Genomic DNA, 72089 nt, shown 5'->3' with positions numbered 1-72089 from the left:
TTGTTCTATTGTTTATAACCCATGTCATCATATGCTTATGGATATGTATAATGTGTATGAATATGTAATAAAAACACTAGGCCACGTGGAGCTGGTGACCCCAGGGGCTTCTACAGTGGGTGTGGGTCTGTCTGTCGCTACTACACTCTTTAACATGCAGTGCAGAAGCTGGAATATCGGAGCTGCTCCAGAAACAGCTGATGAGTGTGGGAATGAAACCAGATCATTACCCTCTCATCAACTGAATAACAGGCGATAGGAAAGCAAGTGCTGAGGACAATAGGAAAGACTTGGAGCAGATAAAGGAACATTGAAAAGAAAATTTTAAAGAAAAGAGTGAAAGGAAACGTGTTGGAGCAATTAGCGCTTTCCCCACATAAACCCCACCCACTCTCTCATCGACACTGCCGCCTCCAGCGGCTGCTGCCACACGCCACCCTGGGCCGGGGGCCCGTCGGGACACTCTGTCCTCACTGCAGCTGTCCGTCAGTGTGGACGGACTGCAGAAACTGTCCACAGCACCTGGGCTTGCTGAGGTCCGGCTGCCAAAGCCTCCTTTGGGCACAGAGCATCCCCCCTGCCTCCCAGGGGTACTATTTTCCTCCCTGGAGCTTCCAGATAGAGATTTCAGGCCGGTCGATCTGAAAATTGTTTAAATATAACCACAGTAACACCTAAAAATAGTACATCTAAAGCTGGACAACATTGGAATACCTGAAACGAAGTGGAGACATGAGAATTAGGAGCACAGGATGGCTTGGGGACATCACATTGGACATCTGATATTTGGGCTGGCTGTCCTGCTTGACCGTGTGACTGGATCCAGGGATTTACATTTATGTTTAACCTGGCTTTGAAACTGTTACAGCTTTTATTTTCTCTAATTTACCGCCCGTGAATTGAATTACCAGGAGACTTGGTATTTGATTTATAAAAAAATGTAAATTAACAGCTTTGTGGTAGTTTTTGATAAACTGTCCACAGTTTCCTTTTTGCTCTATTCTCATCAAGGATCAGGATCCGTATTCCCTTCCTTAAATCTGGCAGCTAGGGCTGGCTCTTTTTTGTTTAATTATTTTTTACCGGAGTATGGTTGCTTTACAATGTTCTGTTAGTTTCTGCTGTGCCACAAAGTGAATCAGCTGTATGTATACACATATCCCCTCTTGTTTGGATTTCCTTCCCATTTAGGTTGCCACAGAGCCCTGAGGTGGGCTTCCCTGTTTTATACAGTAAGTTCTCATTCATTCTCTCCTTTATACACAGTATCAATAGTGTATATATGTCAGTCCCAATCTCCCAATTCATCCCCCCCACCCCTTCTTCCCCACATTTTGTATCCATGTCTGTGTCTCTGTTTCTGCTTTGCAAATAAGTTCATCTGTACCGTTGTCTGGATCTCTTAACCTCAACATCATTGATGTTCTGGACCAAGGAGTCTTTCTGCTGTGGGGTGGAGGACTGTCCTGTGCGCTGCCCAATATTTAGCAGCATTCCTGGGCTGGAAGCACTAGTGCCAGGAGCCTCCCAGAAGTCTATTCAGACACTGCCACATGCTCCCTGGGGGCAAACGTGGCCCTGGTTTGAGAATCACTGCACTGGCAGAAATGAGGTTTTGAGACTACTGAAGTCAGGCCATCATAAAATGTTGCTCAGAATTCTCCTGGTTCTTTTGGGACACTCATTCTGGGAGAAGGCCACCATGATGGAAATCCAGCTTCCCTTGAAGCTGCCCCTCTGGAGAGACTCCATGTATACATCACATATGACAATCCTGGCTGAGCCCAGGTGACTGCCCTGGCTAAACCTTACCCAAAATCTTGGCCCCCACATCTGTGAAATAAGATTGTTGTTGTTTTACCTAAGTTTGGTGTGGTGTGTTAATACAGCAATGGTACTTAAAACGGAATCACTGGAAGGTGGGAAAAATATAATTAACTAAAGCAACATGTGCATGCACGCTAAGTTGCTTCAGGCTTGTCCGACTCTGTGGCCCTACGGAGTGTAGCCTGCCAGGCTCCCATGTCCAGGGATTCTCCAGGCAAGGATACTAGAATGGGTTGCCATGCCCTCCTCCAGGGGATCTTCCCAACCCAAGGACTGAACCCCCATCTCTTAATGTCTCCTGCATTGGCAGGCGGGCTCTTTACCACTAGCACCACTGGGGAGCCCCCTAAAGCAACATGCTTTCCTTCAGTTCTCTGTGTCCTTTATCCGAGGCGTAGCACACACTGCAGCGCCTGCAGCCTGAATTCTCTGCCCGCTCTTCCGGGCGTGTGCTTGCGGTGTGCTGAGAAAATAAGAATTGGCATCCCAAACTTGTTCTAATCCTTCTTTTTTTTCCCTCTCTTTTCTCAAGAGAACATATTTTAAAGATGTAAGAGTTAAAGAAAACATCTGGTTTATGGGAAAATTATAAGAACATGTTTCTCCACTCCCACAGGGGAGCATCAGCAAATTCTAGGGCCTTAGCAACAGAATCAATAACAACAGCCAAGCGATTTCTCCCTGGAGAGCGCAAGCAGGGTCAGCTCTGACTTTATTAAGCACGAAAAACACACAAGTGAAAAGCCTGCATCCCTCAAGGACACAGGAATTGGGAGAATGCAGCAAAGAGGGCAAGGCAGCTCACAAATATGCTGAACTGAAGGAATTAGGATCACACCCAGAAATGGCAGGAAAACGAGTGTTTGCTTTTTCTGGCTTATTATTTGCTTAGTGATACTTCAGCATTTCTAAAAGATAAACGCCTTGGCCAGGCTTCTATCCATCTCTCTGCTCTATTTAATGTTACCAAGAGGAATGCTCAGATGTTTATATACTTGTCCTTTTTTTCACTTACGATTGACTTCATTTTCTACTCAAAATGGAATGACCCACCAAGGTAAGATCTGAAGCCCAGAAATTACTTCACGTTCACCTGGCACAGATTCTGAGGTAAGTTCTTGGCAGCTTCTTATCATGTTATGAAACACCCTGGGGGAGGTATTTTGAAACCAAAGGATCCCTCCCCATTTACCTTAATCAGGAAGGTCAGGATATTGCCATGTCCCAGCTCAGTCTGCTTGCCACGACAGGCCAATTAACCGAGAGATGAGGTGTTGAGGCAAGGAGTATGACTTTATTCAGAAAGCTGGCTGACCTAGAAGATGGCAGACTAATACCTCAAAATAACCATTTTGTTGGGGTCTGGATGCCAGGTTCTTTTTATAGGACAGAGTCAGGGGTGGAGAGGGGAGGAGTTGAGGAAGTAAAGACCATTATCTTGCAAATATCTCCTGGAATGGCCAGCCTCATGGAGGGGATATGTTAATCTCTCCAAGCAGAGGGGGGAACCCTAGGCAGGTCATTTTGTATGATTATAATTACAAAAGCAATGAAAAACAAAGGTTAAAGTCAAAGAAACAGATCCATCATGGAGTCAGAATTGGCGCTTCCCTGTAACAAGGTATAAAATTTAGAACCTCATACCTTCCACACCAGCTCATTTCCCCTTCGGTCACACTGGGAGTGGGCTGCTCACTTGCCTGTGTGCCCTGAGGTCCACCTCCTGGCCTTCCCCGGCCTCCCCACAGGGCTGATCCTGCCCAGCTGCCTTTCCAGGCTCCTTGCTTCCGGCTTCCGGCTGTGATCAACTCACAGGAGGCACAGAGGTTGCAGCTGGAAAATGTTGCCCAGCTCTGGGCTCTCACATCATCTCCTGCCTGGTCCTGACCCTCTCCTGCAGCTCCAGCCCTGGATCCAGTTTCAATCCAGCTTGGCTACGGCCTCTCCTCTGCTGTCCTTCCCACCCTAGGGCTAGTAGCAGCTAATATTTCCAATGTTCAGTTTCATCTGATAAACAACATGACACAGAGAACATTTTTCTTTCTGGACCTTGACTCATCCAGGGAGAATCTAGCTCCAAATGAAGCCCAGGTAGGGACCTAGAAATTGTATGTGATGATTCCATGTGTTTGTGGTTTTTCTTTAGAGTGTGTTGGTTGACTTTACAGTGTTGGTCACAAAGCTTCTGGAATAATATGATATAAAACCCTAGAAAAAGCAGCACTAATTTACAGTGAAAGAAAGCAAACAGTGGATGTCTTGGGCCATGGATGGGAGAGGTTAACTACATAGTGGTAGGTGGAACCTTTTTCATGTGATAGAAATATTCCAAATCACGATTTTCATGATGGCTAAATATAAATATATATTTGTCAAAAGCCACTGGATTGTTTACATGCAAATAGGTCATTTTACTTTGCTGTTTATTATTTTTTTAAGATGATTTTTTTTTGGCCACTCTGTGTAGCATGTAGGATCTTAGATCCCCAACCAGGGAAGGAACCCATGCCCCCTGCAGTGGAAGGGCGCAGTCTTCACTGCTGGACCACCAGGGAAGTCCCAGGGCATTTTATTGTATGCAAATTACACTGAGACTTGGAGCTGCTAAGGTTTACAAGATCGTTCTGCATCCTTTATTTCTGTGGTATTTCCCTAATGCCCCTGATTCTTCTCTTCCACATTTAATAATCTAAATATTGCTGTGCAGAAGAACTATCTCTTCTCCTCTCTGTATATATTTATTCCACTATTTATCTACATCAGTTTGGACTCATGGGGGTTTATTCCGGACTTAAAGTACAGTCTTGTTGCTAAGGTTCTGGTGCTAACACTTTTCCAGCTGGGCCATGAAGTGCTCCATTGGGGGAACTGGTGTGTTCTGTTGCCAAGGCTCCCTTGACTTTTTGAGCATTCCCATTCCTTCTGGCATCATGGGATGTTTCTGGCTCATTTTATATTTGTGATGGCCCAGCTGTGAAATGAATCACTTTTCTGAGGAGCCCTGCTTCCTTTCATTTTAATACAGTGCTTGGAGTCAGTATCTGAGTGTTAGCTGTTCTCACTGTTACTGGGGCACCGTTGCTCAGCTCTCCACTAGGGCAGAGCTGTTACTTCATACATGTGTACTAATCCCCATGTGGGCATGCGTGCGCGCTCAGTTGTGTCCGACTCTTTGCAACCCCACGGACTGTGACCCACCAGTCTCCTCTCTCCATGGAATTCTCCAGGCAAGAACCCTGGAGTGGGTTGCCGTTTCCTTCTCCAAGGGATCTTCTCAACCCAGGGATCAAACCTGTGTCTTGTTGTCTCCTGCAGGGAAGCCTATACTAATCCACACTTACACACATATCTACATAGATAAGGTGAAAACTCTTGAATTCATTCCTGCCCGCTCTGGTTCTAATATGATACCATGGTGTTTATTTTCGTCTTTCCTTTTTCCTAATTTATAAATTCTTTTTCTAACACTGAGAAACCCTACCTCCCATTGTCTACAGTCTATTCACTTTTTTGTTCAAGTCTAATATTAACAGAAAGTAGTTTCAGAATTGCTAGACTTTAAAGAAAGGTTAAGATTTTACCCCCATGTAAAGACACAACCAAACACTTTCACTAACTGGGTCACAATTTCTACAGTTGTTTTTGTCCTTAGTCTTACGATATCCAGTCAAGGAAGATACAGTTTTCCAAAGCTCCTTGGATGGCTCTTCTCCTTCCATTCCTTTTAGTGTGGTCATTGTTTATTTGCCATCCTGTTAGGTTCCTTTGCTGGTATTTGTGTTCCATTTTGAGTTACCCCCATGTTCTGTGTGCTTTAAATAAAGAATTTAAACTTGAGGTTATGGGAAGGATATATGGATAGTAGTATGGTTCTAAGAGTCAGTTACATGGAAAGTTACATTAAGGAAGTGCGTGCCCACCGCTACCCCCCCCCAAACTTTTCATGCCTGCTTCCTTATTCCCTCATCCTGTTTTTCCCAACCCTTTTCCTAAGACCCCTGGAGGTAACCAACCTCTTTAGTTTCTAGTTTCTCTCTCCTGAATGCCTTGTTTGGGAACAAAGGAGAATAGAGAATCATTATTAGACAAATGATCAGATACCAATATATTGTCTTCTATCCCTTTCTTATATAAAGTGTTAACACACTAGAGACCATTTTTTCAGGCTTTGCATTTTTCACTTGAGTATATCCTGGAAATCATCCCACACTATCTCAATGAGGTCTTCCTCACCTTACGTCTGTCACAGCCACATAGTAGTCCATTACAGCATGTCTGGTAATTTTTTTTTTAACTTTTAAGTGCTGTGAAATTTACATGGATATTTTTGCATCTCTCTAAATGTTCTTAAACTTTGTACTGAGAGGCAATTAAATGACTTGGAAACAGTTTGATCTGTTGAAGTCTTGACTTCCAGATTGTTGGGCAGGAAGACTAAAGGTGTAGCTGGGTCCAGGCCCCTGGGTGTCTACCCAAAGCCCAGGGGAACATGAGGTTCTCCACTCTGGTGGGCAGGGACTGGCACCTCCTAGACCCAGGTGAGGGCGGGGAACTGCAGCCTCTAATCCTTCCTGTGGTTCTTTCCTGGCTTCTGGTTTCCTCACAGGCATGCACTGCCCAGGGGTCTACTGCGTCCAGGGAAGCCCTCTGCAGAAACCCCATGCTCACTCTCTGCGATCTCCTCCTCTCCAGGACACAGCCCTGCCGAGTGGGGCTGCCTTGCTTTTCCCAGATGCTTATCTCAATCCTCTTAACTCAGGGAGTCGCCAGCCTCTGCATCTATCTCTGTGTTCTCCCTCTTCCTCCCCACAGTCTGCAGACTCTCTCTTGGCAGCAAGACGGAGTCACTGTACTGTCATCTCCTTTGTTCCATCTCTCAGGAATCCTCGTCCTTCTTTATCTGATGACTAACATCTTGAGAACTTTTGTTTCATATATTGTCCTTAAAAAAAAAAAATTCAGGCAGAAGGTCAAATCTGGTTCCTGTTATTCCATCTTGGCTGAAAGTGAATGCCTCTGCTATTAGAAATGTGTTTCTTTTGTACTTCAATGTCAATTCCCAGTGTTTTTTTTTTTCTAATATATATAAGTATATAAATAGATAAAATATATTAATTTGTGAATTAACGTTTTATTTTGAAAAATTGCTGAACTCATTGATTGTAGTAGCTTTTTTTTGTAGATTTTTAGGGGCTTTCTATACAGACCGTATGTTGACTCTGAATAAAGACAATCTTTCTTCTTCCTTTTGTTTCTTTTCTTGTCTTATCTGTGGTCTCTAGTACAATGATGAATAGATATGATGAGAGTAGATACTCTTGCCTTGTTCTTGCTCTTAGAAACATAGCGTTAAGCATTTACCATCAAGTACAATGTTACCTGTAGTTTCTTTTCATAGATTTTCTTTATTAAGTTGAACTTCTAATTGTAGTTTTCTGAGTTTTTTTTTCATGAGATTACTTTTACTGAATAATACTTTTTATTCATCTTTTATGATAATCACATGAATTTTCTTTCCCTTTTCAGTTAATTTGGTGATTTACACTAACTGAACTTTTTATAGTAGCATTATTGGGATATAATTTACATACTATTAAAGTTCATCATTTTCAGGTACACTATTCAGTAGTTTTTAGTCTATTCATTTCATGGTGCAAAATCTAATGCAAGAACATTTTCTATTAATTGAGTTTGGAATGTTAATTCAAATTTGCATTCTTGAGAAAAATTCCATGTGTTATGATACATTATTCTATTTATAAACTGATTCAATATTTTAATATTTTCTTAATAATATTTTAATTTCCATTCATGAGGGATATTAGTCTATGGCTTTCTTTTCTTTTACTGTCTGTCCTGGATATGGTATCTGAGTTATACTGACCTTTTCAAGTGAGTCTGGAAGTGTTTTTTCCTCTTCTTTTTCTGAAAGAGTGTGTGTGGAATTGGTATAATTTGTAAAACTTTGAGAGACTTCATCAGTGTAGTTAAGTCATCAGAGCCTGAAGTTTCTTTGTGGGGACATTTTAATACACATTTAATGTCTTTAATAAATTGCAGGTTCTTAGGTATCCAAACGTTCTTGCATCAGATGTGGTTGTTTGTAGTTTTTAAGGAATTGGTATTTTTAGATTTAGGTTGTCAAATTCACTGTCACAAAATAATTCCTAATTGTATTAGTGATTGAATAGGGCTTCCCTGGTGGCTTAGATGGTAAAGAATTGGCCTGCAATGCAGAAGACCTGGGTCTAGAACCTGGGTCAGGAAGATCCCCTGGAGAAGGGAATGGCAACCCACTCCACTATCCTTGCCTGGAGAATCCCACGGATAGAGGAGCCTGGTGGACTATAGTCCATGGGGTCGCAAAGAGTTGAACACAACGGAGTAACACCACTATGTTTTTAAATATTACCACAAAACAGTGGCTTAAAAACGGCAATAATGTATTGTTTACACCTCTCCTGGATTCTGTGGTCCAGGAATTCTCAGAAGTGCTGTGGCTGGTTCTGGCTCAAGACTTTACCAGACTGTGGTTTATGTGTCTGGTGTTGCAGTCACATGACCACATGGCTGGGCTTAGAGGGTTTGTTTCCAAGAAGCTCGCCCTCGGGGCTCGCTGGCTGGGACTGGTGTTTGGTGGGAGGCCTCAATTACTTCCCAGTTCAGCCTCTTTTCAGGGCGGCTTGAGAGTTTCCCCAGCCTTGCATTTGGCCTCTGTTAGAGAAGTCTGGGGCTTCCCTGGTAACTCAGCGGTAAAGAATCCACCTGCAACACAGGAGACCTGAGTTTGATCCCTGGGTTGGGAAAGATCCCCTGGAGGAGGGCATGGCAACCCACTCTAGTATTCTTGCCTGGAGAATCCCATGGACAGGGGAGCCTGGGGTCACAAAGTCGGACACTGCTGAAGTGACTGAGCATGCCTGCAGAGAAGTTTGGGGGACTAAGGTGGCAACCCCAGTGCCTTCTTGGTCCAGCCACAGAGGTCAGACGCTGTCGCTGGCACAGTCTGCTGTCAGTCATACAGGGAAACCTCAACTTCATACTTTACTGTCTTTCTTTAATGAGTGTGTATGCTTAGTTGCTTCGTCATGTCTAACTTGTTGCAACCCCATGGTCTGTAGCCCACCAGGCTCCTCTGTCCAGAGGATTATATCCAGGCAAGAATACTGGAGTGGATTTCCATTTCCTACTCCAGGGTAGGAGTAACACTCCTACTCCCTGACCCAAGGATTGGACCTGAGTCTCTTGCATCTCCTGTGTTGGCAGGTGGATTCTTTACCACTGTGCCACCCGGGAAGACCTCTTTAAGGAGTATTAGACTTTAATTCTCAAAGGTAGTTGAGTTACTTTAGAATCAGCTTGAGCCTTTTGAAGTTCGTTTTCAAGTTTTATAAAGTAAGAAGCTGAATTTGAACGGTTCTATGAAGACCTACAAGACCTTTTAGAACTAACACCCAAAAAAGGTGTCCTTTTCATTATAGGGGACTAGAATGCAAAAGTAGGAAGTCAAGAAACACCTGGGGTAACAGGCAAATTTGGCCATGGAGTACAGAATGAAGCAGGGCAAAGGCTAATAGAGTTTTGCCAAGAGAACGCACTGGTCATATAGCAAACACCCTCTTCCAACAGCACAAGAGAAAACTCTACACATGGACATCACCAGATGGCCAACACTGAAATCAGACTGATTGTATTCTTTGCAGCCAAAGATGGAGAGAGTATATACAGTCAGCAAGAACAAGACCAGGAGCTGACTGGCTCAGATCACGAACTCCTTATTGCCAGACTGAAATTGAAGAAAGTAGGGAAAACCACTAAACCATTCAGGTATGACCTAAATCAAATCCCTAACGATTATACAGTGGAAGTGAGAAATAGATTCAAGGGACTAGATCTGATAGACAGAGTGCCTGATGAACTATGGATGGAGGTTCCTGACATTGTACAGGAGACAGGGATCAAGACCATCCCCAAGAAGAAGAAATGCAATATAGCAAAATGCCTGTCTGAGGAGGCCTTACAAATAGCTGTGAAAAGAAGAGAAGAGAAAAGCACAGGAGAAAAGGAAAGATATTCCCATCTGAATGCAGAGTTCCAAAGAATAGCAAGGAGAGATAAGAAAGCCTTCTTCAGTGATCAATGCAAAGAAATAGAGGAAAACAACAAAATGGGAAAGACTAGAGATCTCTTCAAGAAAATTAGAGATACCAAGGGAACATTTCATGAAAAGATGGGTTCAATAAAGGACAGAAATGGTATGGACCTAACAGAAGCAGAAAATATTAAGAAAAGGTGGCACGAATACACAGAGGAACTGACACAAAAGATCTTCACAATCCAGATAATCACGATGGTGTGATCACTCACCTAGAGCCATACATCCTGGAATGTGAAGTCAAGTGGGCCTTAGGAAGCATCACTATGAACAAAGCTAGTGGAGGTGATGGAATTCCAGTTGAGCTATTTCAAATCCTAAAAGATGATGCTGTGAAAGTGCTGCACTCAATATGCCAGCAAATTTGGAAAACTCAGCAGTGGCCACAGGATTGGAAAAGATCAGTTTTCATTCCAATCCCAAAGAAGGGCAATGCCAAAGAATGCTCAAACTACCGCACAATTGTACTCATCTCACACGCTAGTAAAGTAATGCTCAAAATTCTCCAAGCCAGGCTTCAACAATACATGAACTGTGAACTTCCAGATGTTCAAGCTGGTTTTAGAAAAGGCAGAGGAACCAGATGTCACATTGCCAACATCTGCTGGATCATTGAAAAAGCAAGAGAGTTCCAGAGAAACATCTATTTCTGCTTTATTGACTATGCCAAAGCCTTTGACTGTGTGGATCACCACAAACTGTGGAAAATTCTGAAAGAGATGGAAATACCAGACCACCTGACCTGCCTCTTGAGAAATCTGTATGCAGGTCAGGAAGTAACAGTTACAACTGGACATGGAACAACAGACTGGTTCCAAATAGGAAAAAGAGTATGTCAAGGCTATGTATTGTCACCCTGCTTATTTAGCTTATATGCAGAGTACATCATGAGAAACGCTGGGCTGGATGAAGCACAAGCTGGAATCAAGATTGCTGGGAGAAATATCAATAACCTCAGATATGCAGATGACACCACCCTTATGGCAGAAAGTGAAGAAGAACTAAAGAGCCTCTTGATGAAAGTGAAAGAGGAGACTGAAAAAGTTGGCTTAAAGCTCAACGTTCAGAAAACTAAGATCATGGCATCTTAGTTTCCATCACTTCATGACAAATAGATGGGGAAACAGTGGCAGACTTTTTATTTTTGGGCTCCAGAATCACTGCATATGGTGACTGCAGCCATGAAATTAAAAGATGCTTGCTCCTTGGAAGAAAAGTTATGACCAAACTAGCCAGCATATTAAAAAGCAGAGACATTACTTTGCCAACAAAGGTCCGTCTCGTCAAGGCTATGATTTTTCAGTAGTCATGTATGGGTGTGAGAATTGGACCGTAAAGAAAGCTGAGCGCAGAAGAATTGATGCTTTTGATCTGTGGTGTTGGAGAAGACTCTTGAGAGTCCCTTGGACTGCAAGGAGATCCAACCAGTCCATCCTAAAGGAGATCAGTCCTGGGTGTTCATTGGAAGGACTGAAGTTGAAGCTGAAACTCCAATACTTTGGCCACCTGATGCGAAGAGCTGACTCGTTGGAAAAGACCCTGATGCTTGTAAGGATTGGGGGCAGGAGGAGAAGGGGACAACAGAGGATGAGATGGCTGGATGGCATCACCGACTCGATGGACATGAGTTTGGGTGGACTCCAGGAGTTGGTGATGGACAGGGAGTCCTGGGGTGCTGTGGTCCATGGGGTCGGGAAGAGTCGGACATGACTGAGCAACTGAAGTGAACTGAACTGAAGGTATTGATTTATTTTGGGCTGTGCTGTGTCTTTGTTGCTGCACGGGCTTTCTCTAGTTGCAGTGAGCAGGGGCTGCTCCCCAGTTGTGGGGTCACGGGCTTTTCCTTGTGGTGGCTCCTCTTGTCCTGGAGCCCAGGCTCTGGGGCTGGTGGGCTCAGTAGCTGTGGTGCACTGGTTTACTTGCCCTGTGGCATGTGGGCTCTTCCCAGACTAGGGATTGAATCCGTGTCCCCTGCATTAGCAGGTGGATTCTTAACCACTGGACCACCAGGAAAGCCCTGTTTTCAGGTTTTGTTAAGCTACTCTGATGAGTCTGAAGCTAACATGTGGCCATATCGTTTTAAGTTGGTTAACATTAAGTACGATGAACATTTACTTCCTCTGGCACACTAGCCATACTCTGAGTACTCACAAGCCAGTTGTTGATTGAGGCTACTCTTGCACAATGCACATGCCAGGCATTTCTATAATCGCAGCGAGTTCTGTTGGACAGGGCTGACCTAAAGTAGCCTCTCCTTTAGGAATAGTTTAGGACCCTTACTACACCATCACCCTCACCCTTGGGAATCTACTGGATGCCCTGCACTCACTTAGGAATCTCCCCAGAACTGACACCTGTCCCAGCCCTGTGAAATCTTTGGAAATGGGTCAGCTGGTAGACCTCCAACCATTTCTGCCTGGCCTCGTGGATTTCAGGCTGCATATATATGGCTTAGAATTTAGCAACAGACTCCTGACCCTGATATCAATCTGGAGCGATTTCTTTTTGTAGCCTCCTCCTTTCTAGAATTTTGCTCCCAAATTTCAGCTGCCTAGGCTCCCTGAACTCTGAGCTCTGATTCCTTAGCTCAGCCTCAATGCCATGATAATACTTGTATTTCCCTCTCTGCACTGCAGTCTGGAGTGTGCTTTTAGGCAGAGAGTGGGGTGATTTGGGGGCTTCCTTCATTAGTTCCATTATCTCAAAAATCATGACATGTTCTTTTTCATTGTCCAGGGTTTGAAAGATAATTCATGTATATTTTTCAGTTTTCTAGTGTTTATGGTGAGCAGACAAGTCTAACCCCACTTACTCCATCGTGGTTGACAGCAAAATTTTGTCCCCTTCATTTTGAAGATCGTTGCTGCTGCTGCTGCTGCTAAGTCGCTTCAGTCATGTCCGACTCTGTGCAACCCCATAGATGGCAGCCCACCAGGCTCTGCTGTCCTTGGGATTCTCCAGGCAAGAACACTGGAGTGGGTTGCCATTTCCTTCTCCAACTCAGGGAAAGAAAAGTGAAAGTGAAGTTGCTCAGTTGTGTCCGACTCTTTGCGACCCCATGGACTGCAGCCTACCAGGCTCCTCCGTCTATGGGATTTTCCAGGCAAGAGTATTGGAGTGGGGTGCCATCACCTTCTCTGTTTGAAGATCGTAGTAAAATAATTTATTAGATTTTTTTTTACTAAGCTACTTAACATATTATTAAAAATAATCTATTTTTAGATTTTTGGAATGTTGACATGATGATACCTGATTTATTTTTCAATTCTCATTAGAATGACTATCTAAAAATTCACCGTTTTATGGTAATTGTTTTTGCTTTATTGGGGTAAAGGTTCTTTCATTCTGAGGATTTTTTTTTTTTTTTTTGGCCCTGCCACATGGCAATGTGGGATCTTAGTTCCCGGACCAGGAATTGAACCTGTGCCCCCTGCAGTGGAAGTTTGATATCTTAACCACTGGATTGCCAAGGAAGTCCCTTGAGGACTTTTTTATATGTGATTTTTTGTTTGTTTGTTTATTTAAGTTTTGGAATTTGTGACATGTTGTGAAAGTGAAAGTAAACGTCACTCAGTCATGTCTGACTCTTTGTGACCCCATGGACTGTATAGTCCATGGAATTTTCTAGACCAGAATACTGGAGTGGTAGCCATTCCCTTCTCCATGGGATCTTCCCAACCCAAGGATTGAACCCAGATCTCCCACATCGCAGGCAGATTCTTTACCAGCTGAGCCACAAGGGAAGCCCTGTGACATGTTAATCTGTGTCAAAATCCAATACATTTTAAAAGAAATTCAGTGAAATCTTTCCCTTATGTGTTGGCTATTTATCCCCATTTACCAACCCCCAATGAAGTAACCACTATTGCTTGTATATCTTTCTAGAGATCCTTTATGTTTATTCAAGGCAGCTGAAATATAGGATCCTATTTTTTTTCTTTTTAAATAGAGTGTCTTGGAGATCTTTCTGTATCAGACAATAATATGGAATGATAGGCAGAAGCATTAAAATGTTTCTAGGGAAAGTGATTCTCAGTCATCTCTCTCCTAAGTTATTCAAGTCATTCCCCCAAAAGGGAAAATTAGAATTTAAAAACTTGAAAGACTGTGATAAATTTAGGAAACAATGAACATCTTTTAAACTCAGAAGACGGTGATAAGTTTGACGTAGTGTACGGCTTCTCCCCTCCTCTCTTGGGCTCTCATTTTACGATGGTGCTACAGTGATCAGCCACTCAACGTGGGCAGAGAGTGAATGCAGTTTGGAAACCACAAAGGAGACCCCTTTTCTGGCGAAGCATATTTCAGATCAACCTGAACTATTCCCTGTGGCATAGGAAGAGGCTATTGAGAAGTGTGGGGTGAGATGGTGAAGGGAGTTTACTTTTTTTAGGTAAAATGAATTGGTGAAGTGTCTTATATGGGATAGTTAAAACACAGACACCCAGGAACTTCCCCGGTGGAACAGGGGTCAAGACTTCACCTTCCAACGTAGGGGGTGTAGGTGCAGGCCCTGGTTTGGAAGCTAAGACCCCACATACCTCTCCGTCAAAGATCCAAAACATAAAACAGAAGTAATATTGTAACAAATTCAATAAAGACTTTAAAAATGGTCCACATTAAAAAAAAAAAATCTTAAAAAAGCAAACCATGAACACACAAACAGAACATACTTTCATGAATTCAGACTAAGCACAGAGACATAATTGACATACTGTGGCATCCAGAGGCTCACTCTTTGATTGAAGTAATCAGGAGACCAGAATATGAGGAAAATAATGAAACCTTGTCTTCAAATAGACAGTGAGTTTGGAGGAATTAATTCTGTATGATCAGTGTTGGGGTGAAGATGAAGATTTCACGAAGAGTGAAATAGGTAAGTCAGTTGCGGTATGTTCATACTGTACAGTGATGTGTGAATATCTCAAACACCAAGTTTGGTGAAAGAAAGCCAGATGGGAAAGAATACAGATTTTTTAATTCCATTTATATGAAGTTCAGAAAGTAAGTAAAGCTGAACAAGGGTACTAGAAGTTAGAGTCATGGCGATCCGTGGGGAGAAGGGCAGGTGTGTTGACTGATGAATGCATATGCAGTACTTTGGGGGTGTATGTCACAGTGTCTTTCTAGATCTGGGTGGTGTTAACGTTACCAAAAACTCGGCTTCTCTGCACCGGTGCTGGATCGAATCTCAGAAACAGAATTTTGGGTGAAATAGAAAAGGATAGCTTTATTGGTTTGCCAGGCAAGCAGCTCCCACCTCCAGCAACTGTGTATTCCAACCCGGGTGGACTTGCTGAGGAGTTTCATAGGAACGTCTCAGTGGTGAGGTTGCTGACAAGATGAGGGTGTGTGCCGTGTCTCAGGCAGTCTCTCCTGATCTTTATGAGCTTCTCTGTCCCTTTAGTCTTGCCTCCTTGGAAGAAAAGCTATCACCAACCTACACAGCATATTAAAAAGCAGAGATGTTACTTTGTCAACAAAGGTCCGTCTAGTCAAAGCTATGGTTGTTCTAGTAGTCATGTATGGATGTGAGAATTGGACCATAAAGAAAGCTGAGCACAGAAGAACTGATGCTTTTGAACTGTGGTGTTGGAGAAGACTCTTGAGAGTCCCTTGGACTGCAAGGAGATCCAGTCAGTCCATCCTAAAGGAAATTAGTCCTGAATATTCATTGGAAGGACTGATGCTGAATCTGAAACCCCAATACTTGGGCCACCTGATGTGAAGAACTGACTCACTGGAAAAGACCTTGATGCTGGGAAAGATTGAAGGCAGGAGGAGAAGGGGACGACAGAGGATGAGATGATTGGATGGTATCACCGACTCAGTGGACATGAGTTTGAGCAAGCTCTGGATTTGGTGATGGACAGGAGAGCCTGACATGCTGCAGTCCATGGGGTCGCAAAGAGTCGGACACAACTGAGCAACTGAACTGAGTCTTGCCTCAGGTGGTTTCTTGGCTGCTTCTCCCTTGATGAGCAATTGTTTGAGTCTGCCCTTTGAAACTCAAGGAAGGTCACTGAGGCTGGAATCTTCCCTACAAGGAACAGGAAAAAAAACAGGCTTCCGTTCCCAGGAACCCACAGGGCACTGCCCCCAGCCCAACCCCTCCCAGCACCGGGGTTTCAGTGACACAGATGTTTGCTTTGAGGGATTCACTGTGTCATTCCCTGAACTGTACAGCTATGTTTTGTGTACTTTTCTGTGTGTGTGTGTGCTTTGTTGAAAGACTAACAAGGAAACTTTAAAAAAAATTGAGTGGTCAAAAATATTCTAAAACTCAGTTTTTTAAATTAAAAATAGCAAGCTCCGGGAGTTGGTGATGGACAGGGAAGCCTGGCATGTTGCAGTCCATGGGGTCGCAAAGAGTGACCCAACTGAGTGACTGAACTGAACTGATCGTACAGACAGTGGGAAACAAAGTTACCCCTTCCACTAGAACTGTGAGGAATGTCCTACAAACTCTCTTCTCTAAAAAAAGAAAAAAAAAAGACATAAACAGAATGCCAACTGCTAATGGTTTCCACCTATTAATTGAGTGATTTCAGGTTAATTGTACAATTGTGTAATTTCATGTAGTTTTAGTGTTATGATGGGAAACCCAATTCATTTCTCAGAATAAATCAGTAGATGTATTTAAGATCCTTCATAAATGAAAGAGTTTTGGTTTTGATTTACTGCCCTGTCTCTAGAGCTTAGAACAATGCCTGCTACATAACAGATGCCGTGTAGGTATCTGTTGATGACTGCCAGGGAGAAATGCTTGGTTCTCTGAGATGATCTTATTAGGGTGTGGCCAGCACTCTTTCTTCATGTCTATTAAATGCAGCATTACAACTGTAAATAAGTTTTAGGCTATTTGGTATTTTTGTTACTCTTAGTTTCCTTGGGAACTGAGATGAGGCAGAAAAAGCAATATGGGCAAAGGCGAGGAAGTGGGACAGCCTGGGAACATGTGGCGAAGAGTGAGTAAGGTGCTCCCTTCCGTAAGGTGCTGAAGGGTGGGGGAGTGGGGGTTAATGATGTATGGGGGTAGAAATCAGAGTTTGGGGGAGAGAGATGGGTGGCATGGAACATCAACCATGACTACGGCTTCCATCTCCGCTCCCCAGGCCTGCCTGTCATAGCTCCACCCCCTGAAGCCACAGAGAAGACCCATGAAATGATCTAGCCCCATGGCAATGTCTGTATAGTTTTCCCCAAACCTGCAACATTTTCTCTAAAATGTATCTGAGTATCTAGAGAACATCAGTTGTCTAGTTTGGGGGGTGGGGGGCATATGATTGCTGCTGTGTGGTCCTACATGCTTGACAGTATGATTCAGTCTTTCATTCATGTAAAATGGATCTCTTTTCACAGGGGTTATGGGTACCTCTGCGATTCAGCCTTAACCTGGTTATTATTCCAAATGCCAAGGCTTTACAGTTAGCCTGGCCACGTTCTGTATGGCTTGGCACAGTCTCCCCGGTGAGTCTTAACGACAATCCAAAATAACACATAATCACACAGTGCCTCTTGGAATGCCTTGATTGAATGCATCAGAATGAAATGAATTCTATACACTTAAGCAAAAGATTTTAAAAATGTAAAGCAAGCACTACAAGCCCACATGGTCCCATTCCCATTGAGCAGGGCTGAATATGCAATTACATTTTGAACAATAGGTGTTCATAAATCAGGCAGCCTGCTCAAGAGACAACAGTCCTCTAATTAAATAAAAGGAGAATGAGTGTTTCTCTTTGCAGGGATTGTTGGTGGGATTAAAGGATTGTTCTGGAGCCCAGAACACGTAATGAGAGCCCTGGCTGCCTGCCTCCAAGCTCTGCAAGACCCCACCTGCTGAGACAGCCCCAGCCCCCAGGGGCCAACTCAGTTTCACAGAGTGGGAGGATTAAGGCAGACCTTGGCCATCACTCTCCCTCTGGTGCAGCTCTCATCCTCGGGGTCACTGTGTGAGCTTACAATTTGAGTCCTATACAAAGGTGCCGGGCTGGCAGAGCGGGCGGGGCAGAAATCCAATCCACCAGCTGGTGCCAAGTCACAGCCCTTGATGCAGGGCTGTCTGCCAAGGGGATGCCTGGTGCTAATTCACATAAAGATGCTCTCCGGACCCACAGCAGCCTGCCCATCTGTCCTGTGGGGTCAGGGACCCTCCTGTTTTACCCCAGTCTTGTTGTCACAGCTTCTAGTGTGCAGTTCCAGACTCTCTGGAGGGTACCCTGTGCTGCCTTGAAGCTGGAGCCTTGCTCCCAACACGGACTGGCTCCTGCCTGAGACCTCTTCTCTCCTGCTCTTGGTACAGTGGAGGTTCTGCCCCCTCTCAGGGTCCCTGCCCTGTCACATCCCCTCTTGGTGCTGAACAGTCTGTGTTTCTGAGCAAATGAAGATGACATCTCTACCATGATGGTATTGTGCAGATTTCTTCCCTGCCCCAAAACGCCTCTGGGCTCTGCCTCTTCATCCTTCCTTTCTCCCTAACCCCTGGCAACCACTGATCTTTTTATTGTCTCCATAGCATTCTAAAATGTTATGACCATATCCTTTTCTAAATTCTTAAAAGAAGATAAGAATTCAGAATTTTGAATGATATTCAAATGACAGAATTCTTACCCCAGATCACCCAGGAATACAGCTTTCCTGTACCTTTGGAGCAGAGCTGTGACAATAAGGATTCAAGTTTAATGGCCAAAAGGTGGGAAATAATCTAAGAACACTTACATGAGTTCTACTACACCATGCTGCCTCATAGAGAACCACTTAAAAAATATTTTTAAATTAAAAAAAATAAAAAGCACTATTGGGAAAGAATCTGCCAGCAATGCAGGAGACCCGGGTTTGAACTCTAGGTTGGGAAGATCCCCTGGAGAAGGGAATGACTACCCACTGCAATATTCTTGCTTGGAGAATCTCATGGACAGAGGAGCCTGGCAGGCTACAGTCCATAAGTCCATGGGCTTGCAAAGAATTGGACACAATTGAGCAGCTAACACACAGTTCTTAGGAGGCACTGTTGAGAACATTTATCATATACACAGAGTGTTATCACTTGGATGTTTCAGAGACCCCTCCCCATGCCTAGACAGTCATATCAGAAAGGACTCAAATTCCAGCTTCGGATTCTGAGGTCTTGTAAGACAACAAAGGGAGATCCACTTTGAGACAGATCAGGGTAGTACTTGGTTCTCACAGAGTAGGTCAGCAGCTGAGAAGCAGAGAAGTGCCACCATTGCTGTGCAGAGCAGGGGTCCTGCTGTCCTGGACCCGAGCTGGGTCCTCTCCTGGAAAAACAGGCACTGCTCACGCTTGGCTCAGAGGCACACATGCCAGGAGAGGCTGGCATGCTCTCCAGCTGCCGTGAAAAGCCCGGCTGGCCCTGGGAAGTGGAGCCAAGAACAGTTGGATGCTGTTCCCCTGGGAGCCCAGGTCCCCAGAGCAGGCTATTCTGGGAGGGAACGAAGAGCGGACAGCGGCCAGGCCCCAGGGGCCGGGTGTTGGCTGATGGGGTCCTGAGTGTCAGGGCAGGCCCTGTGTCCTGCATATCTCACCTCGCACCTAGTACTGTTAGACTCTCAGAGAATGCCTTCTGAGCGAGTGAATAAACAGAACTTCATGCCCAAAGAAAAGATCTCCTCGAAATGCTCAGACTCTTTCTCTGTACGGAGTTCTTAATATAGGCAGTCCCACAGATTGCTTCTCGGCTCCAGCTGTCAGCAGAATCAGGCCTATCGTTAGCGTGAGCGTGTATGGTTCCACCTGGCCCACTGTGAGCCTTTATGCTAGACAACATGCGTGCTGTGTCGCTGCAGTCCTGTCCAGCGCTTTGCAACCCTAGGGACCATAGCCCGCCAGGCTCCTCTGTCCATGGGATTCTCCAGGCAAGAATACTAGAATGGGTTGCCATGCCCTCCTCCGGGGGATCTTTCTAACCCGGGGATAGAAGCCACGTCTCTTACTTCTTCTGCATTGGCAGGAAGGTTCTTTACCACTAGCGCCACCTGGGAAGCCCATTTGGAGAGCCTTCAACTCTGGTCAAATGATACCCACAGTAAACATACCCCTGGGGCACGCAGAAGGTTGCTCAGGGCTGAGGTTTCTCTGTGCATACACGATTTTTACATTTTTTTCCATGTAGCATTTTAAAATTCAAAAACGATGTGGCTTGAATCAGAAACATAATAGACAAATAATATTAGTTCTCTTTCTGGCCCTGTTGCATGTATAAGGATAAAGCTCTGGGATTATTTTCATCTGAGAAAAGAATTACTATATTGCTATTGGGGTTAAAGCCATAAAAGTTATTTTGTCATTTTGTAGGTAATTCTGTAAGTAGAACACAGGGCATTAAATGCATGAAGCCTCTTCCGATTGCTCACAGAGCACAGTTTTATTTACAATTATGAGGGCAGAAGTGGGCTGTGTCAGTTGTAGTCACTTTTAGCATCAGTTTTGAGTCATTACAGTCCTAGTGCATTTTGGTGAGAATGTTTAGTTCTGCTTCTTGACTCAAAGACACTGAAGTGGCTTTCTTAGACCAGAGGTTGACCAACATTCTCTGTGAAGGGCCTGATGGTAGGTATTTTATGCTTTGCAGGCCATGTGGTGTCTGCCATCTACATGCCTGCGATACGTGAATGAAGGAGCATGGCTGTGCCTCCATAAAGCTTTATTTATGGACCTGATATGGGAATTTCATATAATTGATATGCATCATGAAGTGTGTCTTCCTTTGATTTTTTTTTTCAACCATTTAAAAATGTAAAGTCATTTATAGCTTATTGCTCTACAAAACACAGGTGGTATGAGACCCCCCTCAACCTCATACTAATAAGATTCACTTGCTTTTAACATTTTAATTTGTTTGGCTGCATAGGGCCTTAGTCGCAGCACACAGAATCTTTGTTGCTTCATGTAAGATCTCTCCTTGAGGCTCATGGACTTTAATTGTGGTGTGCAGGCCGTGTTGCCCAGAGGCATGTGGGGTATAGTTCCTGACCAGGGATTGAACCCATGTCCCCTGCATTTCATGGCAGATGCTTAACCACAGGCCCACCAGGGAAGTCCTGATTCACTTACTTTTTTGTCAGTTGGCTGGAATTCCATTCAGACCAGAGTCCCACCGCCTGGGGCCAAGCACCTCTCCCACCGCCCTCGGCTGCCACCGCACAGCCTGCCTCAGCAGCCACATACCTGAAGTTTCCATCTCCTCCTCTAGTTTTTAGAAATGGATAGAACTGTAGCTCAGCCAGTAAAGAATCTGTCTGCAATGCAGGAGACCTAGGTTCAGTCCCTGGGCTGGGAAGATCCCCTGGAGAAGGGAATGGCTACCCACTCCAGTATTCTGGCCTGGAGAATCCCATGGACAGAGGAGTCTGGCGGGTTACAGTCCATGGGATCACAAAGAGTTGGATACGACTGAGTGACTTTCACTTCACGTCATACCTTGGGGCATGAGTCTGGCATCATAAAGGCTGCCAGAGGAAAAGGTCATATAGTCCAGAAGTGTAGAGAGCTCAATTTCCAATGATGCAAACTTGGACAAGTCGGAAAAGGTAGAAGGGAGGTAACACAGTTACCATGGTAACAGTTTCAGGTACAAAATCATCTGCTGCATCCCACCTGGCTGAGTGTTTGCACCTGTTAAGTGGTTTGCCATACCCAGAAATGTTCCCCAGCTCCCAGAAGTGGCTTCCTTTGATTTCCTCTCTCTTTCCTTTTTCTGTCCTCTTCTTGCCCAAGGTTTGGACTTCCCAAACAAAGCACTTAATCCTTGCCTCGGGCTCTGTTCTCTGCAGAACCCTGCTAAGACGTTCTTAAGAAGATACACAAACACTAAAAACTTACCAGTCCAACAAAATAAAAGTAAAAACGTCTACCATTTGGTGTGCTCAAAATACACGGCAGCGATTCTGTATTCAACTGGGGCTAGTCAGGCCATGTAAACGCAAGAACCAGATAGGAAAGGTGCCAGCTGGGGCCAGGCTGCATCTAAAGAAGGGAGATTGAATCCAGCTTCAGGACTGACAATGCCAAGCAGGAAAGTGGGCTCAGGAGTCCCAGATCTTCCTATTCTTGAAATTTTTTTTTTTTTTAATTTTATACTGAAGTATAGCCAGTTAACAATGTTGAGATAGTTTCAGATGGACAACAAAGGGACTCAGCCATGCATGTACATGTATCCATTCTCTCCTAAACTCCCCTCGCATCCAGGCTGCCACATAACATCGAGCAGAGTTCTCTGTGCTATTCAGCAGGTCCTTGGTGGTTATCCATTTTAAATGTAGCAGTGTGTACATGTCGATCCCAAACTCCCTAACTATTCCTTCCCCCTATTCTTCACCCACCCCCTGGCAACCGTAAGTTATTTCTCGAAGTCTGTGAGTCTGTTTGTAAATAAGTTTATTTGTATCATTTCTTTTTAGATTATGAATATAAGGGATATGGCATGATATTTCTCTTTCTCTGTCTGACTTACTTCCCTCAGCATGAAAATCTTTAGGTCCATCCATGTTGCTGCAAATGGCATTATTTCATTCTTTTTAATGGCTGAATTAAATTAAAATTTTAATGGCTGAATTAAATTAAAAGACGCTTACTCCTTGGAAGGAAGGTTATGGCCAACCTAGATAGCATATTTAAAAGCAGAGACATTACTTTGCCAACAAAAGTCCGTCTAGTCAAGGCTATGGTTTTTCCAGTGGTCATGTATGGATGTGAGAGTTGGACGGTGAAGAAAGCTGAGCACCGCAGAATTGATGCTTTTGAACTGTGGTGTTGGAGAAGACTCTTGAGAGTCCCTTGGACTGCAAGGAGATCCAATCAATCCATCCTAAAAGAGATCAATCCTGGGTGTTCATTGGAAGGTCTGATGTTGAAGCTGAAACTCCAATACTTTGGCCACCTCATGCAAAGGGTTGACTCATTGGAAAAGACCCTAATGCTGGGTAGGATTGGGGGCGGGAGGAGAAGGGGATGACAGAGGATGAGATGGTTGGATGGCATCACCAACTCAATGGACATGGATTTGGGTAGACTCCGGGAGTTGGTGATGGACAGAGAGGCCTGGCGTGCTGCAATTCATGGGGTCGCAAAGAGTCGGACATGACTGAGCGACTGAACTGAACTGAACTGAACTGAATGGCTGAATAATATTCCACTGTATACACGTACCTCATCTTCTTTATCCATTCCTCTGTTGATAGACATTTGAGCTGCTTCCGTGTCTTGTCTGTTGTAAACAGTGCTACAGTGAACATTGGGCACACCTAAATACTTTAAGCAGTATTGTAACAACAGTCCTTCACAAGACAGATTTGCCCTGTTGATAAATTACAGCAATGTTCTAAGACATTTCTAGACTCCTGAAAGCTGATCTTTCTGTTCTTCAAGACTAGTTGCCAATCTCAAATTCCGTATGAATTTTCCTTACTTTTAAATGTTGGAAACTAATTTTAAAACTTTAAATTCCATATAGGGTTAAGCCTGTGGGCTGGCACCATGGGCCATCCAACCTCTGGCCTGTAGTCTACCGCAGGGAGCATGCATTGGAAACATTCTAAAGTGTGTGAGAAATGACTAAGGAGAATTGGGGAGGGTGTCACTAACAGGTGTGTCTCAGGTGTGGCCATTTTTCTCTTGCCAGTTCCCCAGGAAAAAGAACAAAGCTCTCAGCTGTTCACATTTAGGGTTCCGTTTTTTTTTTTGTTGTTTTTTTTTAGTTTGAGAAGGCCACTCAAACTATGGCCAATGCTTTAAAATTTTTTTTTTATTTTTATTTATGTATGTATTTGGCTGTGCTGGGTGTTAGTTGTGGCATGCAGGGTCTTCCTTGCAGCATACACACTCTTAGCTGTGGCATATGGGACCTCAATCCCTGACCAGGAATTGAACCCAGTCTACCTGCAGTCGGAGCTCAGAGTCTTAGCCCCTGAACCAGCAGGGAAGTCCACCAGGGCTTTGTTCTGTCTCTTAAATTGCAAGCACTTGGCCTATGGCTTTTGGAAAAAGTGTGTACCCCAGTGCTGGGGTGGCATTTACAATGTGGCTCAAGACAGGAAGTGACAGCTGACATCTTTTTTCAGGCTCACACTTGGGGTTTGCCTCTCCTCTGATAGATATCCCAGCAAGGAGGAATCTTACTTGCTTATAGCCTTTGATTTCATGTTTATGTTTGTGTAAATGTGAATCCTGCATTCAGCTTACATTTATCTTCTTTATCCTTACTCTGACCTTACGTTTATCCCCAGGTAATACATTCAGTTTTGCCCTATTCCACCGAGGAGTCCTCTACACTGAGCACAATTATTCTGTCTCATAAAATCTTCCTTCTTTTAGGTTAAAACCGTTCGGCTCCTGTAACCGTTCTTCCCAAGGCATTATTTCCAAGTTTCTACCCCCCGCCTCTGACTATTTCTTAGTCTTAACTGAACCTGTTCTCTAAATCTTTTAGGACCTGGAACCATAAATTGAATAAACCTTGTAGGAAAGACCTGATTAGTATAGAGCAAAATTAAATTATCAGTTTCCATACACAGGATATTAAATCTTGATTCATTTAGTCCAATACTGCCTTCACTTTTCAGGTCTCTGGGCCACACTGTGGATACATCTTATACTCAGCTGCACAGGAATTAGTTGTATGGATTCTTTTGAATTTGTATACATTTCTGAATTCATTTCAAATTTGCTCTGTTTTATATTTATAGTTTTCCTTTGCTCCATTTTCATCATCAGCTTATTTTTTTGGTGTACATATATCACAAGCTGCCTCAAATATTTTTGGAAATGAGATAGAGTATGAAGAAGTAATATAGAAGACTCTATAACCAATCATTTTTATTTCTCAGACTTACAAAGCAATGTTATTTTCTCCAAACCAGCCTGGATTAAGGATTCACATTTTAACATTGCTTTGGCAGCTTATTGATTCATATTTGCTTACAGAAATGAGTCCCATGGAGATGTCTGCTGGGTAATATGTTGTCTTAACTCTCTCTCTCTATATATATATATATATATTTATACTTTTATAATATTTATATATGTATATACACACTTATATATGTATATATATCTGTATATGGGTCTACACATATAAAAAGAGCATACATTTCTTGAAATGGCCTCTAATTCAGAATTCTTAAAGTTTACAGCTGTCATTTTCACTGCTTTAGAATGGGTATTGTTCATTGCCATCTGTTCCTGTCTCATTTTTCAATTCTACAGTTATATTTTCATGACTTATTTTATCAGAAATCTTAAGAGCCCCGACTGGCCTATGTCAAACCATCTGGTTAATAACCAAGTCAACCCAGCCCCGAAGACATGGACAGACTGTCTTCCAGAGTTTAGATGGGATCAGGTGAGGTTTGACCAATGAAACAGAACCACTAGGAGTGGTATTTATTGTCTTTTAGTTGCTAAGTCAAGTCTAACTCTTTTGCAAGCACATCAGGCTCCTCGTACAAGGGATTCTCCAGGCAAGAATACTAGAGTAGGTTGCCATTCCCTTCTCCAGGGGATCTTCCCAACCCAGGGACTGTACCCACACCTCCTGCATTCCAGGCAGACTCTTTACTGCTGAGCCACCAGGAAAGTCCAAGAGTGATATAGAATAAATTGCTTTTTTTTCACCAAAATTTGACCACTCACAACGAAGGGAGGCAGTTAAGAAGTTTATGTATGAATGTTGTCTCTGACTCGGGTGCTGAGCCTGAAGTCAGCAGCAGGGCAGGCAATCAAAGAAAGAAAGATAGATGTGAGGTGGGGGAGAAGAGAGACAAGCAGATCCAGGGCTGGAAGCTTTCAGCTTCAGTGATGTGAGTGGCCTGCAGGAGAAAGCGTTGCTTCATGGGGTCACTGAGCCTGCACCTGGTCTGGGAGCTGGGACCTGAAGGGAGGAGCAGAGTACCGGGCCCCGCCCACATCCGCCAGGTGAGGCCAGAGCAGCCGTCACACAGGTGAGCTACGATGGGGTGCGGTGCCTGCCCGGGTGCCCACACTGCCCTTCAGCGTTTGAGAAGAGTATGATTTATGCCTGACTTCCAGATCCCACCGTTTATGTTTCTTGTGGCCCAGGCTAAGCTGGAATTATTCAATGGAGGGAATCCTGATAAACACAGTTCCTGCTCAGCTAAATTGACATGGCTCCAACCTGCCACACAGAGGATCAATTCAACCTCGTTTTCCCTAGAGACAGTCTGACGCTCCCTTGGACTGCAAACCAATCAATCCTAAAGGACATCGACCCTAGTCACTGGAAGGACTGATGCTGAAGCTCCAATCCTTTGGCCACCTGATGTAAAGAGCTGACTCACTGGAAAAGACCCTGATGCCGGGAAAGATTGAGGGCAGGAAGCAACAGAGGATGAGATGGTTGGATGGCAACACAGATTCAATGGACATGAGTTTGAGCAAAAGCTCTGGGAGATGGTTAAGCACAGGGGAGCCTGGTGTGGGGCAGTCCATGGGGTCACAGAGAGTCACACACAACTTAGCGACTGAACAGCAGCAACCTTCTGAATTAAGAGTTTTGTGATTTTCCTTCCTGTCCTAGACCCTTGTCGGGTACCTCTGGCCCACTTCCCCGCTGTGTCCTGGCCAGGACAGACGTGACGGCTGATACCTTGGCGTTGTGGGCTCAGACTCAGGAGCAGGCCATGCTTCAGGAGATGGAGAAGGACGCCGGGCTGGAATCCCAGATGCCAGATGAGGTCGTTTCTCCCCCTCCCCCTTGGGTGAGGACTGCAGCGCGGTGGTTCTCATGGTGGTTCCCAAGTAAACAGCCTGCTTCCTGGCTTTCTCTAATCAGGGTGGCAGGGGAATGTGGCCACCTCTGCAGCAGCCTTCCTGCGCTGACAGCACTGTTTGTTCTTCCCATCCCTCTGGGGAGAAGTCGTCTTATCTTTTCTGTGCAACATATTTGGGGAAAACACATTTTTCTCTCTTATAGGAATGGATTATTGTGTTTCTTGAGACTAAAAAGGAAAGCCTTTCTGGACCCAAACCCTGACTTAAAAAACCGTCTAAATTCCTCTTACATAGCAGGAAAAAAGGCTATTTTTATTCAAAATGGGTGGTACATTTTGAAACATTCTGTGCACTCAAAATAGTGTATATATGTGTGTATGCGTGTGTGTGAGTGAGTGAAAGAGAGAGACAGACTTTGAACAATTTTCCAAGAACTTCCCCTACGTTGGAGGTTTCCCAGGTGGCTCAAATGGTAAAGAATCTGCCTGCAATGCTGGAGACCAATTGTTTTAAATAGCCTGGGAATTTGTTGGTATTGGTTGAGGTGTGCAGGGTTTTGATGAAAAACTTTAACGGGCAGTTAAATGCAGTTTAATTAAAAATTATCTCTGTACAGGAATTACTTGTATGAAGGCATCCTACGCTTAAGTCCACTGGTTTGTGGCGATGACCCTTATGAGAAAGAAGTTTTATATATATATTTGTATATATAGTAAGGAAATTTGTCTTGAACTCTGTGTTTCAGCTGTCTTTCTCAGGCTTTCAGGGGGCTTCCCATTTTTCCCTTTCATTATAACAAAGAGCTGTAGGCATTTCCTCTCAATAATACAGCTGCATACGCAGGACTATGGGTCTCTCTTCCTTCCTCTATCTTTTCTGTGAGGCTAATGAAGGCTGCCAAATTGTGGAGAGGGTGGAGGTGGCTCTGGGTCTTTCACTGATTAGAATCATGTATTGTTTCTTTCCAAAAATTCCACTGTATAGTGAGGCTATGTGTACATTTTTTTTTTTAAAGATTTCTTTTTATGTGGACTGTTTTTAAAGTCTTCATTGAATTTGTTACAATATTCCTTCTGTTTTATGTTTTGGTTTTCTGGCTGCGACACATGTGGGATCTTAGCTCTCTGACCAGGAATCAAACCTGCGCCCCCTGCATTAGAAGGCAAAATCTTAACCACTGGACTGCCAGGGAAGTCCCTATGTGTACATTTTTACTTTTGGGACAAAGTTGGTGAACCACAATTAGTGTGTGTGTTCAGTGTCTTATTGTCCATGAAAATATTTTCTGCTGTCAATGTTAATTAAATAGGCAATAGTACAATTGTTTGCTAAGCTGAAAACAAGAAGCTCTGTTTGGAATCAGCAGTGAGTCCTCGAGAATTTGCTAAGTTAGCTAGTGAGAGGGTCATGCAATTAACCAGGGTACCAAACAGAAAGAACTAATGGCAACAAGTGAGTCATACAGTGAATTTTGGGAATTTAAAACAAGGAGGAATTAATTCTCTGATTTGGGGAATTGGAGCTTTATTGAGGTCAAGTGGAGTTGAGATGAGCCTTCAGGATAAGTAGAAAGAGGATAAGAGATGAATAAACTTGTTTAGAGAAACAAGTACTGACATTGGCTGGGCTAAGAGCTCCTGCTTCCTTTTTCATAGATGTTTCATCATATTTTTCTTGTATTGGAACAGGTTAGAACACTGCTTTGGGGGTGTATTTATAAGCCAGGTTATATAGATCAGAGCACGGATGACAGTGATGCCCAAGATCTAATATGCAGAGCTAACTAAGTGAGCACCTACTATCTTCCAGTTGCTTTGCATAGATTTTCCCATTTAACCTTCACAACCAACCTGCAAAGGAGATACCTTTAATATGTCCATTTGAAGCTTCAAGGGATCAGATAATTTGCAAAAGTCATGGTCAGTAGGTGATGCAATAAGGATTAAAATGCTGGCTAATTCTGGAGACTGAATTCTTTTCTAAAAAAATATTTGTATACAATTCTTAAAGGTTCCTTTCCATTTGCAGGTATGACAAAATATTGGCTACAGTCCCCGTGTTGTAAAATACATCCTTAAGTCTGTCTTACAGCCAAGTGTTTGTACCTCCCAGAGCCCACTCCTGTCTTGCCCCTCACCCACTTCCTTCTCCCCACTAGTAACCACTGGTTTGTTCTCTGTATCCGTGAGTCTGCTTCTTTTCTATTATATGTACTAATTCCTTGTAGTTTTTAGATTCTACATATAAGTGATACTATGCAGTATTTGTCTTTCTCTGACTAGTCTCACTTAGCATAATGCCCTCCAATTCCACCCATGGTCCTGCAGACATAAGATTTCATCCTTTTTATGGCTGAGTAATATTTCATTGCATATATGGAGCACATCTTCTTTATTCATTCATCTGTTTAGTAGGTGGCTTCCATGACTTGGCTACTGTAAATAGTGTCACTGTGAAGAGATGGAAGTCTTAAATATGCTCCTCTCCTGCCTTAACAAAGCATGTGATGCCTCCTGTTCTACTGTAGGTATATCTGAAATTTGCTCTGGCCAATCTGTAGGCTTCTCATTTGTCTTCCAGGATGCTCATGTTCCTTGGGTGTGGACTCAAGTGACTCCCTTTGTTGTCTGTCCTCCTCCGGGGCTCCTCATCATCACCAGAGCCCCCTCCTACCCTCTGGCTGTGATGCTATAAGCTCTTATAGCTGAAAGCTACCTGATTTTTTATTTATCTGATTCACATTAGGAATCATCTGAGATTAATCTTTCAGTGGTTTTTAGTCCAGTTTTGATTTTCCAACTGTGTCTTGTGAAAGCATGAACTCTCACACGTCACGAGTCTCTAGATAGCTGAGTATAACGTGGCACCTGAGAATGAAGTCTCAGGGTCCATCCTAATCCCAGAAAGGTCTTCTAAGATGTTAGTTCAAAATAACATAACCTGCCTTTTTTAAACCTGTATTTTCTAAAAGGTTAATTGAAATTGGCCAAGGCCTCCATTATTAGTTTCCTGGGATATGATGTTCATTCATCTCATTGTGGGTCCTAGATCCTGAGTTAACATTCAAATAGAAAGCATGGGGACTTCCCTGGCAGTTCAGTGGTTAGAATCCACCTTCCAAGGCAGGGGACTCAGGTTCAAACCCTGGTCGGGGAACTAAGATCATCCATGCCATGGGGTAACTAAGCCCACGTGCCACAACTAGAAAAGCCTGTGTGCACCACAATGAAGACCCAGCACAGCCAAAAAAAAATTAAAAAAGACAAGGTGGGTGGACTGGGAAGATCCAAAATATGCCTAATAGAAATTCTGGAACAAGAAACTTGAAAGAATGGAGGAAAGACAATAAGGAGATATATATATATATATATATTTTAAGAAAGAACAGGTAGGACTAGCTTCAAGCAATCCATGTTGAAATCCTGACTTGCTACTCTTTGGTGGGCTAACACCTTCAAGCTATGATAAGAGTGCAGGTCTCTTACTCCGAAGCCCATGTTCCTTCCACTAAACTGCAGACACATTTCTTTGGCAGGACCACACAAGGAGGAACAGGGGTTTTTCTGGCTGTTGAGAAAAAGCTTTGCTAATGGGCCCAGGATGATCCACCTCCACCAAAACATCATGGACTGAGGCTTGAATACTTCTCTGCACAAAATAGCATCAGCCACATGGCCTGGGCACCTGGCCACACATCTCACTTCTTTCGGCATGAGCTTCCCACTTTTTTGCAGGTGGAAAGTTACTAGTATTAATACCAGCGTGTGGTGTACGTGATCCCTCCCGGGGAGAGCAGGGCCTAATTGCATTGACAAGCAGCCACCTGCAGGAATAAAGTGTCCGTTCAGCACAGCACACAGAGGGGGCCGGCAGAGCTTCTTAAACTGCTCAGCTGTCCCTGTGGACATGCAGTTCGGTTCATATGTATAGGGGGATGTGTGAACACTTGATTTGTATGTACGTGACAGGGACTGAGGAGGAAGAAAAGGCAGAGAAAGGCAGAGAAGAACAATCATCCTTACTGCAGCCTTGCCAGAACATTCAGAACCTGTGAAAATGTCTCTTTAAAGCCATGAGAAATGTGTGTGCCACTGTAATATCCTAGCTGGGCTTCCCAGATGGCTCAGTGGTAAAGAATCCACCTGCCAGTGCAAGAGACGTGGGTTCCATTCCTGGGTCAGGAAGATGCTTTGGACGAGGTCTGGCAACCCACTCCAGTATTCTTGCCTGGGAAATCCCATAGACAGAGGAGACTGGTGGGTTACAGTCTGTGCGGTAGCAAATGGTTGGACATGACTGAAGACTGAGCATGCATATACAATATCCTAGTTATAATTTCTTCCTGGAGTAGTTGGGGACCTAGTTATATAGCTAATATTGCCACAGGCTTACACAGGACTGAACACGCCAAGTCTGCTCTAAACAGTGTTTAGTTTCTTGTGTCATTCAAAGTGAAGCCAGTTTAGTAAATATGAAATGAGACTTTAAAAATGATGAGATTCTTCCTTTATTTGGATATCTTCCTGTGTTCTATCTTTAAAAAATTGTCCCACTTTGTGAAAAAAAAAAGGTGAATCTCCCTTGATTTTATTTTTATGAACTGAATTATAAGACTATCTAGGGATTTTAGATTTTGTTGTTGTTTTTAAAACATCTTGGGAAAGAGTAAAAGTGGAATTCTAAATGAGCAGAGGGAAATAATGGTGACCCAATTAGCTGAAGATACTACAAGTGCCCTACAACCTTAAGAATTGAAACTCATCTCCTATCAGAATTGACTTTCTTGCAAATAATAATTATAAAAAATACTCTAGCAATCTGAAATTGGCATGAGAAGTTATTAGAATGCAAGAAAAACAAAGGGTCTGTTTCATAATTTCAGCTTGGTTTGACAGCAATTAAATTCTTGCTCTTCGTGGAGGAGAAAGCCTTTTATAAGGCTCCGGCTCAGGAGATCAATACCATTTTTTTCTGTCTTTGCCCTTTGCTTCTTCTCTTGGTCGACTTTTTAATAACCTTCCCTCAGCTAACAGTTCCCTCCTCTTGCTTTTGGTAAAACAGTTGTCATGCAGAACTCAGATAATGGCCCAAAGGTCCCAGAAATTGCAGCCAGGCTGACATTGGTCAGAATATGCACCCTCTGGCACCAGTTTCACCACTGATAAAATGGGAATGATGACCATTCCAGCTTCAAAAGGTTGTTGAGAGAATTACTGAATTATTACATAAAGCAAATCCCTAGCATAGTGCCTGGCACTTTGGAACTGCTTATTAACACAGAGGAATTACTGTATTACTTTCAAGATACCGAATGTACATTTTCTTCCTTAATAAAGTGGTAACTTCTAAGCTCTCCAGAGGCTTTACTAGGTATGTTGTTTGTAATTTTTTATCCAGATATAATTATATACAGTTAAAAACACTGAAGTATTCATTCTGATTATATGATATGTTATATGTGTGTGTGTTACTCAGTCACGTCTCACTCTTTGCGACCTCATGGCCTGTACCCCGCCAGGCTCCTCTGTCCATGGGATTCTCCAGGCAAGAATACTGGAGTGTGTTGCCATTCCCTTCTCTAGGGGATCCTCCAAACCCAGGGATTGAGTCCATGTCTCCTGCATTACAGGTGGATTCTTTACCTTCTGAGCCACTGGGGAAGCCCATTATGTGTGTGTGTGTGTGTGTGTGTGTGTGTGTATTTGCTATGATCTGAATATTTGTGTCCCCACAAAATTCCTGCCTCCCAAAGACGATGGTATCAGTAGGTGAGACGTTTGGGAGATGATTAAGTCATGAGGATGAAGCCGTCATGAATGGGATTAATGCTCAGGAGACCTCACAGGGTATCCTAACCTCTCCCACCGCCGAGGATTCAGACAGTCTGTGACTTGGATAAAGGGCCCTCACCTGACCAAGCTGGCCCCCTGCTCTCAGACTCCTGGCCTCCAGAACTGTGAGCAATAAATTTCTGTTGTTTATAAGCTGCCTAGTCTGCGGTATTTTGTTACAGTGACCTAAACCTACCTTTGGGGGTTCTGAATTTTGTAGGGACACAAATATTCAGATAATAGCAAATAAATACATACATATATAGATTACACATACATATCTATCATCTATCTATATTTATAAATATAGGCAGGTGTTATGTAGGTAAAGGTAAATAGAAAGCAGACAGACAGGAAATACAATGATCCCTGTTACAGGTACAGATTCCTAGGGTTCTTTGCAGCCTCATTACTGCCCGTACAACCTCGTTGACTTTGTCCCCAGTGGACCGAGTGGACCTTTCCTGGAGTTACTGTCAGAGCACTGAGAGCTGGCCCTTCATGAGCTGACTCGCTCCTTTACAAACAGTTATCATACCTGCTTGGTAATACATATTGTTTGTGCCAGAACACTTGGTTGTAGACTGGTTTTCATTGCAACCTGGTCATGACAGTAGGGGAGAGAAGCCAGATACCCTCACATACCACCAACAGATGGAAGCTACTCTGCTTACCAAATAGGTAGGGTGGTCATGAATGACACAACTGACTTAGCACAAAAATCAGTCTATTTCAAGAAATTGAACTGTGAAGAAGAACGATAAAGCAGTGCCGCTTTTCCATTGACCTGAGCATCTTCAAATGGCATGAGGTGAGAGTCTTTATTTTTTAGCATCCGTTTGTGGTTTATGCTACTGGATGTACACTAAAATTCAGCTTCCCCTTTCTAATTCCAAGGAATCCCATTAGAGTCATGGTGTATATCCAGTGAGGATCACATCTCACTGATGCTCTTACCGATCTGATCTTGTAGGTCTCAGACCTGTTCCCTGCTTTGTGGACTTGTGTCTTCATTTCCTGCTGGAAAACAGTCCTGAAGGCTGTTTGATCCTGCTGTGTTTAGAACCGTGCCCTTACAGGGTTTTGTTCCGTGTTTGTTTGGTTCTTTGGTGGATATGGACTTCCCTGTAGCTCATACGGTAAAGAATCTGCCTGCAATGCAGGAGACGCGGGTTCGATCCCTGGGTCGGGAAGATCCTTTGGAGAAGGGAATGGCAACCCACTCCAGTATTCTTGCCTGGAGCATCCCATGAGCCTGGTGGGCTACAGTCCGTGAGGTTGCAAAGAGTCGGACATGGCTGAGTGACTAACACCGCCACCTTGGTGGATATTTTGCTTTCCTATTTTTACTGTGTCATTTTTTTGAACCTTTAAGAACCGGGGGGGTGTGGGTTGAATTATACAGGGCTGCCCCGGCTCATCCCATCCGTACCTTCCCTTCATGAAGGTTTGGTGTTCATAGATTCTTACTGCCCGTTGAGCTCATTCAGGCCAAAATTGGAACTTGGAATCCAAGGCCTGGATTTTTTTCTGACTCAGTTTCCTGTGTTCTGAAAAAAAAACTCCTTTTCCCTATATTAATTGTCGTTCTTCTTTTGTTAAGACTTAAGTGGTGTGAAGGTAAATTCTCATGTTCTCTTCGAATCCCGACTTGAGCCTTTTAAAATCCTGGAAGCATCCCAAGCAGTGAATTGTGTTCCAGCCCTTTCCGAGCATCATTCACTGCTCTCATTTCACAGATGCAAACACAAAAACACATCCTTTTGTACACGCACTCATAAATATTTTCCCAAGGTCAGGAATAATAGTGTCAGGAAGGCCTTATTTTACCAAAGAACAGGATGTTCTGATAAACTCAATATTCTGAGAATTATCATATGTACCTATCAAGGTTCCTGCCATCAAGCCTCCTACTCTCTCTCCACTGAGAAAGCGGAAAGCCCTTCATCTGTCCTCACTACCTTCTAAGCTGTTCTCATCCAAGGAATCCAAGAATTGGCTCGATGTTTCACAAATTGCGCAAGATTTAAATTAGAAAGGAAAAGAAGGAAGCTTTTTCGAATGAGACTTTTTCAAGTTGTTCCAGTGTGTTCATCACAGGACTATTTCTGCATTGACCTTAGTATTGTTTTGTTTTTGCCTTTGCCTTTCATCTTGATGTCCAGCAGCTCTAGAATGTCTGGTTTTCATTACTGGCTGGACTCCTGCCTTAGTCAGGCTTTGGTTGGCCTCACTGCCATTGTTATATTTTTGGTGGTGAGCGGGCTGTGCTGCCTTGTCTCAGCCAAAAGCTGCTCCTAACCCAAAGAATTCATCTCAGGGGAGCCTGAGTCTAGGTCACTGTGTTTGCATATCTCATGTGTTTAAATAAAAGTGCTCTGACTCTGTGAGATGTTATTAGATATTCTTTGAACAAAAAACAATGCCCTTTTTCTACTACAGTAATCTAAATATATATATATATGAGAAAAATAGTAAGCACACGTGTAGTGTTATTATTACCCAATAATTTGACTTTCAAATCATAAGAAAAACAGGAAGTTGCAAATAGCTGGTGCAGATATGAACATTATTCCATCACTCCCAGGAAAGACTGCCTGAAAAAGTGTGGATTTTCCATAATTCAGAATCTGGTTCAGATACCTTCCCAAGAGTGACATGACTCTTCGACTCAGAAAATGCTAGCACACAAGGGTTGAGCACCACAGATTTTGGAGTCAAAGATACTCTTCGGCTTTTGTCCAGCTGAGGTCTCCTGAGCTGAGCACATTCCTTGTATATTTGGGATCTGGTTATTTCCTCTATGGGCTTCCCTGGTGGCTCAGATGGTAAAGAGTCTGCCTGCAGTGCAGGAAACCCAGGTTCAATCTCTGGTTTGGGAAGGTCCCCTGGGGAAGGGAATGGCTACCCACTCTAGTATTCCTGCCTGGAGAATTCCATGGACAGAGGAGCATGGCAGGCTACAGCCCATGGGATCTCAAAGAGTCGGACGTGACTGAGAGACTAACACTTTCACTATTTCCTCTATAAATGAGAATCCAAATATCTTGCTCATAACATCATTGTAAAGATCTAAGGGTATGATGTATACATACAAACACACATAGCAGGCAAGATGGAGCAAAAATGATAACTATGATTATCCTAAGAATGATTATAAAGCAAAATTTATAGAAAGAGATGTTAAGAGACTCAGATACTCGTAACTCACAGAAGTCAAATTATCAGTTCAGTCACGCAGTCATGTCCGACTCTTTGTGACCCCATGGACTGTAGCACGCCAGGCTTCCCTTCCATCACCAACTCCCGGAGCTTGCTCAAACTCATGTCCATTGAGTCAGTAATGCCATCCAATCATCTCATCTTCTGTCGTCTCCTTTTCCTCCTGCCTTCAATCTTTCAGCATTCAACCCTCCAGCATCAGGGTCTTTTCCAATGAGTCAGTTCTTTGCATCAGGTGGCCAAATGATTGGAGCTTCAGCTTCAGCATCAGTCCTTCCAATGAATATTCAGGATTTATTTCCTTTAGGATTGATTGGTTTGATCTTCTTGCAGTCCAAGGGACTCTTAAGAGTCTTCTCCAACACCACAGTTCTAAAGCATCAATTCTTCAGTGCTTAGCTTTTTTTGTGGTCCAACTCTCACATCCATACATGATTTCTGGAAAAACCATAGCTTTGACTAGATGGACCTTTAGTTGGCAAAGTAATATCTCTGCTTTTTAATATGCTGTCTAGGTTTGTCATAGCCTTTCTTCTAAGGAGCGAGCGTCTTTTAATTTCATGGTTGCAGTCACCATCTGCAGTGATTTTGGAGCCACCAAAAATAAAGTCTGTCACTGTTTCCATTGTTTCCCCATCTATTTGCTGTGACGTGATGGGACCAGATGCCATGATCTTAATTTTTTGAATGCTGAGTTTTTCACTCTCCTTTTTCACTTTCATCAAGAGGCTCTTTAGTTCCTCTTCACTTTCTTCCAAAAGGATGGTGTCATCTGCATGTCTGAGGTTATTGATATTTCTCCCAGCAATCTTGATTCCAGCCTGTGCTTCATCCAGCCTAGCATTTCACATGATGCACTCTGCATATAAGTTCGGAGAAGGCAATGGCACCCCGCTCCAGTACTCTTCCCTGGAAAATCCCACGGATGGAGGAGCCTCGTAGGCTGCAGTCCACCAGGTTGCAAAGTCAGACAGGACTGAATGACTTCACTTTCATGTTTCACTTTCATGCATTGGAGAAGGAAATGGCAACCCACTCCAGTGTTCTTACCTGGAGAATCCCAGGGACGGGGGAGCCTGGTGGGCTGCCGTCTATGGGGTCGCACAGAGTCAGACATGACTGAAGTGACTTAGCAGCAGCAGCATATAAGTTAAATAAGCAGGGTTACAATAGACAGCCTTGATGTATCTCCTTTCCCAATTTGTAGCCAGTCCATTGTTCCATGTCAAATTATATTTAGAAACTATGTTGCGCAAATAAGATGACAAGGAGAAATGGTCAAATCTAGGATGGAAATTTTAAATGAGTCAGGTTATGGCAATCTAAGGTTCCCATCTCATGAGATGAGTGTAGCTGACTCCAGGACCACACAGGTGGATTCAGGGGAGAAAGGCACCCGTGATCTCAGGAGAGCATCATAATTCCTTTCAGCTCGCTCAGCAACTTTCGTCCCTGACGCAGTCTTTAATTACTCTAAGATCTTCAGTCTGTGTCTAGGCACGTCCTCCCGGTATGTGCATCACACCCTCTCATTAAGATGGTGGTATATATTTCTTTTACAATTTATTTTTGGGGAAGAACAGCTGTGTTCACTCATATGTGATAATATAGTGGGGAGACTCAGGTTGGCAATTAGATTTCCTGTTATTCACACGCCAAAAAGTGCGCTGACCTCAGAACGTCTCTGCCGGTTCTACTCACATGCACGTAAGCAAGGAGCAGAATGGCTGAGCAGTGGGGGAAGGTGGGGGGGGCTGGGCTTGGGCACAAATATTTGTTGACGCTGCTTTAGAGCCTGCACGATAGCCAGGGCTCGTAAAGTAAAAGATTGTATATAATCTTTGATCATTGTTTGTCTAAACCTTTTTCTCACAAAAGCAGAAACCATAATATGCAACCTCTCCAGTTTTTTGCACCTCCCTCTTAACTCAACCAGCATCAGCTTTCTTTGCATATCTCCAAGTAGACCAGCTCCTAGAAGCTGATTGATTAATTAATTGATATTTTTAGATTAGTTCTTTAAAAATGTTTTTAATGACATTTATAGTTTATATAGTTGATTTACAATATTGTGTAAGTTTCAGTTGTATAGCACAATGATTCAGTTGTATATATATAACTTCTAGAGTAAATATATTCTAGAAGCTGATTTACTGAATGACCATTTTGCCAAAGACAAGTGAGTATAAGTAATTGAGTATAAGAATGTATTATTACCTTAAAAAGGAACAAAATTGTGCCATTTGCGGACACGTGGATGAACCTGGAGACTTATACAGAGTGAAGTAAGTCAGCAAGACGAAAACAAGTATCGTATATTAACACATATATGTGGAATCTAGAAAAGTGGTGCAGGTGAACCGATTTGCAGGCAGGAATAGAGGACACAGATGTAGAGAACAAATGTATGGATACCAGGGGGGAAAGAAGGGTGGGATGAATTGAGAGATTGGAATTGACATCTATACCCTATTGATACTATTGGGTCCCTGGGTCAGGAAGATCCCCTGGAGAAGGGAATGACTACCCACTCCAGTATTCTTGCCTGGAGGATTCCAAGGACGGAGGAGCCTGGCAGTCTACAGTTCATGGAGTTGCAAAGGGTTGGACACAGCTGAGTGACTAACACTTTCTCTTTCACCTCATAAAGCAGAGAACTGATGAGAACTTACTACACGGCACAGGGCACTCTACTGGGTGCTCCGTGGGGACCCACATGGGAAGGAAATCCAAAACACAGGAGATGCATGCATACATACAGCAGAAACTAACATGACATTGAAAGTCAACTATACTTTTTCAAAAAAGGATCATTACTATGCATTGGGAGATTTTACTGTTAAGAATTCTTTACATAGTCAATACATACACATTCTGGAGTACCTTCTTGAATGAGTGTGTGCGTGCTGTCATTTCAGTCATGTCCAACTCTTTGTGACCCCATGGACTGTAGCCCGCCAGGCTCCTCTGTCCATGGGATTCTCCAGGTAAGAATACTAGAGTGGGTTGCTATGCCCTCCTCCAGGGGATCTTCCCCGCCCAGGGATCAAACCTGCATCTCTTATGTCTCTTGCATTGGCAGGCAGGTTCTTTACCACTAGAACCACCTGGGAAGCCCACTTTCTTGAATATCAAGAACTATTGCCATTGTCTACTTGTGTGACTGATAATTATCTTGAAAAATACATTGAAAAGACTGCTCCCTATCTGAGATCGAGCGATAGTTTTGTCACCACACGCTCCTCACCCTCTGTGGAGTCTGTCTCCTCCACCACCGCTACCCCCTTCCCAGCTTCCCCCTTTCAAGCTTCCTTTCTCCGCTCTTTCTTCAGCCTCTTCCTCTCTTGCCTTTGGCTTCAGTTGGAACAGTGGGGACTGTGGCAAAAACAAATTAAATGTTCCTTAAAACACTGTAATGAGGACACGATCAAACCCACGAACCCCAACAAAATAGTTGAATGGTATAAGCAAATGTGATGAATCAGTTTTTTGGTGAATTGGCCTTTCCACTGATTGGCTTTCAGCGAATTGCCCACTCAGTGAATGGACTTCTGGAGAACTTATCTGACCCCGTGTGTTCTGGGAAAGCATGGAGCTCAGGAGAGATTCTTTCTTTTTTGGTATATAAATTGTTTGGGGACCTGCAGTAAAACGTAGGTAAAAAGTTCTGTGCAAGCAGAGCTGACATCAATCAGCCGACCTGCAAGTGTAGGTTCAGTAACTCTATCTGACACCAATGACTGAACGTGACTTCCCGCGTTTGGGTTCACTGGGAACTTCATCAGTTTTACTGAATTTAGAAAATTACGAGAAGGACCTGGTTTATGTGATGCATAAGAACAACATCCCTTTTAAATCAGTAGGCAACAAAATTATTAAAGTGTCCGATGACTATGCCTGGCATATTTTTAAAACATGAGGCATCAGATGATTTTTGTCTAGTGGTCCTTATTGAAATCCCAACACCATAGCTTGGCTTCAAAGAGTTACCATGTGTTAAGCACTTCGTTTTCTTTCTCTTATTTAATCATCACAGCAACCCTAGGAAGTGAACACTTTTATTACCCTCACGTTACAAGGGAAAACTGAACTTAGTCACGTTAATTGACCTGTAGTCTTTCTGCTACTGAGTGAGGATTCAGGGCTTGAACTAGGGCTTCCCAGGTGGTGCTAGTGGTAAAGAACCCACCTGCCAATGCAGCTAGATTTAAGAGAAACAGGTTCACTCCCTGTGTCAGGAAGATACCCTGGAGGAGGGCATGGCAAGTGGCCACTCCAGTATTCTTGCCTGGAGAATCCCATGGACAGAAGAGCCTGGCAGGCTACAGTCCGTAGGGTTGCAAAGAGTCAGACAGGACTGAAGCAACTTAGCAGGAACATGAAGCATCTAGACCAGCGTTGGCCAATAAGAATATAAAGTGAGCCATATATGCAATCTTGCATTTTCTATTTCAAAATTAAAAAGAAATAGGTGAAATTAATTTAATTTTCCATAGTATATCTTGCTTAATCCAGTATAACCAAAACACACTGTAATTTCAACATAAAATCTATCTAAAATATGAATGAGATATTTTTTATTTTTCTTCTTATTAGATCTTTGAAATCCACTATGTATTTTATACCTACTGCACACCATGTCTCCGTTCAGGAAAGCTACATTTAAAGTACCCAATAGCCACACGTGTTAAGTGGCTATTTTATTGGATGGTGTGGTCCGTGGACCAGCAGCATAGCTGTTCCCTGCAAGATTATTAGAAATTTAGGTTCTCAGATCCACCCCAGAATCTTCACTTTAACTAGATGCACAGAGGAGTCACAAGCATGTTAAAATTGGAGAAGCACATTCTTCAGCATTTTACTGCTGCTGCTCCAGGGTGCCCATTTGCTGCCTCCCTGCAGGACCCTGGATTGATGCCTGTTACACAGCAGCCATCTGCGAGGTAACACTGATGGCAGAGCTACGTCATGAAGAGTCCATGCTTTGGGATGAGGTAGGTCACTAGCTATAATATCTTCTGATTGCACACAGTTATTTGACCACAGTGAGCCTTTAATGTCTGCTTCTGTAACATGGAGATGACAGATGTATCAGTTGTCTATTAAGTGTTCTTTCCCTTGGAAGGAAAGAACAGACTCCCAATTTTTAGGTGAGGACACTGTCTGCATAAATATTGGTGATTCTCAGTCTCCTTGTGACTAAGTTCTCACCAATGAGAGGTTAGCCTAAGTGTTCTCTTCTGGAAAGGATCATTAAAGTTTCAGACCCAGTCTAGAGCTATATCCCTTTCTTTTCTTCCATTCTCCTTCAGCCTGAAGTATAAATATGGTAGCTGGAGCCCTAGTAGCCATCCTGAGCCATGAGGTGGTCTTATGGAAGTCACACGCTGGGATGGCTGCTGTAATACAAGCCTAATCGCCTTCTTTGTGTTTCTTCTTTGTGTTGTACAGATAAACTAAGTTACTATGTATATAAATCCTTAGCAGGCAGTAAATAAATGTTGGTCTTTTTAATAGATATGACAGACATGGCACTGGCCCTCGAGGAACTTAAAATAGAGCATAAACAATAAAGGAAATAAAAATGTATAATAAACATTTGTCTAGCATTCCATGAATTATTTCTTGCCTTGGGCATACACATATAAGTGCACATCTTCTGACCCAAAATTCGTAATGGTATACTGCTGCAGCTAATGCTAAATATGTTTATGTCTAGGTGAGACCCTTCCTTGAATTGGTAATGAGATGTCTCCGGTAACAATGGTGCTTCTTAGTTAAATCTGTCTCTACTGAGTTGCTTTAAAGTTTTTATATAGTGTCTGCTACCTTAGCAACATTGCCAAGACCTTAAGACTCTGGAGTAACTCACTCTGGATTGTTTCTGGTCATTTAGGAGGAAGTATACACACATATATATATATATATATATATATATATATATATATATATATATACATATATATATATAATTATTTTTTTAATGGTATTTGGACATAGAACCAGGATGCAGAGATTGTACTCAGGTGTACATGTCATTGTTTAGTTTGGGGTGAAGGGTAGAGCAGGAAAGAAATCAACACTTGAATTTCTAAAAAACTTTAGAAAAGGTTTTTAGGCCATGAAGGAGCTATATATTAGGCTTATCCAAACATATTGTTTTACAGATGAGGAAACTGAAATCCGCAGGTGGAAAAGGACTTGTGTCCACTGCAAGTTGCTTACAAGGAGGAGAGCTGGCAGCAGGACACAGCACGCTGGTTTCCAGAGCCACGTGTTTTCCGGTGCACAAGATTCTACCTATGTACATACATACACACACCCATATACCCACACATATGTGTAGTAGTGGTTATTTTAAATGATGGCAGTGAATTACAGCATGACGATGTGCTTTCACCATCATGATCACGTGGAGCTCTTTCAAGAACCCTGAGAAGTAGACATTCCTTCCTCTTTCTACAGATAAGGAAACTGAGATAAAGGTCATTTGAATCCAAATGTATATTTATTATTTCAAGCATATACTACAATAATTAATAATGATTTTTGAAACTGTCAATATGGTATAACAAATATTGTTAAGAACCTTTAAATAATTAAATGAAGGGAAAGTGATTGATGGAAAATACTATGAGAGAATATTTTCATGAAATAACATAGAATATTATATTCTCGTGTCAACATATATTTACAAAAGTTAAATCATAATAGAAGGCAGAAAAATATAGTTTAAATTATATCACACTTCTAATTCTTATCAGATTATTTGGTGTACTAGTATTCCCAGCATGAAACAAGATTGCTTTTATGTTTAATTTTCACTTATTTAATTGCACTGAAGCCATGAATCTGTCAAGAAAAAGCCCCATTAAGGAATGCTTCCCATTTTGTGAATACGAGTCAAAAGAAGAATGTCAGCTTTCCCAACTGAGTACAGAATGGAAAATCAGAAAAAATGTAGGCAATTGTCATTGTCAACAGAAAAATAGGATGGCTCCGAGTGATTCGGGCGTCACAAGTTTTCAATTTTTTCACACTCTCAGCTGTGTTGTTTGGAAAGTAATTATAGCAATGGGGAATATAGCAGATTTATTGGCTGTGAGCAGAAAGATAGTCACCATTTTCCCTCATTTTCTTTAGAAAACCTCATTTTCATAGAAAAGCTCCATGACGCACTAGAAATGTTGAAACTTCTTGTCTGCATTTTTACAGACTTCTCAAACAAGATGGAACGGCAGCTATTCATGATTACAACAAAAGCTGCTTAAATGAAGAAAGCCTCAATACTGAACCTGGCAAATAAAAAAAACAAATTAACAACAGATGACTGCTTGACAGGAGCATGATTTATTGACCAGAATCTAGTGAGGAAGAAAAGCCACTCGTTTATTGAGCATGGAAGCATTTCTTATATGTATCACATAAGAATAAAGAAAAATCACTCTACCTTTCTGTTCCAGGGAATAATTACTTCATGGAGAAAGAGTGAAGTTGTCACCAAGAAAGATGGTGGGCCTGACGCCATCATCTCCCTGGAATGATGGCAGCTTCCATCCAGCCTTCATCCTTCCATCCTCACAAAGCTACCCCTGATGATCACGTATGCATTGACCTGTCCAGTTAGTTATTCTACATGGGAATAAACATCTCACTGGGCAACAGTAATTTTAGCTCATTAGGAAGGGACCCTGGGAAATTTTTATAGCAGGCAACGGTGTCATTTGCATAAACAAGTCATTACCATAAAAACCTGTTTCCACAGCGGGTGGGCTGCTGACTTTGGAATGAGGGGGCAGTTGTGGAACCATGATGGAGTCCTGATCTTTTAGAAGTTGCTCTGAGCTCTGATGGGGTACTGGATACTAGCTTTCCCTATGTCTCTAACTGATCAAGGTCACCAAAGAGACTGTATCATTCTGTTCAACTGCAGGGCACAGGGCACTGTTCAAATACTAAGAAGTCCTCAAATTCTCACTCGGTAGCTGAAAAGAGAATGAATATCCCTATATTCCCTGAGGAGCCTTTTTTGTCACAGTGGCAAAGTGATTCACCCACACAAGGTCACTGGTAAATTGAAATGTGAGCCAGGACTTGAAGGGAGTTACTAAGTGTTTTGACAAGGTGGGATGAGCCAGGTTAATAGAAAAAGCCACTTAGAAAGGGGGTATTTTTTATCCACACACTTTTGTTGGAAACCTTACATGAAGATTGATAGCAAGTTGGAAAAATTGCAGAGAAAAAGAGAGAAGCATTACTGCATGTAAAGAGAGTAATTTGGTTTTAAACACCTCATAAGCTACCAGTGGGAGCTACTGACAAGGCCAGAGGGCGCTGGAGTAGAATTGAAAAAATGGAAGAGTTATTTCAGGAAACGGGAAACAGGGACCAAAATATGGGCTAGGAAAATTCATTACAAACATGTCAGTCCTTATAAATGAAGAGAAATACTGCAATCCTCCACCAGCCAAGCCCAAAGCACGCTTATCTCTAACCTCTTGTCACACACACGGAAGGGACATGCCCAGGTTTTTCTTGTAATGCCAAACAGTCCCTTCCTCTCTCCATCATATCTCTTGGAGACGTATTTTATAGACCTTTATTTTCTTGCCCACAATTGTATTGTAGGATTTTTTTTTTCATGTTGACCATTTTTAAAGTCTTTATTGGATTTGTTACAATATTGCTTCTGTTGTTTATGTTCCGTTTTTTTTTTTTTGGCCATGAAGCATGCAGGATCTTTGTTCACTGACCAGGGGTCAAATCAGCACCCCCTGCATTGCAAGGCAAAGTCTTCACCACTGGACCACCAGGGAAGTCCCTATGTTGTATATAGCAAGGCAGAGAAGGGTCCCTTTTCAAGGGCAGGTCAAAGACTTGGGGCTGCCAACTCAAAGCACGGGTGATGCAAACGGTAAACAGATCTCAGCGGCCATCTACGATGTTTAGGAAATGATGTTTAGGATGTTATGAAAGTTTAGGTTAAAAATTGTTGGCAATGTCTAGAAACAGAATGCTGGGAGGAGTCTGATTCTGGGTGGGGTTGGCTCCGTCCAGAGAAGGGGACAGCTTCTAGGTCCTGTCCATTCAGGGGCAGCACATGTGAACCTTTCAGCATGTTAGGAGCAGACAAGGGAGCTGGCTGTGGAAAGGGACAAGATTTAGTGGCTTACAGGTGTGTCCCAATCTCTGGAGACCCTTAGAAGAAAGGCTGTTGTAACCAAGAGTCTATCTACATGACTTAACCCCTCCACCCGCAATGCCAGGTTGACTGGTTATGCAGAAGTACCAAAGATGGTGTTATAACTCTGATTATTAGGACAAAGATTTGATTTGTTAGTCTCATGAACATTTCTCCTAACTGTTACTTTTCAGGATGGGAAGCAACACTTTGAAATGAAAACAGAGCTCACTCAGTGCAGGGTTTACCACGGCTGGGTGCTATGGTCAAGTGTCAACTGCGTGGCTCCCTGGACGAAGGGAAGCCACGTGGATGAACACAGTTGATGCCCCAGCTCTGATTCCGATGATTCACTCAGCACGGGAAACGTCTAGCTCTCTGTTCAAATATTCATTCCAATTCCTTGTTGCTTTAAGGCCTTTAATAGATCTGAAAAATAGATCTAAGGACTGAAAATTTGTCAGCAAAAAAGTCAAATTGTAGAGAGAGTTTGTCCATTTTGCTTTATTTTGGCTCAGGCAAAATCTTGTAATCTCTTTCTAACATCAGCAGTTTAAACAAGTTCGCCTCTCAATTTAATTAATCAAGGATCCCTGTTTAATTACATGATAAAATCTGTTGCTAAGGTGGCCCTCCTGTCGACTCAGCAAAATATTGGAGACAGTTGTTTCATCCTTTCTTCTGAATTCTTCAGATGTGTTTTGTATATTTAACTGCTTAGGATGGTAATTTAAAATGAAGATTATAGACAGGATACTTGGACATTTGAATCTTCTTACACCCTGCAATGAACATGAAATGAACCCTGCAAACAAGCAACATACGTAATACAACCCTAAACTGCCCCTTGATCCTTGGAAGGAAAGCTATGACAAACCTAGACAGCGTATTCAAAAGCAGAGACATCATTTTGCTGACAAAGGTCCGTCTAGTCAAAGCTATGATTTCTCCAGTAGTCACGTACAAATGTGAGAGTTGGACCATAAAGAAGACTGAGCACCGAAGAATTGATGCTTTTGAACTGTGGTGTTGGAGAAGACTCTTGAGAGTCCCTTGGACTGCAAGGAGATCCAACCAGTCCATCCTAAAGGAGATCAGTCCTGGGTGTTCATTGGAAGGACTGATGTTGAAGCTGAAGCTCCAATCCTTTGGCCACCTGATGCGAAGAGCCAACTCATTTGAAAAGACCCTGATGCTGGGAAAGATTGAGGGCAGGAGGAGAAGGGAACAACAGAAGATGAGATGGTTGGATGGCATCAGACTCTGGAAGACGGTGAAGGACAGGGAAGCCTGGCGTGCTGCAGCCTATGGGGTCACAAAGAGTCGGAGCGACTGAACAACAGCTGCGCTTCCAGCAGGAATGTGTTCCTTCCCTGAATGCATCCTGGATTCACAGCTCTGGGGCTGGGCTCCTACCTCTCCCTTCTCAGCACCCTCCACCTGCTGGTCTTATTTCCCTGCTAGAGGAGCTGAAGCTCAGCGTTGCTTCAGCCAGGCCTGATTCCCTGACCACTTTTTCTCCCCATGTGAGCTGAGTTAGCTCCCTCTAAGGTCCGCCAGCACCTGAGACCCATTTCCATCTCGGCGTTTCCCGAGCTGTGTCATTTCCAAATATTTAGCCATCTGTTTCCTGACGCACTCCCTGAGGATGGAAATAAATCCACCTTGTATATAAAGCCCTACCCCAGAGTGAGCCCTGAATAAGTGTTCTCATTGAGAGAAAAAAATCATGACTACATCTCCTGGGATGACCACACCCTACCTGGTCAAGCCCTTCATCCACAGGACACAAACTCAGACTCCCTTTTCTTCATCATGAAACAATGAATGCACATCTATCGTGCCTTCTTCTCCCCAAGCCACATTTTAATTTAAAAAAATATCTTACATGATACTTCAGACTTCATAAATGTCTAGAAATAATTTTAAAGGCCATCAGCTTATTAAAAAACAAAAGGTTTATGGTACTGTTTCAATTTTCAACATTTCTACGCGGAAATGTATTGTATCCACGCTCATCCTATTTTCCTCACCTGGGCACTTTATACCATTTCCTCTCTTAACAAGTCTGCCTTTTAGGCCCTACCATAGCAGGTAGTTAAAATTTATCTAAATTCTAAAGTAAACTTAAGGTTTTAAATATGTGGGATTTCCATTTTTTATTGTCATGTTTGCAATTTAAAGAAATATAAGGTAGCTTCAATCTTCAGTACAATCTCTCTCTTTTTTGAGCAACAGGGCATGTGGGATCTTAGTTTTCAGACCAAGTATCAAACCCTTGCACCCTACATTGGGAGCTCAGAGTCTTAACTGCTGGACCATCAGAGAAGTCTTACAATCTCTCCCTCTCTCTCTTTTTTTTTCTTTCAGATATCATAGAGCATGGAATGCTCAAGAAACGAGAACTCACCAAACTTCAGATTTGCCTTCCTTTTGATATGTAAGGGACAAATTTTGTCGGTTGGAGATGACCAGAGATGACTTACAGTAATTTGTTCATGATCTGAAATCCTTGAGTAAATAGAGAGTGGTAAATCACGGCAAATAAATGCAGCTGAAACCAACACTTACCCTCAGCAAGCGCCTCAGCCACTGTGAGGGAGTGGTGTGTCTCAGGGGGTCCCAGGCACAGTTGGAGCCCCACCTTCATGCATTCTGAAGCCCAGTACAATCCAGGGATGTTCAGGACATACAGTTTGGATGTTTCTGGAGAACATGTTTTCCAAAACTAGAATCGTTCATGAGGAAATCCTGAGGTGGTTTTCCATGGCATTTGTTTAAAATAGGAAATAGCGATTCCCTTAGAGAGTAGGAGGAAAGGGACTTGCCTGGTGGTCCAGGGGCTAGACGTCTGTGCTCCCAAAGCAGGGGCCTGGGTTTGATCCTTGCTCAGGGAACTGGATCCCGCATGCACAACTCAGGATCCCACATGCTGCAACCGAGACCAGGCACAGCCGAATAAATAAATACTTTTTGAAAAGAGTAAGAGGGAAAGAACTTCCCTGGTGGTCCAGTGGTTAAGGCTCCATGCTTCCATTGCAGGGCATGCAGGTTTATTAGTTCCTGGTCCAGGAACTAAGATCCTACACACCACATTATTGTGTAGCCAAAAAAAAAAAAAAAAAAGAGTAAGGGAAAAGAGAAACATGAGGCAGAGTATTGAGGTGAAACTTAGAACCTGTGTAGTTACCATAAGGTAGGAATTTGAAATCTGGAAACATCTTCTGGTGTTGTCAAGATGTCTGAAAGAGAAGTCCACATTTTCTGTACTGCTGTGCCCTCAAAACATGCAATCCTAGTGCCTGGTCTTCTGAGAATTCTCCAGTAGAATTAGTCCGGGACTTCTGTTGACTCATGGAGCATTGATAGCAAGAACAAACCTTACTTAATGTTCTTCTAGGCACCTTACATGTATGGCCTCATTTAATCATCAAAGCCGTCCTTTGAGGTAGATATCATATTATCATCATCCTCATTTTTCAGATGAGGAAATTGAGGCCCAGAGAGGGTAAGTCACTTGCCCAAGGTCACACAGCTGGTAAGTGATAGAGTAGGACCAATCCCAGGCAGTGCGGCTCCAGAACACACTGCTCATAACCCGCATGTCATGCTGCTTCCCATGCCACACCTGCCTCCACCAGAGTGCTGACCCTGCTAGAATGCAGTGCAGGTCTGTGACAATCTTCTTTGCTACCTGCAAAGCCAGTATCCTGATAATTCCTATCTTCCAAATGCCGACAAAATACTGCTCATTATTGGACACATAAAGACTTGTTGAATAATAAATACCATTTCTGTTAATTCAAATATTTGAGTTATTGGTAAGACTTAAATACAGGTACAAGGAAAGAAATAAGGGGGGAAAATGAATAAAGCATTATTGTGTGCAACAGAGAACAGCACATGCAAAGGTCCTGTGGCATAAAGGAACATGGGGAGCAAGAAGAAAGAACTAAAAGGGGGATTTACATTAACCTTGGAATCTCATTGGTTGGGCCCTCTCTCTCCCTGATGTTCACGGATCATTTGGAATCGACTGCAACTGATAGGCTTTCAGGTAAATGCATTCTTAGGAATAAACTGCATTCCATTCTTTTCATGACACCAACATTGTATTCCAAATGATTCCCCCTTTGCCTCTTCAAAAGGCATCCCTTCTATACAATCAGACAAAGGAGAGAGTTTTAAAGGTCACATACCTTGTCTTTTTTATTTTCAAAACTTTCAGAAAATTAAGGAATCTTGGAAATGTAGTGATTCTACCAATAGTATTCCAGTCCAAGGTATGACAACTGCTGCCAATACTAAGCTAACAGAAGAGAATATTTTTTGAGAGGTAAAGAACAACTTTAATCTTTTCTTTTGGAGATTTAAAGAGCCGAACTTCCCTTCCAGGAATAGAAAGAGCTTCTCTGTGCTCAGCATTATCATTGCACCAAGAGAATTCCCATGGAGTTACTTAGGAGGAGAAACAGAATTTGTTCTTTCCTGAGCTCTTAAAAATAGGTTCAGGATATCAGAATTGAAATACATGTTTATCTCGGCATCCCAATTTATCCTCTGCTATTTTACAGTCTTCCTGTTTGTGTGCGTCTCTCTCAGGGAACCACATGGAAAACAAATGTCTGGTGAGTAGAGTCTCCTCAGAAATAAAAATGTAAAGGTAAAATGTATTCCTCAGTAAACATATTGCGGGGGATGTGGGGGAGGAAGGCAACTTGCCAACAGACTTTTCCAGAAACCTAGATAAACTGTGAGATTAACTGGAGTCTTCTCTCAGGGGAAGTCATAAAATGCCACGATGTGGAAATGAGTGAAGGACCCAGAGGTGTGGTAGAGGGAGCGCTCACTTCCCTCATCATCCCTGTGCGGTACTGTGTCTTTGCATAGTTCGTGGGATCTTAGTTCCCAGACCAGAAATTGAACCTGGGCCCTCAGCAGTGAGAGCAGGGGGTCCTAACCCACTGGACCGCCGGGGAATTTCTGATGTTGTGTTCACAGTTGCAAATGGCCCTGGTGACCAGGGAGAGGTGTGAGTGGACAGTTGTCCTACTGGCGGGTGGTTGGTACCTGATGGGTTCCCTAGGGACAACTGAGCTGATGAAAATGCTCAGTATATAGGAAAAAAGCACTGATCACAAGTATGACATGGATGAGACTGCCAATGTGTGGCTTGCATACTGGGTTGCTTTTCTTTGATATGGTCTTTGGTAATGGTGAGCAAGGACACTTGATACTGTATGGAGCTATGTTCAAAGCAAAATTCACGTGCAAGTCTTCCTATTTTACTTTCTTTTACCAGTAGTGGCTTGGAAGACGGATATTGAATTTTGGAGTTGTCTGGATCTTAAGCAGGATCACTCTGCAGAGATGAATGCATTTTAAAGATGGCTGAATTTTGGTCTGAGATATTGTCTAGTGGGCACTTTACCCGAGGGTCTCATTAATCACCCTGTTCCTCAAAAAACCACATAGTCACCATCTTAAATGGTCTGCGGTCATTGTCATTTAAAATCTTACCTGACTTTTTTTATTTTAAAATCATTTCAGACTAACAACAACAAAACTTCAATAATCATACAAAGAATTACTGTTTACTCGCGATTCCCCAAGTGTTAGTCTTTAACACATTTGTTACTTATTTTCTCTGTTTCCTTGAATTATAGATTCACTGATATCTTAGGGCACATTAATATTTTCTTTTTAAGCTGCTTCTAAAAATCTTAGTTGCTATTTAATTTTCATGCCCTCATGTGTCATGACAAGAATGATGTAATTTACGCATGTTCAGAGAACTAAATATAATGCAATCATCATTTGCTTCTATAGTTAAGATCAGTTAAAAACTAGGGTAGACCCCAGAATTTCAGGAGCAGGTCTAATGGGAAACAGGGACGGGAAAGCGTGAGCCTCATTCCTGGTGTTTTGTGTTTCAAGTTTCACAGACCTCTCATTTCAAAGCAGGGCCCTGAGCATGCGGTCAGGTATGTTCTCTTCGCCCAACAAAGTGAGAGGCAGCAAGGGGCAGGCAAGAGGCAGAACATAAATTTGATAAATGTGGGTGAAATCAGTACCAATGTAGGAGAATATATGGAGTTTTGATTAATGTAATTATATTTTTGAAATCCATTTGCAAAATAACATCTTGTGAAGCTAGGGCTGAACTATCAAATCCCAGCCCCACGCACCCTGCCTTTGTATTTTGTGTGTTCTGATACCTTCACACAAGCAGTGCGTATGTGTGTATTTGTGTATGTGTGTGTGTGAAACAAACTTCTTCATTGCATGGAAAACATGAATATATGATGAAATATATTTTTAAATAAAAGCGGTTGTAATAATGTACGGACATGTAAAAAGTTAGGTGGACGTTTCTATGTGCACGGTTTATATTACCATCTAGACAGAGTGTATTTTGCACTTTTTATGACCAGCTGATGTACAGGTCACTTCATGAATAGGGACGGTTTGTTATATCTTTTGGTTTTGTCCAAGGTCAGCAAATAGCTGCCATTCATTGAATTGTCACAATTATTTGTTCATAATTAAGTATTCAAGAAAGTGTTTTAACCTAATTATTTGAAAAGTTGATATATTGCCACCACATTAGAGTTGTGTGGGGCATGGCTTGATCTGTGTGGTTTTAAGTCAGATCAAGGTAATCCTCCTTCCTTTTAAAAAGCCTCCTTGTTAACCCTCCTCCACTGTGGGTGGGTATGTAAATTGGTGCAGCCACTACAGAGAACAGTATAGAGATTCCCTAAAAAAACTAAAAGTAGAACTACCATGTGATCCTACAGTCCCACTCCTGGGCTTTTATCTGGACAAAATCATACCTTGAAAAGGTACATGCACACCAATGTCCATTGCAGAGCTGTTTACAGCCGCCAAGACATGAAATCAACCAAGATGTCCATTGACAGAGGAACAGATAAGGAAGAGGTGGTACATGTATACAGCGGAATAATACTCAGCCATAAAAAGAATGAAATGATGCCGTTGGCAGCAGCATGGATGCACCCGGAGATGATCATACTAAGTGACGTAAACCAGACAGACAACTATCGTATGATATCACTTACATGTGGAATCTAAAGAAATGAAACAAATCAAGTGATTTACACAACAGAAACAGACTTACAGACATAGAAAACAAACTTATGGTTACCAAAACAGAAAGCAGGGGAGGGATACATTAGGAGTTTGGGACTAACATATACACACTGCCTTATGTAAATAGATAACTAACAGAGACCTACCATTTAGCACAGGGAACACTATTCAATATGTTGCAATAACCTATAAAAGAAAAAAATCTGAAAAGGAACATACACACACACACACACACACATATTTATACAAAACAGAATCAAACCTCATGAAATATACAGACTACTGGGATAAAATGACCTTGAACAAATAATTAGAAAACTAAATAATCAGTGATGGTGATGCCACTACTAAGGAAAGTACCAGATGTGTGATGGGCAGGAAACTGTAGCCAGAGGTCAGCCTTCCACACAGGCGTGACTTCCTCACAGGTGTTTGGAGTATCGCCAATTAGATTTCAGAGACTTCAGAAACTGTGAAAATGTCATTTGTGAGTATGGAGCATTGTGCATGAAAATCTGAAAGTTGAGGTATGTTTGTAGTCATGAGAAGACACACACTCATCACCTCTGTAAACCAAAGTAACGACAGGAGGACATTGGCTCACAATGCTGAGCAGAAGCACCCAGGTGTCACTGCTCACAGAAGGAACCCAGGGCCCCGAGCCAAGCAGAGAGACCCTGAGGGCAGCTGAGGCTGGCGGTGCCTGGATGCAGGAGGACCGCTTCCCTGCTACGGTTCGTGAAGAGCACCTCCCTCGTCTTGGTCCCAAGACTGGCCCAGGAACATCGTTCCATCTGCTGGCTCATCTGTGACTGACTCCACCCTTGGAGGCTTTGTCACTTTCAGGTCTCCTTTCGTCAACTTCGTTCTCTGGGGACCCAGAATTGGGAAAAGGACACGAAAGGCATCTAACTCCAGATGTTCCTGCTCTTCTGCTCTGCATTCTTGGTTCCCATGAGCTTGGGCCCAGAACTGCCCGTGGCTCAGGGAACCATCATAAACCTTAACTAGACTTTCAGATTGAAACCTATGTAGTACGTGGTCCTTTGAAAATATGCATGTGGTCTGGGAGGTCAGGATGAAATGTTACTTCAGCAGAAACTTATGAGCTGGTGGGTGTCAGCCAGGGGAAGGAGGAGAGGAGAAAGCATCCCAGACAGGACGGATAGTGACCGGAACATACTGTGTGCTAAGTGGGGAGCAGGGTGCTTTCATTAGAGAAACTCAAGGACAGTGTGGCTGCAGCCTGGCAGGGGTGGGGGCAAGGGCTGCAGATGTGTCCCTGGGGTTAGACAGCAGCTAGAACCTGCAGATCCTTGAGGGCAACCTTAAGCAGTTTGAACTGTATTCTAGAGTAACCAGAAGCTCTACAAAAGCTTTACTGAAAGGAATCAGAAGAAAAGAGACTCCAACTAATTGGAGCCTGACTCACAATGCATAATGGGAGATTCATACCTCCTATTTCATACAAAAGAAATGCTGACATCCCAAAGAATGTTTGAGCACAATCAGCCCTTGACCTTCTGGGTATCCTTAAATCACCTACATGTCCTCAGTACTTACCCACAATTCACGGCATTCCTGGAAGATAGTTCTCAAGCCACCAGCAAAAGGACAAGAAATACTCATAAATTAAGCCGTGCATTATTGAGTGAGACACCCAGTAATTTCAGGCAAAATAATGATGTGCTTATTTTTTGTGGGACAAAATATAAAATTCAATTAGAATTTCAAAATCAGACTCTATTCAGGGAAAAGTCTACAACAGTCATTACAAATCTACTTTAGAAAGAGAAATGGAAGCTGGGGTTTAGATTGAAGTGCTTTTCCATCAAAATATATAATGAGCTCAACTGAGGTTATTTCAAACAACACTGTGAACATAATTAATACATGGAAATATATGAGAAATGATCATGAGAAAAACAGAATTAAATAATGGGAACTCATCATGCAGGGCAAGTTGCAAGGGCTTAACATTCATTATATTCCTCTTTCTCAAGGCAACAATATCATTAAATATGAAAATGATTTAATATAACCTTGCAACTTTAGACTAAAAAACTGAGGAAATGTCACCATTTGCACATTTGAAATAAAAGTGAATATTAGCATTCTGAATACCTATTCTCAGAAATACATATTTGCCCAGGTCTTAGAACACTTGCTCAAGCAGTGCCAAATCTGAATGTGGACTCCAAATGTGATTAGTCTGTAAATCTTTCGATGGTGTATGTTAACAAGTACTTTTTATGTAATTTTTCTTTAACAAATACTTTTAAAATAAGTACCGTTGACACAGGGCAATGCCCAGCCCTTTGCTAGGTGCCCTGAGACCACAAAAGATGCAGAAAATACCGTTTCTCCTTTCCAGGAGCTTACAATCCATTTGAAAACAGTGCCTGGGGTAAGGGGCCACTCTGTGTGTGTGTGTGTGTGTATTGGGGGAGCGGGTGTGAGTTCTAAAATCACAAGCCTTAATACGGAAAATGTTACAGATCAAAGTTATATTAATATTAGGAGGATGGGGACTTCCCTTGTGGCCCAGTGGTTAAGAAGCCGCCTTCTAACGCAGGGTATGTGGGTATGATCCATGATTGGGGAGATAAGATCCCACACTCCTCAGAGCAACTGAGCCCATGCACCACAACTAAAGAGCCCCGTGCTGTAACTAAGACCAGGCACAGCCAAATAAATAAATAAAATATTAGCAGCACAGAGGTAAAAGAGAAGTATGGGCAACCCATATATTTGTGTGTGTGTGTGTGTGTGTGTGTGTGTGTGTCTCCTTGGAGCTAGTTGTTTCTGGGACTAGTTCTTCCTACTCTTTCCTATGACTTGCCTATGGGAGTTAATACATTACCTTGGCTTCCCAGGTGGCTAAATAATAGTGGTAAATAATGGTAAATAGTGGTAAATAATCCGCCTGCCAATGCAGGAAACCCAAGACTGATCCCTGAGTTGGGAAGATCCCCTGGAGGAGGGCATGGCAACCCACTCCATTATTCTTGCCTGTGGGGAAAGGACAGAGGAACCTGGAGGGCTGCAGCCAGTGGGGCAGCAGAGAGTTGGACACGACTGAGCACAGCACATTTTTGCTTAAACTAATTTGAATTATACATCCTGGCTCATGTATCATTGGGAATCAGCAGGTAACACGGACAGCCTTTGGTGTCCCTAGCTGCTGCTAAGTCGCTTCAGTCGTGTCCGACTCTGTGCGACCCCATAGACGGCGGCCCACCAGGCTCCCCTGTCCCTGGGATTCTCCAGGCAAGAACACTAGAGTGGGTTGCCATTTCCTTCTCCAATGCATGAAAGTGAAAAGTGAAAGTGAAGTCGCTCAGTCATATCCGACTCATAGCGACCCCAAGGACTGCAGCCTACCAGGTTCCTCCGTCCATGGGATTTTCCAGGCAAGAGAGTACGGAGTGGGGTGCCATTGCCTTCTCCATGGCGTCCCTAGACTGGGATAGAATTCCGCCCTAAGTGCTTGTCACCTGATTAAACTTAGGGACATTAACTCAGCCTCTGAGAATCTGTTTTCTCATCTGCAAATGGGGTTAAAAAGTTTCTATACTATGTTTTTACTAAGATCACACAACATAATGCATATTGGTAAAGTGCCTGCCAATAAAAAGAATCGTTAAATTGATGATCTTTTTCTCCTTCTTTATAATGCTGTGCTTTCTTTTTTTCTGTTTCCCTCAAGGCCTTCTATAATCATCACCAGCTGGTGCTCTGGAGCAACGTCTGTTCAGCCAGACCTTGCCGAGCGACTTTACAAGTTTCTGTTCCAATGGCAACTGGGTGACTTTCCTTAATTCAGACCACAAGCAGCAGTGCAAGCGGCACACGTGAAACCACGCCATGAAATTTCCTCCATGCCGTTTTTCCTGTTTGCCTCCACCCTCTGGTTACCAGTTAACATTTTACAGGAAAGCCAACAGAGTACAAAAAATATTTCTTACAAAGGTAATTAACTTCCATAGAACTATAAAGTTGGAAGAAACATTGGAGAAAGTATTGCCAACCAAAGAAGGAAATCAGGAATGAAGAGGGAAAATATTAAGCTGAGCTTTTATATACGCTTCCTCATTCAACTTGTTGCCACCTTCAGAAGTAAATATTACGACCTGACTTGATAGGTATGGAAACTGAGGGTCAGAGGTGAGGGATCTATCAGAGAACATAATAGTGTGTCTTACCCCAGAGACCACACCTTCAACTAGACTACGTGACTTCCAATAACAAGATAGCTGATGAGTGGGAATAAGTAAGCATCAGGGATGAGTCTTAGGAAAAAAGTTTTTGCTCACAGAAAAGCCTGCTTGGGACGTTTTCAGGATAAGAATCAAATCTGAAATTTCACTTGGAATAAATTTCTTAGCTAGAGAATTGGATTCTATTTTGCCCTTATTATAGGGCAATTTGGAGGAGGGCATGGCAATCCACTCCAGTATTCTTGCCTGGAGAATCGCATGGACAGAGGAATCTGGCAGGCTACCATCCATGGGGTCGCAAAGAGTTGGACACGACTGAGCGAGTAAGCATAGCACGTAGGACAATACAATTCTCCCCTGTTTTAAGGCCATAATTAAAAAGGATCCACTGAAGTTTAACAGTACTACTCGCTCGGTATTCTTTTAAAGACTGTGAAATGTGGCTGGATTTTTCAAGAGTGCCAAGTGAAATGTCGCTACATGGGGAACGTCACGTTTCCTAGAAATAGAAAAGGTCTATGCTGAGTTCATGCTTTCTGATCCACGACTCACTATCCACATTTAGGAGTTTCTTTTCTTCTTCTTCTGCTTTAGCTGCTGCGACCCTATTGTAATGCCAGCTTTCTATGAAAAGAATTCCTTCATGCTGTCAACTGGAACAGAGGAGGGACGTGGAAATGCTAACAACACAGGACTGGAGAATTTTTTCTTTCAATACTTCCAGTTTTTCCTTTGTCTCCTTTCAACATCCCCCTCTCCTCTCAACACACACTCACATATCTCTATCAACAATAACTTGTAACAAGTGTGAGTCTGCAGATTCTCCAATACATCTCAATATTTTCCTTGGAATCTTCTTTTCAACTTCTTAATATTTGGGAACAGTCCATTTTTCATACACAGATAGCTGGGTTGCTGTGTGTGTATCCCAAGTGGAAATTTCATCTTGATCTGCAGATTTAAACACCCTGTCCATTTATTTAAACTTGTTAACAGCAATCATGATCATCATCATTTAGATGTTTTCAGAATGCAGTATTTTATTTATGCACTTTAAAAAAGGCTTGATTGAATTTGTTACAATATTATTTCTGTTTTATGTTTTGGTTTGGGGTGTTTTTTTTTGGCCACCAGGTGTGTAGGATCTTAGCTCATGGACCAGGGATTGAACCCAATCCCCCTGCACTGGAAGGTGAAGTCCTAACCACTGGACCACTAGGGAAGCTCCTATTTATGTGCTTTTGAAACAGCTTTTTTTAAAAAACAAAAAACAGGCAGAGTGCTTTGAAAGCTTCGGCTCTGCAGTCAGATTTTCCCGGGTTTGAGTTCTGGCTCTCCCACTTCGAGCTGTGAACCCTTGAGGTAACTGCTTCCCTGTGTTAATCCTCAGTTTCCTCATCTGCAAAGCAGGGAGACAGTAATACTCGTCTTATTGGACTATTGGGAGGGTTCACTGGATGGAAAACACTGGGTGAAACAGATGGAACATCGTCAGTCCGTGGAGTCCACGGGGTTGCAAAGCGTCAGACATGACTCAATGACTTAACAACAATATGCTCAATAAACTTAAGTATTCCCTGTCATTGTCTTCTCTTTCTTTACAAGATGGGATATTAATACAAGAGTTAGATAAATAGAAGAATGACAGGTACAAGTCATTTTTTAAAATTTACATAGTTTTAATTGAAGGGTAATTGCTTTACAGTGTTGTGTTGGTTTCTGCCAAACATCAACATAAATCAGTTGCAAGTATACGCATGTCCCTCCCTCTTGAACTTCCTTTCCGCCTCCCTCCCCATCCCCCATGTCTAGGTTGTCACAGAGCCCTGGTTTGAGTTACTTGAGTCATACAGCAAATTCTCATTGGTATCTATGTTACATATGTAACATATGTTTTCATGTTACTCTCTCCATACAGCCTACCCTCTCCTTCATAGAAGAACGACAGCTACAAGTCACTTTTAAGCACAGCTTTTCAATATTGACTTTTCAAGGAATGTGAAGCAGTCCCAGGGATCTGTGCCACTACGAAAAGCTGTCAACACGTTGCACATTGTCACCTGGCACCTCTGATTCAGCTTATGTCACAGTGCACACGCCCTCCTTGATGGAGACATGGTTACCGGGGGCTTGCCACGCGTTGGGAAGCAGAGCAAACATCAGCTGAGGCCAAGCACCCCTTAGACGTCGGAACAGCGCAAAGCTGCACTGTAAGTTCATGTTGGAATCATCTCTTCGATATTTTTTCAAGATTACAAGAAATTTTTATTTCCTTTTTAAAAAAAATAATTTGTTTTTGGCTATTTTGGTAGAAATGAGTGATTTTAGAGAGGAAAATTGTTTCCATACAAACTATAATGCACACTTGTGCATATTAGATTGGAGTCATCTCTTCTTCCGTTGTTGCCAATGGAGTCAAAGTTCATGAAACACCATCTCATCAAATATAGATGCTGAAAGAGTGTGGGAAGGAATCAAAGCTTCTTTGCAGAGCACAACTTGTATAAAACTTGTGAGCAGGGCTGAGAAGCCGTGATCGTCTCAGGGCTGTTGAACAAACATCTCCTTGGTGTCTTGTCCACTGTCCACTGTGTTGAGGTATCGGGCCTGGGCCTGAGGGGGCGATGGAGAGCAAGACAGCTGTCCCAGCTCTTGAGACTCTTACAGCCACAACTGGGGTCAAGGAAGGCAGGCTATTTACAGGCTTTTGCTGCAAAAATGCTGGGCAGCAGACTCTCCTCAATCAAGGATTTGAAACAAGCTAAACAGTATGCACAGTGAGAGTCAAAGGAGCATATAACCCAGGGCTTCTCAAAATTATTTTCACTAATACCCACTTAAGGAGGCTTTTTAGATGTTTTCTTCTAACCGCTGCCTCTGAGATGAAAATTTCATAGTATAGGTACATGCATGCTGGTTATACGTGTTAGGTAGCTTCAGTCACGTCTGACTCTTTGTGACACTATGGAGTGTAGCCCTCAAGGCTGCTCTGTCTATAGGCTTCTCCAGGTAAGAATACTGAAGTGGGTTGCCATCTCTTTCTCTAGGGGATCTTCCCAACCCAGGGCCTGAACTCACATCTCTTACATCTCTTGCATTGGCAGCTGTGTTCTTTGCCACTAGAGCCACTAGGGAAGCCCCATCATGTATTTATGAGTTTTATATATAAAAAGAGTAAGATTTTTTTTTGCCTTCCAAGAGCCAGTTTTCATCCCCTTCTGTTCATTAGCCCTCCACTAAGAATGCAGGATCTAATCCACCTTGGAGGGTTTATGAGAAGCTTCTAGAGACAGTTGGGTTGCACCAGGGAGGGAATGCGGAGAAGGCAATGGCACCCCACTCCAGTACTCTTGCCTGGAACATCCCATGGACGGAGGAGCCTGGTGGGCTGCAGTTCACGGGGTTGCTAAGAGTCTGACACGACTGAGTGACTTCACTTCCACTTTTCACTTTCATGCATTGGAGAAGGAAATGGCAACCCACTCCAGTGTTCTTGCCTGGAGAAGCCCAGGGATGGGGGAGCCTGGTGGGCTGCCATCTATGGGGTCGCACAGAGTCGGACACGACTGAAGCGACTTAGCAGCAGCAGCAGCAGCAGGGAGGGAATGGGAGGTTCTCAAAGAAGAGGAAAGAGCATTCCAGCCATTGGGAATAGTGGTGGGACCAATGGGTAGAAGAAGCTTTGTTATTTGGAAACTGGTGGGGTGGTTGGAACATGGGGCTCATGTCTGGGTGTGGTGGGACAGACGACCAGCAGCGGGGAGCGTTTTGTGACTCAGCACTATGGGGAGCACTGACCCAAAAAAATCAACATTTCAGTTTCTTCTGGATCTTTCTTTCCTGCTTACACTCTAGACGTGGAAACGACTTTGTTTCCCAGGACGACTGACCCTCACCGTAACCTTTAAAATGCTCCTACAGTGGAAGGGGAGGGAGGGTCCTCGCAACCATGAGGTTGGTAACAAGGACTTGAAACCTGCTGTTCTCCCTGATGGGTCAGCTGGGAAATCAAGGGAAATGAATCACTGCAAACAGCTGTGTGGGTTGACCCTGCGTTTTGGCATTTGGCCATCATTTGCCAGTAAAAGTAGAAGCAGAAACTGACCTGTACTGATTGTTACCCACATTTGATTCAACTTATGGTGAATTTCTTAGAAGCTGATTTAAATAATCTTCCCGAATTTCACTGTTAACAAGAATGCCTTTGGTACACATTGGAATTCTGTTTTTTAGTTATCACTAATAAAAGTATGCATTCCCTGATTGGAATGATGAGTGGAATAAGGCATACATTACCGTGATCTATGTGATCTTACTGCCTTGAAACTTAACGGTGTAGCTTGAAAATCAGACAATCAACAAAACTAAAAAATGTTTAAATATTGTGATAGACGAAGTATAGATCAACTTGAAAATTTAACAGAAGCAAGTTAGTCAACCTAATGGCTGCTTTTCTTTTGGTGCTGAAGCTCTTGTATGCATACAGCCCCTCCCCCACTCAGAAGGTAAAGGCTCCGTTTGCAAAGCGGGAGACCTGGGCTCGACCCCTGAGTTGGGAAGATCCCCTGGAGGGCACGTCAACCCCCTCCAGTATTCTTGCCTGGAGAATTCCCATGGACAGAGGAGCCTGGCGAGCTACAGGCCCTGGGGTCGCAAATAGTGGGACGTGACTGAGCGACTGAGCACAGCACACATATATACACATACACATGTCTACACATACACACACACATACACACACATGTACACACACGTGTATGTGTGTATATATATATATATATATATATATATATATATACATAAAGCTTCCCTGCTGGCTCAGTGGCAAAGAATCTGCCTGCAATGCAGGAGACACAGGAAATTCGGGTTCAATCCCTGGGTCAAGAAGATCCCCTGGAGGAAGCAATGTTAACTCACTCAGGTATCCAGTTCCAGTTCAGTCGCTCAACTGTGTCCAACTCTTTGTGACCCCATGAACCGCAGCATGCCAGGCCTCGCTGTCCACCACCAACTCCCGGAGTCCACTCAAACCTATGTCCATTGTGTCAGTGATGCCATCCAACCATCTCATCCTCTGTTGTCCCCTCTTCTCCTGCCCTCAGTCTTTCCCAGCATCAGGGTCTTTTCAAATGAGTCAGCTCTCCGCATCAGGTGGCCAAAGTGTCAGAGTTTCAGCTTCAGCATCGGTTCTTCCAATGAACACCCAGGACTGATTTCTTTTAGGATGGACTGCTTGGATCTCCTTGCAGTCCAAGGGACTCTCAAGAGTCTTCTCCAACAACACAGTTCAAAAGCATCAATTCTTCGGTGCTCAGCTTTCTTCACCGTCCAACTCTCACATCCATACATGACTACTGGAAAAACCATAGCCTTGACTAGACGGACCTTTGTTGGCAAAGTAATGTCTCTGCTTTTTAATATGCTGTCTAGGTTGGTCATAACTTTCCTTCCAAGGAGCAAGCCTTAAAAATCCCATGGATAGAGGAGCCTGGCAGGCTACAGGCCCTGGGGCCACAAAGGGTCGGACAGCAACTGAGCACAAGAAGTATATGTGTGTGTGTGTGTGTGTGTGTGTGTGTGTGTATTTTCATACACATACATGAACAAAACAAGAAAGTCTTCCCCTTATACCAGAGAGAGAGACTGGGATGCCTATAAATTTGCAGCACCGATGTCAACTTTACTGTCTTTCACCTTTGCAGCTTTAATAATTAAGAAAATGATGCCAAAAAGCAAAGCAAAATTCTCTTTTGCCCAATATTTTCTAAACCAAAATTGTGATCACCCTAAAGCGAGAAACATGAGCCTCCCTAGTGGGGGAATAACACAAGAAATTTGAAACCAGGACTGGTGAAAAAAACTTAAGAACGTAAAAGTCGACACATTTTAGGCGAATCTTGGACTTAGTTGAAACAAGCATGCTACAAAATATTGAAATAATTCCCTGGTCTACACCTACTTACATCAATTTCCACTGAGCTAATTTTAACCTCAGTGAAGAGAAAAAAAAAAAAAAAATCTGTCCACTGAATATTTGCAGAATCGAATTCCAAAGCCTGTTAGGTTTGGTTCCTTGAGAATCTAACATGGATAAAACTTCTGTTTCTGTTTCTGTAAGGTAGAGTACAGAGAAACAGGAAGCCCAGAACTGCTAAACGCAGGCCATTGTGCAGATATAATGTAATTGTGCTCAGATGTGATATTTGTTCTTCCGGGTCTTATTAGGGGCACTCTAATTAACTAAAGCATGACAGATGTCATTGCTGAATTCTCTGTCCATTATAGTTAAGGCTTCATTTGGGGAGCATGGTACCATCTGAGTGAAAATGATTCCATTCACACCACGTTAAGCAGAGATAAATAATCCAAATTAAATTAAGCAGGAAGCACTGAGCCCAGCTCTGATTCGCAGCTGAAACTAAGTCTGATCTGGTTTATGAAACAAGTGTCCCTGTGCGGGAGGCCGCCTCTGGTGGGAGGCCCTAGCTCCCCCTCCCAGATGCCCCCTTCCCAGCCCCCACCACTAGCCCCGCCTTGTTATCAGTACCGGAGCCAACTTCCTGCGACAGTGATCTCTCAGAAGTGGGAACTTCCTCTAGTTTCGGCTCAAGCAGGCACTTGGCATCTCCACTGGCCTTTCTGAGACAACGAATGCGCAGAGATACTTCCAAAGAGCGTCACAGAGTCATGAGAACTGGTGAGGGGGACTGAAGGAACAGGCTGATCCAGATCCTAGTTCTTTCTCTTGGGACAGATGAGGCCACACAGGGATGATGTTTTTAATCGAGTAACTTCAGTATCTGTTGAAATCTGACAATGGAAAGAAAGATCTGCTCTGTATAGAACTGTATATACTTCATGTGGGCTTCCTGCCTGCTCCCCGCCCCCGCTTGCCTTTATCAGTAAATGAGGTGGATTTACAAAGAAACCAAGGAAGGCTGTTTTAAAGACTTTTTCAAAAAATGGGAAAGGCTTTGGGTAAGCCATGTATTCTTTATAGTCACGTTTATGTCACGTGAGTCTGAAAGTGCCTTGTTTTCTGTAAAGGAGACCTGGGTCTCTTTCCACTCAGAGGTCCCCTCCGTCATGCTGGTCTCTTACCTTAAGCATCCACAGACATTCTGGGGTTCTAGCAAAGAGGAAGTTTAGTTAAGCATATTTACATAATTTGCTGACAGTGCTGTGTGCTTACTGACGGTTGTCGCCTTGTAGGAATAGCTTCTAGTTCAACTGTGCAAACTTCCCCCAGAGCTAAGACACACAGGTGCCCAGGATCCAGAAGTTGTGTTACAAAATAAAGGTATCTCACAGTACCTGGCACAAGAAGTACGTAAGTAGTGGAGGAGAAACAGGCTCAAAGTGTCTAGAGACAGAAGTTCGTCCATCTAAAAAAAGTCTTCCAAATCTTACGCAAGAAAGAAACTTCAAGGATATTTTCTCAAATTTGATATCCTAAAATTTTATGATTCCCAGTAAAATTTTGTAAAACGGGAAAAAACTTTTCTAAACTATCAAAAAATTATAAATACATACAATATTATGAGTTACATATGCCTCTGTTTGATCATTCACTTAAATATGGCTGGCGCATCAACGCAGCGGGCTTCCCTGGTAGCTCAACATGAAAGAGTCCGCTGGCAATGCAGGAGACAGGGTTTGATCCCTGGGTCAGGAAGATCCCCTGCAGAAGCGAGTGGCTCCCCACTTCAGTATGCTAGCCTGGAAGATCGCGTGGACAGAGGAGCCTGGTGGAGTTCATGGAGTCGCATAAGAGTTGGACACAGCGACTAAACAACAGATTGCCACAACACCCAGAAACACACTATAATAATTAAATCACTAATGGTTGGTATTTTCTGTCATACGGAAGCTGCAGAGAGATTTTGAAGCTTTATTTCCAGAAGCGGCTTCCAGGCCTCTAGGGATGCTGACTAACACTGATATGACTGTTCAGAGTAAGAAGATAGAGGCTGTAAGAGATGTTTACCCTGATGACAAGCTTGACTGTACTCTATGAGCTGAGGGTGAGGGAACTGTCTGTTGGGACTCACCGTGGCAGAGGCACTCAGGGCTGCAGCCACATCACTCAGACTTTCCAGTCTGTTCCCGCCGTCAGTAATCGGCCTGTCTCTGCACCTCGTGTCTCAGAACCACAGCAGACTGCTGGCTCTGCCCAGAAGCCCGAGGGCCAAGCCTGAAATGCCAGGAAATTAACAAGGCCTGGGAGCAGGGCTCAACCAGGAACTGAGTCAATGGACAGATACACAGGCTCCCTCACCCTCACCCGTTGGATGGGCTTATTCCAAGGCATGCGTTCTCTGCTCCCCAGCGTCTCCCCATGGGCTTGAGCGTCCCTGCCCACGGAATAGGGATCTCAACACCCACCCCCTCTCACTGCCTCCTCACCCACTGGTGTTCCCTGCAACTCCCAGGTAACTGCATGCCCTGATTTGTTGTCTCAGGTCCGCTTCTGGGGAACCAAACTAGGGCACCCGCCGCGAGACGTGGCAAATTTTCATCTCTGTGTATACAAAGCTGCTTCTTTTTCTTTTTTAAAACAGATGAACATATTGATGCTATTAAGATTGTTTGTTGACGGTCTTGGCTGCTGAAAGTGATTTGTCACTAGTCTTTGAAATAGCCGTGTGCAACACCCAACAGCCACATGATGGAGGGAGGTGGAAATTAGCTGATCAGGTCACTTTTTGGTTGTTGTCGTATTATTTGTACTCTGCATTTGGGTTGGTCTGTAACATCGTTGAGAAACTTCAGTGTTTAAAAACATCCTTGTTTTTTGGTTTTTTTATTTCAGTGTCTATGAATTTACAACTTTGGCAAGGGGTTTGTGTTTACTTTTAATGGAAGATGTCCATATTAGTGTCAAATTTTTAAACACTGACACACCCATATTGTGTAGAGTATGATCATTGATGCGTAACCAAGGTATGATCGCATATTATTACTTCTCCTTTTTATTGAAAAGGATTACCTGAGTTTTTTATTATTTCCATCCTTGAATAAGTCAGAAACTTGGTTAAGCTAAAAAAATAATGTGTTTTAATAATAAGATAATAGTGAATTTTTAAACTTAAAAGCTGTTGATTCTATGTACTTTTGTTATCCATTGCCTTAAAATGGAAGAAAAGCATGTATAGATTATATTGGCAAAATAGGTTTATTATAAAAATTGGCTCTTTGCCATAGCTTGGGGAGAGTTTTTGGAGAAAAAAGTGGCACAAGTGGTAAAGAATCTGCCTGCCAATGCAGGAGACACGATAGACACAGGTTCGATCCCTGGGTCAGGAAGATCGCCTGGAGGAGGGCATGGCAACCCACACCAGTGCTCTTACCTGGAAGATCCCAGGGACAGAGGAGCCAGGTGGGCTACAGTCCGCGGGGTCGCAAAGAGTCAGATGCAACTGAGCACTCACAATAGCAACAAAGGACGCAGTCAGGTAGATCTAGTACTTGGCCGGGGTGGAACCCAGGCCCCTGGAACCCAGGGGAGTGCAGAGTCTTAGCCACGGGACCACTGGGGAAGTCCCTCTGTCTGGAGTCATTTCTGAAAGTTTTTCAGCTGAAAGAAATTTAGGGTCTCCAAGCACAACGGTGGTTCATGAAGGCCAGCTGCAGGGGCCGGGACCCTGGGCAGGAAGTTTCTGGTTGCAGCATGTCGTGAAGCAGAGATCTAGCACGGTGGGCATGGGCCCTGCGGCTGACAGTACACTTGGGAGCTGGCCATGATGAGAGTCTGCTTAGCCTTCCGGCCACCACCCGAACCTCCCGGATTTTGGTGCGAACCTGAGAGGAGGGGATAGCTCTCAAGTGACTGCGTTTCCATTTCCTACCAACCTCATTCAGTAAAGTTTGGTGTCAGACTTCAGTTAAAATATAAACACCACAAAAATACAGAAATGTGATATTTCCTGCACACCTGAAGTATTCAATGGAGGCCATGCCAACTGCAAAGCAGACCCCTTGCTCTTTTCCGTCTGTGGCTTTGTCACCTCCACATGGCCTGGCACACTTTCACACACAAAGCAGGCATCCGTGCAGTGGGGGGTTCAGTGGAGGGTTCTTGTTAAGGAAATGAGAAGAGCTCTGCTATAGGGTGACAGTCAGTCAGTTCAGTCGCTCAGTCATGTCTGACTCTTTGTTACCCTATGGACTGCAGCATGCCAGGCCTCCCTGTCCATCACCAACTCCAGGAGCTAACTTTAACCCATGTCCATTGAGTCGGTGATGCCATCCAACCATCTCATCTCCCTCAGTCAGTCGCTTGCATCAGGAAGCTTCCATAAGCCTCTTACGCTTCTCCGTCAGAGGGCAGACAGACTGAAAACCACAATCACAGAAAACTAGCCAATCTGATCACATGGACCACAGCCTTGTCTAACTCAATGAAACTATGAGCCATGCCACGTAGGGCCACCCAAGATGGACGGGTCATGGTGGAGAGTTCTGACAAAACGTGGTCCACTGGAGAAGGGAATGGCAAACCACTTCAGTATTCTTACCTGGAGAACCCCATGAGCAGTATGAAGAGATGACACTAGTGGTAAAGAATCTGCCTATCAATTCAGGAGGTGTAAGAGACGCAAGTTCGATCCCTGGGCCGGGAAGATCCCCTGAAGTAGGAAATGGCACCTCACACCAGTATTCTTGCCTGGAAAAGTCCATGGACAGAGGAGCCTGGCGGGCTACCTATCAATTCAGGAGGTGTAAGAGATGCAAGTTCGATCCCTGGGCCGGGAAGATCCCCTGAAGTAGGAAATGGCACCTCACACTAGTATTCTTGCCTGGAAAAGTCCATGGACAGAGGAGCCTGGCGGGCTACACTCCAAGAGGTCCCAAAGAGTTGGATGTGACTGAGCACACAGGAGCTGACCATTAAGAATGTAGGGGCCACCAGGGGGTCAAAGCCAGTGTTTCTGCTTGGTGGGGAAACAGAAAGGGATGCTGAAGCTGTTTCTTCATGCGTTTGTAGGACTCAGCTCAGGCAAGGGTAGCGGAAGAAGACACTGCATAAAAGTCCCAATGTTCTGGGGGATGGAGAGCAGCCTTGTAACCAAGTGTGAGTGGAGCTTGGAAAGTATTGATGGGAAATGGGTCAGTTTTGAGGAGTCTTAGAGGTTGGGCTGTAATTATGAACTTTTTTCAACAGATAAGATTCCTAAGGAGGAGGTCACATGGATAATAATCTTTTTAAACTAATTAAACCATTAGTTCTGATAATATTATACAGGGTAAAGGTTCTTTTTCTTTCCCCTGTATTTTTAGTTTACATATAGTTGGTTTATAATGTGTTAGCTTCAGGTGTACAGCAGATTCATGTATGTATATGTATGTATTTATGTATACCTATGTGCATATATACTTTTTCAGATTCTTTTCCATTATAGGTTATTACAAGATACTGCATATAGTTTCCTGTGCTATACAGTAGGCCCTTGTTGGTTATCTGATTTATATGTAGTGTAATCGTTCTTAAAGAGGTATCATCCCAGCCCAAGCAGCATCAGCATCACCTGGGAACACGTGTGAAATGCCGATTCCGGGGCCCCATGCAGGCCTACCAAATGGGAAACACGGCATCCGTGTAACCTGCCCTCCAGGTGATCAGGATGACCACTCGTGAACCAGCGGGAGTAGAGACAAGAGGGTCATGGTTTTCCTGTGAGTCACCTGATGAAGCCTGGATTCACTGCCTTCAGATGTTTTAAGCCAAAGGTGCAGCCCACACTTTGTTAACAGGTTGCCCACCTCATAAACAGAGAAAGCAGAATTTGTTCCTTTGTGTAAGGAACATATGAAAACACTGCCTTATTTCCTTCTTTGCTGAATTTCACATGAACTAGACAAAACACACCCCAGCCTCAACTATTTTCCAGAGCAATGAGCTAAGGTAAGTGGTGGAGTGCTAAAATTAAGCCACAGCCTCCTCCTATCCCCCAGACTCTCCTGATGGCGAACTGGCAAAAGGCTTTCATTCCATTAACCCCGGAGCTGGAGGCAGAGGCAAACCTTCAGGAGAGGGGTTTTTCAGGTGACTATCATGCTCAGAGGCACATCGACTTGATTTTTCAAATTCTTCAGGGCTTGTTTAAAAGCTATTTTGGAAACATTCTTGTTTTAATACCCACGTGATATTGGCCAGGTGTGAGGGTAGCAAGTACAGGAGTGTTGGGGCCTTGGGCAGGTGGGCAGGCAGGGTTAGCAGACAACCCTCCTTTAGGTCCTGCCAAGCCTTAGCCATGCTCCCTGGGGCCCAGTGCTGCAGCGTTAGACCCAAGAGCTCAGAAGTCCTCCTACACTAGGGGACCCGAGGAGAGCAGCCCACGTGGCGAGGGCAGGTCTAAGCGAGTGGGAGCCTCTGTGACCCCAGAAAGACCACCCAACACTCCTATCTCATTAAAAATACTGCCGGCGACCACGGGTTTCCTAGCTCATGGGCTGACTCGCATTTTGTTTCAGCGACCTCTTGGGGAATGCAATCAGATACCCCTGAGCTTGGAGGGAACCGTCTAGGCAGCGAAGACCTCCCCTTACTTTCTTCCCTGACAGATGCTCCTGGGGTTTGTTGAATATTTCCAGAGACACAGACCACACATCACTTTGAAGCCTGTAAAGCGTCAGAGTCTGAACCCGTCAGGTGCGCCCATGTTTCAAGCATGGAGTTAGACACCAAAGCAGAACTGCAACCAGGTTACCTCTGATGCCGTCCTGAGACTGTCACCCTATTAAAGGGCTCAGACTTGGCAAGAGTGAAGTTAGCATGAAGAGGGACATCTCTTTAGGGAGGACTGGCATGGCTGAGACCCACCTGCTCTATGAAATAACATAAAACCCTGGTGTCATCTGTGGACTCAATTCTATGATGTAGCTAAACCAGGGTTTCTGAACCTCAACACTAATGACGCTTTGGTGCCAAATAATTGCTTTCTGATTGGGCCAGTGGGGGATCGTGGAATGTCTAGTGATGTCCTTGCCTCTACTGTTGAGGCCCGTAGCACCTGCCCTCTGTTGTGATGGTGCGGAATATCTCTGGACATTGCCTTGTTACAAGTGACATTTTGTGTGTTTGTGTGTGTGTGTGTGTGTGTGTGTGTGTGTACTGGTATAAAATGCCTTCTTTAAATGTGGGTCTGGAAGGAAAGAAAAGAGCTGGAAAAGGGAGGCTGGTGTTTGGGATTCATGTAAAACCATGAGATGTCTGTGGTTTTTAATGCTAAGAAGATTGATCTGGGCAAGCGTCTATACAATCATTTGGTCCTAAGGGCTCTTCGTTCATAAAGTGTGGCCAGTCTGAGATCCTAGGGTTCCCCAAAACAAACCTGAGAAATGAGGGGCCCAGGAAGGTGTGGGGACCTCAGGGTCAGGTGGTGGTCCCTGGACCCTGCCTGACCCCCCTTGTGGGAGCTGCTGGGGTCACTGTTCACTCCTACTCTTGCTCTACACTGGAGAGCCCTGTATCGCGTCCTCATCTCTCCCCACTCACAGACAGGAGTGGAGGCTCGGAGTCTGGCCTCACTTGGAGGAAAATCATATCAGCTTTTCAACTTAGAAACATGTCATTAAAATGTTATTAGGCCCTTTGTTAATTATTATGGAACTTCACTCAATGCAATGTTTCCTAGACTTTGGGATTCATTTTTCTGTTTCTAAAACTCCCTGTCCCCACTACCCACACATGCACACACACGCATGCGCACGTGCACACACACCCCTTATTACAACCCCAGGTGCCAGGGGTCTGAGATGAGGATGCTGGTGTCCCCTCAGATACCAGGACCAGCCAGACAGCGCTCCCCCGTCATCCCAAGGATCTGGGTATCATCTGAAATGTCTGCTCACGGCCTGGCCATGTTTGCACAGGAAATCTCCGATAAAGAATTAAAGGGCCCAGGGACTTTCCTGACGGTCCAATGGTTAAGATTCCACCTTTCAATGCAGGGGGTGGGGGTTCAATCCCTGGCCGGGGAGCTACTATCCCTTATGCCACTTGGCCAAAAAAACAAACATAAAACAGAAACTATATTGTAACAGATTCAATAAAGGCTTTAAAAAATGGTCCACATCCAAAAAAAAAAAAAAAGTCTTTAAAAAACAAGAGAATGAAAAGACCTAGACCATTCTAAACATCGAGAATGAGCCATTCTTCAGGAGATTATGTCAAAAGAATACTCCTAGTACTAAAAGGAACCTATTTCTCAGGATTCAGGTTTCTGCTGTTGTGTAATTTTTCACCAAAAACACCCTCCCCTGGGCCACCTACCATAGCTTCCCAGCATCTGGCCCTGTGATTGTAGTTCAGATTCCTTGGAGTGCTTCAGCAACTCCTAGACATTCAATCACACATTTCGTTTGAGGTCTGAGCTATACATTGCTGAGATTTTAGAAGCTCTCTCCCACTAGAGATAAGAAAGGAAATGGTTGCCTTAAGTGTAGTGAATGAAGAGTCCAGAAGATTCCATTCACAAAAGCATGCAGGAAGGGAGAGATATTATTTGGATTATTTGGCTGTGAATTCATTTTGTTCTTCCAGATGCTATAAATCTTCGGTACCTCTTAAAATTCCAATTCTGTGCTTGGATGAGATGCCTAGAGATCACCTGATCTAACACTGCAGGCAAGAAAAATAAGCACCAAGGAATTTAAATGACTTATCTGAGCTCCTTTAACTGGTTATCAGCAAAACTATTGGACATGGCATTGATTTCCAATAGATAATTTGTCTTGGGAACATCAGATATAATCCATTATAAAGCAGCACAACTTATGGCAGGAGGACTACAATTTCACAAGCATTTACTTGGCACTGAACTTTTAATTTAAAGGTGTGCATCTACTCGAAAGCTGCTGATGGAGTATATGGCTCAAGCTTCACATGGCTTACCCGCACAGTGCACCCAGCTCATGGCAAGGTGTGTTACATGGGCAGGGAGAGACACACAGAATCATTACCTGGCTTAGGTGGGCGTACAGGCAACGGTGGGTACAGCTGCATTTGTAGCCAAAATGGGATTTTCTAGAAGTGAAGATACAATTACAGGTCTTAAGCTAGTACAATATCTTAAGAAATGGCGTGATCTCAGCTTCTCTGTTGGTATTCAGTACACGTGATTCCAAACGCCATCGCATGGTAATGTATTGTTCAGTTGGAGGCAGGGTGATGCTACCCTCGTGAGTCACTAGCGGGATACTTCTCAGATGTTAATGTTAACTGGATATCCTGTTAAAATTGCAGGTTCAGATTCAGTAGGTCTGGATAGGGCCTGGGGTTTTGCCTTTCTGGCAAGCTCCCAGGTTCTGGGCTGCTGCTGCCCCACAGACCACGCATTGCTACCACCAGTACCAGAGGTCTTGTGGGGTTTGTATATGGAGTGAGGCGTGGAAAGGTAGAGGCAGGACCACAGGTATCCTAATTCTCCCATTCACTACATAAACAGTCTTAGCAAGGACTTCCCTGGGGGTGCAGTGGATAAGAATCCACCTACCAATGTAAGGAACACGGGTTCAACCCCTGGTCCTGGAAGATCCCACATGCAGCAGAGCAACTAAGCCCGTGCGTAGAGCCCTGCTCTGCACCAAGAGAAGAAGTGAAGTGAAAGCGTTAGTCACTCAGTCGTGTCCAACTCTTTGAGATCCCATGGACTGTAGCCCAACAGGTTCCTCTCTCCATGTAATTCTCCAGGCAAGAATAGTGGAGAGGGTAGCCATTACCTTCTCTAGGGGATTTTCCCTGTCCAGGGTTCGAACCCAAGTCTCCTGCATTGCAGGCAGATTCCTTA

General features: G+C 43.4%; 1 protein-coding gene and 3 long non-coding RNA genes across 4 annotated transcripts in view; 2 read left to right on the top strand and 2 right to left on the bottom strand.

The window, feature by feature from the left end:
- The window catches only part of LOC145520538 (uncharacterized), an 8661-nt gene extending 4939 nt beyond the window's left edge, over nucleotides 1–3722 (bottom strand). The window contains exon 1 of the long non-coding RNA XR_014064557.1: nucleotides 1–3722. This exon is cut by the window's left edge and continues 1742 nt beyond it. This is a non-coding gene — a long non-coding RNA (uncharacterized LOC145520538).
- Nucleotides 3723–15185: 11463 nt separating this feature from the next.
- LOC145520515 (uncharacterized) lies at nucleotides 15186–18521 on the bottom strand. Its single transcript, XR_014064534.1, has 2 exons — nucleotides 18385–18521; nucleotides 15186–15422 (listed from the first exon to the last, which is right to left on the bottom strand). It is a non-coding gene; the product is annotated as an uncharacterized LOC145520515 (long non-coding RNA).
- A 58-nt stretch (nucleotides 18522–18579) lies between these two features.
- Nucleotides 18580–47529, top strand: LOC145520811 (uncharacterized). The gene is made up of 5 exons (XM_081528277.1): nucleotides 18580–18677; nucleotides 26538–26718; nucleotides 40687–40778; nucleotides 41952–43387; nucleotides 47336–47529. The coding sequence occupies exons 1-3, from the start codon at nucleotides 18580–18582 to the stop codon at nucleotides 40729–40731; spliced, it is 324 nt and encodes a 107-aa protein (XP_081384403.1). The 3' UTR covers nucleotides 40732–40778; nucleotides 41952–43387; nucleotides 47336–47529.
- Nucleotides 47530–48858: 1329 nt separating this feature from the next.
- On the top strand, nucleotides 48859–60567 carry LOC145520517 (uncharacterized). The gene is made up of 4 exons (XR_014064536.1): nucleotides 48859–49022; nucleotides 49540–49593; nucleotides 55788–56050; nucleotides 58217–60567. It is a non-coding gene; the product is annotated as an uncharacterized LOC145520517 (long non-coding RNA).
- The last annotated feature ends 11522 nt before the right edge of the window (nucleotides 60568–72089 follow it).

Source organism: Giraffa tippelskirchi, chromosome 9 (assembly GCF_054371585.1).
Source record: "Giraffa tippelskirchi isolate mGirTip1 chromosome 9, T2T-mGirTip1v1.2.pri, whole genome shotgun sequence".
In the NCBI taxonomy this organism is placed as follows: domain Eukaryota; kingdom Metazoa; phylum Chordata; class Mammalia; order Artiodactyla; family Giraffidae; genus Giraffa; species Giraffa tippelskirchi.
The sequence above is the reverse complement of the archived record's forward strand: the minus strand, read 5'-3'. Positions and strand labels throughout refer to the sequence as shown.

Coding starts and splice junctions, on each gene's coding strand:
- LOC145520811 (XM_081528277.1), top strand. CDS start 18,580: ATGACAGAATTCTTACCCCAGATCACCCAGGAATACAGCTTTCCTGTA. Junction 18,678..26,537: donor TCAAGTTTAATGGCCAAAAG/GTGGGAAATAAT, acceptor TTCCTGTCCTAG/ACCCTTGTCGGGTACCTCTG. Junction 26,719..40,686: donor TTTCTCCCCCTCCCCCTTGG/GTGAGGACTGCA, acceptor GCCTCCCTGCAG/GACCCTGGATTGATGCCTGT.